We start from the raw sequence: 72,089 nt of genomic DNA on the forward strand, positions 1-72,089 counted from the left end.
CTTTCCCATATTCATTTATCCTTAATAATTTTCATTAATTTACAATGAAAATTACATAATTTTTCAAAAGTTTTCCAAAATCTATCAAATGTAATACATTTTCCTAAAATTTTAAAAATATTCCAATAATTATTTAATACATTTTAAATACACCTTAAAAAATTTTATATCTTTTAATTTCTAAAATGTTATTTTACAAAAATGTAGTTTTATGAAAAATTTATTACATTTGTTTAACAATGGAGATTTATTGAAAATTATTTTAAATTGTTATTAAATATTTATTTTTATTAGATAGTTTACTAACAAAATTACACTAATTTATCTTTTATTTTCCTTCATTTGCATCCGGTTATTAACCATAATAATAGTAGCAACTAAAATTTTATACTTTTTGGAAATTATTAAATATAATTCTCAATTTTATAGAAATTAGTTAAAGAGTTTTCAATTTCAATAAGATGTTGTTAATTAACATGAATATAACAGTATTTAGCCAAAATACTTTAAAAAGTCATGATGAGCTAATTAATAACTATATTTATTAATTCTTGATAATTTACCAACCATTTTTATTAACTTTTGGTAATAACACTATTTAATACTCATTGAATATGGGTTGGCTTAAATATTAACCATAGATAACTATTTATTAATTAATATGAATATTTTAAATGAGGGAGAGTGTGGATATAGATTGGGGGTGAGAGATTTTAGGAATTGATTGGGGAGTGGGGTAACATGGTATGTTCCTAATGGCTTAGAGGAGATACCCTAGGAGAAAGATTCTAGGAATATTTTTAGGTAATAGGGTTGGGAATGGCTATAAGGCTTAATGGGACTGGTGGGAAGGGGAGAGCAGAGAGAGTCAAGGAGAATGCAGGGTGGGTGTAATGGAGCAAAGAGAGACATGGTGACATGGAGTGTCTTACTATATATATATATATATAGGTAGATTAATAAAATGGTTTATAAATGACTTTAAATTTTATACATCATGAATAAAATGACTTCAAAATTAATTTGCAAGAGTTGAATATATGACATTGGTGCACATATTACATATTACACTTCACAAGGGATGCAAGCCACTTACCTTAATAGTGAGAGCCTGCATCTACGTCAATATGATCTCATGACTCTATTTCATAGGGATGACGAGTGACCATCTCAACTATTAGGTCACAACTCACAACTATAAACAATATGAGGAGAGTTTGGCAAGTCTTTTTGTATAGTCTTTTGGACTTTTCAAAGCTTGGAAGACCAAAGTTTGGTATTTTTCTATTTGATAATGAAAGATTGGAAACTAGAAAGACTTATGCCCTCAAAAGCTTAAGGAAACTGAAAATGGCGGGAGATCTGGAATCTTTAACTTTTAACTAAAGCTTTCTATCTTTCATGCCAGAAATCTTTTTGTTTAATAGCTTTATAGACCATGGTAGACTAGGGTGTTTGGTTCATAGGGTTAAAAACTCAATGTTCATAAGGGCATTTTAATTGCAAAAAGGAGAAAGTCCTTAAAATAAGGAATGCCAAATGTAGCCCTAATCTTTGAAGGCAAGACCCCAAAACTTAGAGGGTGTTTGGTACCACGGGCATTTATTGAAAAAACGCCTCCACACCAGTGCCACTTAGGCATTGTCATTTATTGCATATGAAACCACTGTTTGGTTTCACCGTTTATCAAATTAAATGCTAAAAAATTGAAACACGTTGATTTATGTGCATGGAGCATTTGGGGAAACGTCAAATTCTCATTTCTCCCAATGCCCCAACATTTTTTGAAATGAAATGCTTATGTGGCACACTTTTGTGGGATGTTAATCTTAGGTGGAAAGTAAAAAATGTATAAAGCAATTCCCAACCAAGCAACAGAAGTAAGAAATATTTAAAGTAAGGTTGTACAAATAAACATTTGGGAAATTGTCTAAAACTCACCATGAGTTTTCAGCATTTCTCTTAAACTCACCACGACTTTTCAAAATGTCTAAAACTTACCGTGTCATTAACTTGACGTTAAACAGACTAATGGGTGTTAATATATTACCATTTTAATATTTAGACATGAAAAAAGGAAAAAGTTCAAAAAAATATTTTCAAATATAAAATAAATAAAAACATAGAAATTACAAAAAAAAGTATAAAAAATATAGAAATTGCAAACAAAATAAAAAATTATTTTCGAATTATAGAAACTATAGAAATTGAAAAACAAAATCAGAAAATAAAAATTGTACAAAAAACACCAAAAATTTATAGATTATAGAAAAATAGAAAAATGTAAAGAAAAATAGAAATTATAACAAAACATTGGAAATTATAACAAACAAAACACTAAAAATGCAAAAAAAAAAAAACAAGAAAATTGAAAACTGAAAAAGGCCATTTTTCCTCTAACTCACCATTCAAGGGTAATTTGGTCATGAAAATAGTTATTTATGCTGACATGGACACCTCTATTAAGAAGCATTAGCGGTGCACTAATGGAAGGTGATTTTTGGAAAATAAAACCTTATTGACATGGTGAATTTTAGACATTTTGAAAAGTTGTGGTGAGTTTAAGAGAAATATTGAAAACTCATGGTGAGTTTTAAACAATTTCCCTAAACGTTTAAAGCAATAAATGACCCAACTGTAAACCCCCACAAAACCAAACATATACTTATTATGTCTTTTAACCATATAAGTTCTTGTAAGATCTTCCTAAAAAAATTACCAAACACCTTAATTAAATTAGGTTAAAAATATCATAATTGCAAAATGTATGGATAGGGTTAATAATCAATCCAATTATTAAAAAGGACTGGATTCAGATGCCTCGAATTCAAATTCAACAAAGGGATGATGCCTTTTTGTATGAAAAGGATAAAATGCCAAATCCCATAAAACACCTGTAACCAGCCCAGCCACAGCCAGCAATCAAGATAAGAGTCCCGTTATCTAAGCTTTGTTACAAGATATTAAGAAGAATATGCTTAGAAAACAACAGCTCTTTCTGGCATACAAGCTGCCTTGTTTGATACATGCAGACACAGCTGTCCTTGTCCAACTGCATTCATTTTTTACACTAATCCCTGCCTACGGAGCTTTCTTTTAGCTTGCATTGTAAGGCTCGTTTGGGAGGGCTGAGCTGAAAATTCAGCTAAGTCGATTCAGCTTCTTTTAAAGTTATTCAAAGAAGCTGAAGCAGATAGCCCCTTTTAAGGCCCCCATTTAGGTGGCTCTTTTGTGTTTGGGGCGAGCTGAGCTGCGTTAATTGAGCCGATTTGTTTGAGCACGTGTGTTTTGGATTACTATTTAGACTAGTTTCATGCAAGGTTTTTAAAACTGACCCGCAAAACAAATCGGTCAGCAGTCTGATTCTCAGGTCAAACGACCCGACTGTTTGAATCGAACAGACAGTCCATTATGATAAAAAATTAAAAAAAAAAAAAAAAAAAAAATCAGCCAAACAATTGAACTGTTCTAACAGTTTGACCGCCCGGGTCAACAGTTTGCTGACCAAATCAACAGCTTTGGGAGAAATAACGGTTCATTTGGATTTTTCACCAAACATAACTTATAGACTGTCCATATAGAGCCGGGGCCCATCTTAAGTGGCTGCGCTTCAGTGCACCCAAACGGGGACTTAGAATTGGAATTTAAGTTATAATTCAGTCGTCACATAAAAAAGAAAAATGCTTCTGCTTTTGGTCATCATCAACTGGCGATTGGCGAAAGAAGAAGAATACAAAGTGGAATCCATCTAACTCATTGAGGGCGGAGAGATCAACTGATAATAACAGGTCATCACCTTCATGCCCATCTCTTACTGGCTTACCGCCGTTAAAGTTTATTCGAATTCCCTCCCTATCAAATATCAATTTGGATTAAGCCATTAAGGCAAATCGGGCTACAGGGTTAACCCTGGCCAGTTCAACAGTTCAACTTACTCTGAATTGTTCAGTATTCTTAGTTGTGAAATGCACAACTGATCACGCAACAGAGCTCCAAACCAATGAGTAATTAGAGAGTTTGAAAGCCGAAACCCAAAGAGCTCGATCTAAACCAAGCTGGATTGCGCATAGATCTCTCTTTACAGGTTCATCAGCCAAACGAATTTCGCCACTGGCCACTTTGAGTTGGAACGTACGTCTGTGGCTAGAGAGCCAAAGTCCAAACTACTCTAATTGCTGGGTTGGTGAATCCCAGCTCATGCCCAAGTTGGCTCTAGCAAGATTCCCAACCAAACAGATGTTAAAGCTGCATAAAATTTTCGGTGAAATTTCACAAAATTTTGGTTTTTTTCCTTTTGGATGTAACAATCAAAATAAAGTTCGATTTTTTTTTTCTATTTACTAAGTTTTGTCATAACCTTGAAATTAGGGGTGTTCATTGTTTGGTTTAAACCACAAAATTGAATTGAACCAAACCAAATTTATGATTTGGTTCAGTCTGCACATGAAAGGCTGAAAACAGTTTGGTTTGGTTTCATAGTTTGCTAAATTGTGATTACAGTTTTGATTTGGCTTCTTTGATTTTATAAATCAAATCAAACTATGGCCATGTTTGGTAGTACTTCTGTTAAAATCAAGTGCTTATTCGAAGAAGCATTTATTTGCATTAGGCACCCAACTTATTTCATATTGGGCATTTGGTAGTCTTTCTCTTCATTAAACACTTAAATAAGCATTTGTAACCTATTTTGTCTTTCATTTTCATTCAAATTTTACAAAAGCATTTTTATGAAAGTACTTTTGTCAAAGCACTTTTATAAAAGTACTTTTACAAAAACACTTTTTACGAATATACTTTTATGAAATCACTTTTACAAAAGCACTTTTATGAAAGCATTTTTATAAAATCACTTTTACGGAAGTACTTTTATGAAAGTATTTTTATGAAAGCACTTTTACAAAAGTACTTTTATAAAAGCACTTTTATGAAAGTATTTTTACAAAAGTACTTTTATAAAATTCAACTAGGGATAGTTTTATAAGGAGTATTTTAAAATTCAATTAGGGATAATTTTGGTAGAAAAAATTGAATAAGTACAATAAGCACTTATTAAAAGCTAGAAATTTAGGCTTAAAAAATAAACCCATATTTTTAGAATAAGCACTTATTTTGGACTTGTTTTCCAAATACCAATAAGTGCTTAATGGTGTAGTCCCAGCCCAAATAAGCACTTATTTTTAAGCACTCCCAAACATGGCCTATAAAGTGTAAACCAAAATTATATATATATAAACCAAATGTATAAAATTATAAATATATAATAAAATTTTTTATTTTATAATGAAATAATAAAATAAAATTTTAAAGTTTTGATCTTGGGGGTGTTATTTGGGCTTTCTAATTGGGTTAAGCCCAATAGAATCAAAGAATGGTCTAAATTGCCCCAAATCGTATTTGAAACTGCACAAAACCGTAATAAAACGGTTTGGATTCCATGCCAAAACTGTTTGGTTTGGTTTGAAAATTTTTCAAACCGTTCTCAACCCGTAATTTACCAGTTTGGTCTGAGATCTTCTCCAAACCAGACCATAAAAATTCCTATGAAATTCGACGATTTTAGCTACTTATTTCTCCATCATTTTGGACATAATATCAAAATTAATGAATTTTATAATACAAGTCATGCATGATTATTGTATCGATTTTTGATAGACTATATGAATTTGACTATGATACTAGAAAGACATTATACCAGAAAAATCAGTAACCAATGATGACTATTTATCAAATACAGAAAAAAAAAAACGATAACCAATTGGGTGGTTTATTCATTAAGGGGCTTTTGATTGACCAAAACCCTTCCAATATCATGTGTTTCTAAGAGCCCATCACCCATATCCATAACCCTGAACTTGGTGGCAACGGGCCGGATTTACCTACAAACTGCAAAAGAACCTACCAACTGAACCACCATATATGATTGATACTGGATATAATAATCATATCACACAGTGGGTGGAGGGTTTATAAAAATACATTTACAACCTTAGTAGTCTTATAATAAAAATAAATGGTACTCCATACTATTGGATAATCATTAAACTGATAACTACTGCAACAAACACCATCTCATTATATATTCATTGCCTTCATATGACAATAACACTAATAAAGAACTTCACAATTCACAATAATATAATAGATCAATTTCAAGAAGAAAACATAATAATAAAATAATATAGACCTTAACACAACAAAGACACAACAGAAAACTTTGATCATCTGGAAACAGAAAATTTACATAATAGCATGTAAGCAGACCCACCATTATTACCATTTCCCCTCCTTCCTTCATTCATAGAGGCATCCATATTAATATTATCATCTATGCCACTGCTCATTTGGAGGTTGCTCCTTTTCCACCACCTGAAGTGCTCCAAAACCTTATCTTGTTGCGCTTAATGAAATCAGAAACACTCTCATTTATGCTTTTAGTCTTGTTTAGTTTCCCTCTTGCTGCTGGTGTCTCCGCGCCCTCTTTTCCTTGCTCATCACCAACAACACCAGAAGTAGTGCTCCTAAACTTTACCTTGGTGCGGCTAATGAAATCACTGGCCCTATCACTTATGCTTTTAGTCTTACTCAGTCTCCCTGTCGAGGAGCCACCCTTGTTTCTCTGCTCTTCCACTTCCATGGCTGGAGATTGAGGCTTGGTGGGAACTGCTTCCAAATCCTTCTTGTGTTGGCCTTTTATTGGGGCAGTTGGTTTTGATGGGGTGTTGGGTGCCTTGGCACTGCAGCAAGATTTCAAGAGTTTGCTACACATGTTCTGAGGTTTTGAAAGGGATGGAGATGGAGAGGTTCCTTTGATTTGCTCTTGTATTTGGATATGGGTAATTGGTTACGGAAGACAACATTGGGCCGATGGGGGATTTTATATGGGGCTAATCTAATCAAGGAGAGCTCATTCTAGCTTTTGGTGTTGTGTGAAAACCAATTGGGATTTGGGATGAGCAGAATATGAGAGAGAACTTGGGCTTTTGATTCCTACAGGTCGTAAAGAAAATTCTCTCACTTATTTTCTTGTACAAGTCATACACCACATTGGCTTTGGATCATATTCCCACCTTTTTTCTACAAAAGATGAAAGCAACGGCCTCCATTCAAATGAAGTGGCATGCATGCAACTAATGATTTAAAATCTTAGGTTGTGTTTGGTACCATTTTTTCTTTTACCTAAACATTTTGTCATATCAAGAGTCACTTCAGCTAAAAAAAAGTATGGGGAGGCAGAATTTTTTTCTTAAGAGGCTCAAAAGCTAATAAACATGGATTGGGGGAGGGGGAAAAGTTAATAAAATATGGATGAGGAATATAAATGAGGATATTTTACATGGGCGAACTGATCATTAAGGTTTATAATTGAAATATCAAATTGATGTAGTCAAACATTTTTTCACTTCAACTAAAAAAAGAATGCATAGAACTTTCTTTAATTCACATCAGCGACCCACGCATCCCAACCATGGGAATATCTTCCCATGACAAGTATGGGAGATATGTTTCCAATGCACGCTGAGATGTGTATATGAGGCACTGATATATAATTGACGTTTAGAGTTGAGAGAGAAAGAGAGAGTTAATAACATTATTTTTTATTTGAAAATTGATTAACACTACCCTTATGGTTTAACTAATTGACTTTACTGTTTGAAAATTGACTTACACTGTGACAATTGACTAACTCTACTCCTGTCCTTAACATCCTTAAAGCATCCGTGTTAATGATTAAAACCCAATATTGCCCTCGTACCCTGACTCCCCACTCTCTCTCTCTCTCTCTTCTAACTAAGACCTCCCCGTCCGTATCAGGAAGCACATCTTCTTTGATAACACCTCTTCTGGTGAGCGGAAGTGGCAGGTTCAGCCTCAAGGATTCACACATGGCTGCATGGAAATACACCAGATCCTTGAGATCTTCTGAATCAAACACCCTGATCTCTGCTTTTGATCTTCTTCTTCTTTAACTGCATCAATTCATCCAGGATCTTTTCCTCCATGCGAGGGGTTGTGGAAACCAACCAGAGGAACCAAGTGAGAGACGTTCCCGTCGAGTCCCGGCCAGCAAACAGGAAGCCCAATGCAGTGTCTCTGAGGAACATACCACTGTAAGCCTTGCTTTCTCCATTCTGAGCTTGAGAACTCGTGTACATAGCTATCAAATCACTTCCCTGCACCCCTTTGCGTAGCTCTTCTCTTTTCAACGAAATGTGCTCTAACAAGTGACGATCTATGATCTTCCGAGCTCTGCCCAGTCTCCCCTCACTCCCGACCCCCAACCAACCCAACAGCTTCCACAGCTTCCTGGGCATGATGTGCCTATGGAACACACCTTCCGTCCCGTCGTCGATGGCTTTAGCAATCTCATAAGCAGCAGAGCTCAAAGAGAACGAGTTCGGGTTTCTGCCGAGGACAACCGTGTAGACACTGTTAAATGCAAACCTCATGAACACATCTTCCAAATCCAGGACGTTGCCATGCTTAGCAGCCTGAAGCATCAAGCTCAAGAGTCCATCACCCACCAGCTTCCTGCTCACGCTGGCCGTGAAACTCCGGAACTCCTTGGAAGCCAAGACGATGTGTGTTATCTTCTTGTGAGCACGCCACTCATCGTCGTCCAATGAAGATATCATCTCCGAGCAGATGGGATCGGTTTAGTTTCCCTCTTCCCTCCTTGTCCGGTGGAATGCCTGAAGAGCTCTGATAACACTCGTCGTCTGTATCCGAGTGCGTGGAGGGGTCCGCCGCTGCTGCAACTTGCTGCAGTGGCGATGATGAAACATGGACAAGGGTGAATTGGGGGAGAGAGAACGAAGGGTCGAAGAGAGAAAGAGAGGGAGGGAGTCCTTCGTCGGTGGCTGTCGTCACCTGTGACGGCTGTGCCGAGAGGGAGAGAGAATGAAGGGTTCGTCGCCTCGCCGAGCAGTCTTTGGGCAAAACAGCAGTGGCTGCAGTCATTCTCTCTCATTCATCCCCTACTTCCTTCGAACGAAAAACAGCGGCGGTGGCACCCCTCCCGGCGATTCTCCGGGCCAAATAGCCCCTTGTTCTGAGAATAGAGCAGCGGTGATGATTTTGTCATCAGAAACGCTGAAGAAATCACCGAAAAAACAAGATTTTAATCAAATCACAATACAGTTTGGTGATCTGGGCTGACTTTAAGAATATCACCAAAAATTAGCACGGTGAAAGCTTCATCACCGGTTCCGGTGACTACTCAATACCAGTTACCTCATAACAAAATGATCGGAAGAAAATTAATGACGATTGGACTTACCTGATCTTGAAAAGAACAGGAGTCTCACAGCGGCGGCAAACTGTAGATTCTCAGGCAGGTAGAATCCGATATTTTGAAAGGGGTTTTTAGGTGCAAAAATGACAGGGATGTAAGTGCTGAAATCACTGAGTTCAATGTTTCTTTTCCCTTTTTGCCTTTCTATTAACGGACGTAAACAAAATAGTTAGAGTTAGTCAATTGTCACATAGTGTTAGTCAATTTTCAAACAATAAGGATGCACTATTTAGTCAATTATCTAAACGATAAGCGTAGTTTAAAAAATCAATCATAATAATAATAATATGTTTATTAATAATGATAATAATAATAATAAATCAATATTGTTATAAATAGTTATTATTATTTGTTTATTTAAGTAAATAACAACATTTAATATTAATATTTATATAATAATTAATAAGAATATTTAATAATATGTTTATTAATAAAAATTAAAATATTTATTATTATTTAAAAAATAAATAGTTACTTATTTCAAAAATACAATATTTGTTTATTAATAAAATACTATTTTATTTAATATTGTTTTTATTATTTATAATATTATCAAATAGTCTATTTCTAAATGTAAAATAGTAAACTCCACAATTTCAAATGTTGGAAAATTGTTCCAACTGAAACGATCTTATCCTTTTAGAACTTTTAAAAAGCAGAACAACATTTCTATTTCTTTTCAGATTTCAGACATGAATAATAACTTATGGACTTTTCAGACATTAGGCTTTAGATTTTATCAAACACCACTTAAGAAAGAGTCTTCTAGACTGCCAAATTTTAATTGATTTGGTCCAGAAAAAGATTAAGAGAGAGAGAGAGAGAATGATCACTAGAATCAACTTGTACCACATTCTCATTACCATAGTGCCAATATATCCGAATATGATCTTTGCTTATGGTTTGGGGGAATGGTGGAAGATATTCAGCCTTGACCAATGTCTTCTAGCATTAAGCTTAGTTGTTGATTTGCTTGTTGATGTAGGGTGTTTTTGACCCGACCTAGTAATAGGGGGACACGTGGACACGATCCAACTAATAAGACGACAACTCATCCTGACGTACCAAGTCTGCAACGGACTGAGCTTAGATAATTGAACCACCTCGGAGCAAGTTCATTTCGGAACACGGTTGCATCTAGATCACCTCGGTTACAAGGCACTTTGGCGTTCGTACTAGGTCAGATCCAAGGGGCATTAGCTCGAGTAATATTGACCGACCTTTGCATGTTAACCCCGAAGATATCGCCACCAGATTCCACGCTTTATGGGATCACACCTCTGCCAGCCTTATCTCCCCCGTCCGATCCGGGCGGAAGCGATAAGCCTTATCGGTTGGCAACTTTATTTCTTGCTAATACGGATACGAGCCTCATCACGGCAAGAATCCCGGAATCACTCCAAAAAACCCGCGAGGACTCCAGTATATAAAGACCCCAACCCTTTGAGGGCAAAGGTACGTGTAATCACTGCTTACTAGCCCTCTTGCTTTCTAAACTATTTTCAGCTCACAAACTACTAATTTGAACATCGGAGCGACCTCGCCAGGTAAGCACCCCCGGGTTCTCTGATTCTCTCGGTGCAAATCAGCCAACTCTGTCATCCACTGGAAGCCAGATCATCTTCAACTAGGAGCAACCAGATTGCGTCGCATCACTTCTTAATCCGTGTTTGTCCATGCCTCCAATATCATAAAATGATCTTTGCTTTATCACCTCCGATCTCATTGCATTTGGCCTCAAGGCCTCTAGGTATCTATGTTGGTCTCGGGCACTATGAATGGGAGCAATGGCCTCTGGTGGGTACACAGGGAATCAAAGTTCGGGATTCCCAAATTTGTACAAAGAAAACAGGAAGATTGGGAACAATTGTTTTGTAATCAAGGGGACCCTCTAATGCACGAATACTTGGTTAGTATGCAAAGAGTAATAAAGGACAAAATTAGATTTTTATATAAATTATTTTGTCAGAAGGGAGGTTTTTGTTTGACGACAATGAGAGGTCTTAGGCTATGTTTTGTGAATAAGTTGTTTGAGAAATAAGTGCTTATGAAATAAGTACTTATTGTTGTTTGGGCGGCCCCTTTCCGAAACCACTTATACATATTTTAAGTACTTGTTGAGGTTAGAAAGTTTGGTAAGCCACTTCAACAAAATGCTTAATTTTGTGAAAATGGCAATTTTAGTCCCTACTTTACAAATGCATATAAATATTGGTTTTTGAATATTATATCATTAATATATTAATAGTTATGAAATCAGTAGTAATAATAATAAGTATATTATTATTATTATTATTAACTAATAATATATTCTTATTATGTACATATTGGTTTTGAAATCAGTAATATTAAAATATTACTACTACTACTACTAATTTTAGTTACTTGTAATAATAATAATGTAAATAAGTAACACTAATATTATATTTATAAAATATTTAATATAAATTAATATTAATATAAAATGATTATATCCCAATTAATAATTAACATTATTAAATTGCTTATTAATTATCACTAATTAATTAATTAACATTCCAAAGTAATAATTATCATCATTAGTATTAGTAATAATTAATTATAATTATTGATAATAATGATATAATTATATTAATTAATATAATATTAATAATTATAATTAATTATAGTAATATAATTAATTATTTCATATAAATGTATGAATTATAATTTCTTATAATAATTATAAAATAAATAATTAACATTAAATATTTATTTTCAAAATAATTAATATGAGTTAATATAAATATAAAATTATTATTTCTGAATTATTAATTACCATTATGAAAATATTTATTAATTATGAGCAATTAAGTAATTATTATTAGTAATCAATAGATGAAATCATTCCTTTAATATATTATTATTATTACTACTACTACTACTACTACTAATATATAATTATTAGTAAGCAATATTGTATAAAAACTACAAATGTTAATGGTAACAAGAGTTGAACCTTGGTCACTAGAATTTAACACCCATAACTTTGCCACTAAGCCATTTCAATTTACTTGTTATACTTATATACATTTTTAGTTTTAAGTAAATTTTATATTTTATTAGTGGTGCTTATTATTAAATGCTGGAAATTAATTATTACGATTTATATGCTAATAAATATTAAGTTAAATTATATCGGTTATTTGAAAATTGATGTATATACATCACATTTTAGTCCTTTTTTGCTTTTTTCATATTTTAGTTGTTCCACAATTTTTCAACGATTATTAATTATATCTTAATATGCCACATTTTATATAAACATTAAATTATGGTTTTTTAACATTTAAATGACTTATTTACAATCATATAAAACTTGTAAGTATTGTTACTGATATAATTTTTATGATTTATTTAAATTTTCTATATATTTATGTATATCTTGATTTTTCGTCTGTACCCACGTGTATCTAAAACATATCCCAATACATTTTTTAAAATTGTCTTTCCGATACATTTTGCGATTCCGATACTTTGAATCTTGCATCAAACTAGGGTTTGACACACTCCCGTATCAGTGTATATCGAACCATATCAGTCAATATTGTGTGATACCCACCAATACAATAATATCTTGAACCAATACGCATGACTGGTGACTCCATTCACGGGGGTATTATCATCATAGATAGGGTCTTCTCCATTCACGGGGGTATTATCATCATATTGAAATTTTTTAGGGACAATCTAGTCCCACAAAAAAGAAATAAGCAGTACTTAAAACAAACAGCCCTATCACTTATTTTTTAAATAAATACTTATTCCTGTCTTTGTGGTCTCACCACAATACTTAAACTAAAGGATACCAAACAGGGGCTCAGTCCAATTTGGAAAGAGGAGGTATTTAAGAGAAACCTTAAAGGAGGTTCAGGTCCTTAAACTTATTAACTATAAACAAATAGACGCAAAAGTGAACTGGATACAAAATTTGTATGCACCGCAAACAAACAAAGACAAACTGAACCGGAAGATACCTCAGTTGGCTAGGGTACATTGTGCAATACAAATGTCGGGTTTAAGGAGATCATTCATTATTCATTAGTAGAAACGAATATATGCCGATAAGATTATCAATTCACAAACATCTTTTTTCCCTCTTGAAAGGAAATCAAATTGGTAACTTCTTCCTTAAATCGTAAGTAATTATCTCTGAGTCAGCAAAAGCTGCTCAAGCCCAATTTATGAATAGTATGAAAGCTTCCAGAACCACTAAGCAGAATCAAATTCCATATGCAACTGAAAACCCAGGATCACTATACCAAAACCATATCCAATGTCACATTTTTAGCTCATGCTGATTTATCTCTTCAGGGAAATTCTGTGGAACTAAAAAAGTATGCATAAATTTCCACGGGCATTAGTAATTAGTAGAAACTTTACAAAGACAACAGTAAAATAACAAAAAGAAAAACTAAAAAGCAGACAACAATCAAGAAATAAATACAAAAGTAACGAGGACACAAAGGCTTACGAGGATTAAGATCTATCCAAAGATTGGAAACATTGGCCTTAATTTACAAAGTTACAGATTCATAAGCATTTACAATTCCAGAGGTATTTGCATAAAGCAGCACATCTTAAATCGCTCCATATGGCAACCATGCCAGGAATATTTTAATTTGTAAAAAAAAAAAAAAGAAATATTAGACAACTGCGAAATTTATAAGCAATTTGGCTGAAACATGGGGCATATGATGACAGCAAAGCTCCAACTTCAGGGGCTCTTACCACCAGAGGAAAAATATCATGATTCCAACCAGATTCGCTGTATTGTATGGTTTTCTAGGTTCTCAAGGAACGATTGTTAATGGCAAAAGGTCCTCAAGGCCCTGTACGGTATGCTTTTCTAGCTCCACATGGAACAATGTTAATGGCGGAAAGTCCTCACAATCTGCTCAATTCGTCGCCGGCAAAGTGGACAGCTGGTCAAGTGTGAAGAGCAGGTTGTACAGCAGCACATATGACCACACCTAAAAATTATAGATCCCATCAACATTTAGTAATTTTTAACTAATAAAAGCACAAAATTATAAGGGAAAATATATAGCTATTTACAACTCATTGAAAAGGCAAGATAAAATAAAATCCTTTCCTACATATGCAAATTCCAGCATAGATCCCATCGATGTTCATTCATCTCATTCAACCCTGATGCAGTAGCCATTGGAATGACCAAAATTTGGATGCCAAAGTGGAGAACCACCTCCATGATAGAGCACCTTTGGAAAATCCTAACCAATGGGTAACTCTAAAACATAATAGGCATAACCACAGACAAGTACTAGCCAGCTGATTTCTGTTAACTGCCATTATGCTAGAGGTGGCTAAATGGAAATTAGTTGCCTTGTTCCCTATATGTCATTTGAGATTTTGAGCACCTTGAACCCTTTTCCAGAAACCTACTATGTTTCAACAATGATACAATGATTTATCTGGATTATAAAAAAATGATTTTATAATTTTAATTGTTTTTTAAGAAGATATTTTATTAGTACTCCTTCCAAACTCAGCCAGACTTATTTTTGGTGAGAAAAGCAAATAAAAAAAGGCTAGATTTCATTCTCTCTCCTTGGTTTGATTGCTGTCACTATGAGTGAGAACAGTGGTTCATGTGGTAGTGTACACCCTCTACTGGGTGGTTACCAAGACGGTATAATGTACCGTGGAGTGTCGTTTCCATTGTGTGCTAAACTAGGTCCACTGCTATCTTCATTTGGATGATGATTGTGTGCTGTTATTAGACTACCGCAAAGAAAGGAATTTGGAGTTACGTGCTGCCTGATTTTGGCTAACTTTCAAGTGATGTTTTACAGATAAGAGTTGTGGTTTTGATAGTTCCTGCCTTCTCTTTTATTCTCTTTTAGTGTGGTCTTCAAGGCTGCAACTTGGGCCGGGTTGGCCCGAACCCAACCCAAAAAAGTTGGGTTGGGTTGGGTCGGGTTGATGTTCAGGTTAGGGTTAGGGTTGAAATTCATGAACCCAATTTTACTTTGGGTGGGTTAGGGTTGACCCCTTAGCCAACTCAAACCCGACTCTATAGTACATGTCATATATAAATATATTTTATATGTAATATATAACATACATTGATTTGTTTAGATGCATGATATTTGTATAGCCCCCACCACATAGTATCATGTATTTCTTTTAAGATAATCACTTCACTTAATCCTAATCAGAAAGACTAAAACCTTAATAACACTATTTTATGTTTTATGAAAATTTTATTCTTCATCTCTTCTATGTTGTTTGCCACCCAAGAAAGATCTATCGTAGTTCTAACTCATAATAAAGTATAGTCATTTCTAACACTTGTTTTTTCTGAATTTTGTACTAAAAGAACAAAAAAATAACGTCAACAAACAAATAGTAATGAAACATAGGATTAATATATGTAGTGAAAGTTGAGTTAAGATCTAAAATCGAGAAATTCTATGAGGTTTTAAAAGGATGGGAAGAAGGTTGGGTTGGGTTAGGGTTAAAGGAATTTAGTTAGGGTTAGGGTTAGGGTTGGGTTGGGTTGGGTTAGGGTTGAAGGAATTTAGTTAGGGTTAGGGTTAGGGTTAGGGTTGGGTTGGTCGGGTTGAAGGTCGGATTGGGTTAGGGTTGGGGTTTAGAACTTAGGGTTGGGCTAGGGTTGGCCTCAACCTGACCTAACCCGGCCCGACTTGCAGCCCTAGTGGTCTTCATACTAGAGTCCAAGGATCTAGCTTTAAGGTGAATAAAAAGAAAAGGAAGGGAATAATTTTCTTTCTGGTGATTGGTTAAACAAGAGAAAATGAGAGAAAAGGTCAGTGGAGGAGCACTTTCCAAATTTCAGAGAAATAGACAGAGAGCAGGTTCCCTTGTTATCTTCTCATTTTGGACCAGTGTGATCCCGTATCCCTAAAATACTTTTCTTCAATGCAGTACATTATCCATCAAATGAAACTACTCTAAAAAAGGATATCATGATTCACTGCCTAAAATCTCATGAATTGTTCTTTGACTTTTCGATGGATGATACTTTGAGGAAGTGGCTAGAACTTCGTCGAAGAAACCCAAGATTAATAGGCCCTGGACACCACCAGCTGGAAGATTCCTAAAACAAAACTCTGATGGGAGTAGTAGAGAGAACCCAAGTCCTGCAGGTATCAGAGGCATTTTCAGAAATTAAATAGGTCATGTGATAGCATTATTCTCAGGACCGATTGACATAGGTGATTCCTTGAAGACTGAAATAAAGGCAGTTATGGAAGGAATTCAGAAAGCGAAGGATATGAATGTGCACAGTTTGGTCGTTGAAGGAGATTCACAATTTGTTATTAATTGTCTCCTAAAAATGGGAAATGACCTATGAATGTACAAAAATGAGTTAAAAAAAAAGTTTAAATGGTTGACCAGGGGTATGGCTGTAAAAGTTCAATGGGTTTAAAGGTTGGCTAACAGCATGGCTGATTCCTTAGCAAAACAAGGAATGGGGGGGGGATCAATTAATTTTGGGCTCAATTGAAAATTAGGGTTAAGGTGATTTGGAGATAAGGAAACCGCCATCAGTAAAACAGTATAAGGAGTGGGGAGGGATCGTTTGCTCCAACTAGGGCTGTTCATAAGAAGGCCCAACCCGACCAAACTGACCAACCCGAGTCGGCCAGGTTTTCATCAGCACTGGTCGGTTTCGGGTTGGGAAAATTCATAAACCGATATATCGGGTCGGTTTTGGTTTTCTTGTGTGAAAACCGAAACCGACCTGAACCGAACCGAACCAATTAGTCTTCTAGCTAGTTCCTACTTAACCAAATTGTATCTATCCTAGTTTCTATAGTCTTTTACACCAAATAGGCAACTAATTAGGCAATTACAATTAGAATTAGGTGTCCTTTTTTACTTAGATTAGAATTTAGAAAGTTTCTTGAAATATAAATATTTCAGCCTTCTTTATATAAAACAGTTTGACTTTCTATTTTATTGATAACTTTTGTCTTACTTGACACTTGTTTTTACATGAAGAATTTATTGATTTTATTCTTTACCTGAATTGAATTCAGATTTATCTTAGACTCTTGAACAGCAACTAATTCAGATTTACATGAAGATTTATCTTGGACTCTGAATTGAATTCAGATGGCTGAAATGATGGTCAAATAAATTTCCTTCTAGTTCTAGGCTTCTCTGTCCTTATTGTACAAGAGCAAAACCGAAACCAACCGAAACCAACCCAACCCGACTCAAACCGACCAGGTCGGGTCGGTTGGGAAAACCCCAGTAAACCAACCCAACCCGACCCGTGAACAGCCCTAGCTCCAACTCAAACGATCTTAGCAAAACAGTATAAGGAAATCACCATCAGCTAAGTACCTGAGTCAACCTTTTGTCAGCTTGTGGCATTGCAGTTTCAAACATTTTTGGGATTCTTCCCAAGATCCATCAATGAGCATTTCAACTGCCAGAAAGTCGCTGACCTGAGTAGAAAGGATTTGGCAGCATAGAGGTGTTGTATCTTATTAATTATGCAGGCCATGTGGTAGGAAAGAAACAACAAGATTTTCATGGGCAGAAGCCAATCCTTAGAGAAAGTACTAAGGAACACAACTGGGATGATAATGTATTTGTTGTTGGTTCATATGATTTCAGGGGCTTCGAGGTTGGTTCTTTTTTGAGTCAATTCCCTCTTTGTTTATAGTTGACTTCTTTTTGTAAATGGAATTAACTGCCATGAAACATGTGTAGGATCGCAATGTACATGGAGGGTTCCATCCCCCTTTTTGTGACTAATACAATTTTATTACCTTCAAAAAAAAAAGGAAAAAAAGGACCCAAATCAACCTCTTGCATCAGTTCAATCACCCCCAAGAGTCTCCGTTTTTTATTGGTTGCTCTCTGATAAATCTAGAATGCACCAAAATGCCTGATCTTCCCAAATTCCCAATGCCACAACCATCATAGTCAAACATATTAATGATTTGAAACATTTAGTCAGGAAGATTTACAGTGCAATACATATTCTAGGTGATCTAATGGTGAAATCACATACTGTTGCCTATGCAGTTTATGTGACAGAGGCTGAAGTAGCCTCTTGTCATCTAATCTCCTCACACATGTCCTCTCCAAAAAATTTCTGGGCCAAGAAAGTTTAAAGGAAAGCGATAGCTAAAGTTTAATCATAATCACCATTAACAACCATATTCTATATAAAAAAAAAAAAACAATAAAGCAAAGATCATTTTGGTGCTTACGGAACAAAAACAGCATTATACTCCTGCTCCAGGCATATTACACATAAATCTGGCATTAAACGGTCCCTTTTTGTGTTATCTGATCCGTTTTCAGCTTTTCCATCAGAACCTGCACATTAATTCCAACACTCCAGAAATTTACAACAACAAGACCAAGTAACAAAAACTAGAATTTAGCAACATACCTTCATTATCTTGACCTAATTTTTGTGCAGCAGCAGCAAGAACCCTGCAATCACAAAAAAGCCATTACATTTTCCTTTTCAGGAGGAAATCAATTAGATGCACAACTAGAAAAAAAAAATGAGATAAGTAGGAGATAAATCTGGTCATCTGTTAGTCAGATTGTAAGAAATCAACCAATGATAAATGACCTACTAAAGTAGAAGAGTGGTAACATAAATATGATAACATTTTAAAATGAGCTAAGTTGAATCTCCAACAAAAACATAACTATGCAAAAAGATAAGGAAAAAAAAAAACAGTGCATCTATGACTATGCATGACAATAACTGGATATGTCAGCCATTTTTCTAAGATAAAAATAAAATATTATTAAAATGAAAAAGAAGATTACGAGAAGGATGACCAGCAGTCACCTGAGCCAAGGAAGGTCAATAGAGAGAAAAAAGAACAACATGCCAACCCCACCCACTTACACCTCCAAACTTCAACCTGAAAAACACCACCAACCAATTAAACCATCTACATGAAATCAAAAAACCCAGACCCCAGTGCCATCAGCATTATAGCCTCAATCCACTTCCCAAACCTCCAATCACTTATCTCTGCCAAGAAATTGAGCACTCGCCCTATTTATTTTCCTTCTGAGTTTTCTCTGTTTTCTTCACCATCCTGATAGGACCTAACCCAAACAAACCCCCTCTTAACCTTGCAAAGACTTTTGAGACCTGAACCTCCAGGTGCTTCTAGATCTGTTATGTCTCCCAACCTTTTTTTTTATCAGAAAAGGTGATTTTATTAAGAAAACGATATGAGAATTAGTACAGAAATTGAGTAGCCTCGGCTACCCCATTGTCCTTTAAAATTCCACCTAAGGTTTTGCTTTACATCCTTACAACTGAGCCCAAAACCAATGTTCCCTATTAGCCCCTTGCTTCACTAGCTGGTCCGCAAACCCATTTGCTGCTCTTGGAGTCCACTGAAATAATAACTGCATGTCCTTGGTAATGTGACTAAGTTTCTTGATCTCATTTCTGAACACCCATGGAGTCTTTCCATTCTGCTTTAGCCAGCTTATAATTACTTTGGAATCACCTTCTACAACCAGCTTTTCACACCTATTTCCATGGCTTTTCATATTCCAAAGACCACTGCTTTTAGTTCATCTGTAATGGAGTCTCTCCATCCAATAGGGCCCGAATACAGTCCCACTACTTTCCCCATGTCATCTCTTATGATCCCACCAATTCCAGCCACACCTGGGTTGCCAAAGCTGCTCCCATCAAAGTTTAATTTGAGGAATCCAGATTCAAGAGGATCCCAACTTCTTAACACCTTCTTTTTTGCTGATGACAACAATGCTCCAGTCCTCCAGTTCCTGATTATATCATCTGCAGTAAAGTCTGAGAATAAACCCGTAGATTTTACCCATGAGATCACTGTTGTCATAATCCCTTCTATCAGTAATTCCTTACACCTTTTCTTTCCTTAAAAAATTCTCAGATTTCTTTCCTCCCATAACATCCAAAGCACTGCTGCCTGTGTGCATCTCCACAGAGTTATTTCTCTTCTTTTTGGCCACCTGAAAGTGAAGGCGTCAAACACTCTTCCCAAGCTCACTGGGGTATCCCACCTGCATCCAAAGAGAAAAGAACCATTCCCATATGCAGCTAGCTACAGCACAGGAAACAAAAATATGATGAGCAGTTTCACCATTTGATTCACACAAGCAGCACCAATTAGGTGAAAAGCACCATCCAGGCCTCTTCATCTGCATCAGATGACAGGTGTTAATTGCACCATAGTAAACCTCACAACAGAAAGAACCCACTTTGGGGGGAATAGGGTGACATCAGACTTCTTGGACTGGGAATTGTAACCCAGGTTGATTAGAGGTCAAGGTTTTGAAAAAGGAAGCATAACTGAAAGCTCCAAGGGATTAGGAGTCCAGAGTCTACTATCTTGCTTAGCAGGATCAATAAATACCCTGTCAAGCGGCTGAATAATAGAAGACACCAAATCCAGTTCAGAATCTCGCACATTTCTGCGGAGACCCAGATTCCAAGCAAAACCAGACTGTGAAGGAGAAGGGGAAAGGAAATCAGCAACCGGTGTCTCCCAACCTTGACATTCTATTTAAGAGTTTTCTGGTCCTTACATCTCTCATTAATCCTTTCTAATTCCAGAACCATGTTCTTTTCAAAAGTCTGAGATGTGGCCAACTCTCCATTCTCTTTTTCAGCTTCTCTTGGAAAATCTACTTTGTCATCAACCTATGAAAAACAGATTTCCATGCCGACTCCAAGTCCTCTCTCTCACGACCCTTCTCCTTCATCTCCTTGAATGCCTTCCTTTCAGCTTCTTCACCTCCCAGAAAAAATAATCCCATAATTTTGCTCACTTCCACCTCCTTATTAATCACTGTTTCCAAATCAACTAAGCAGTAAGCACTTCATTTTAACACCTTCGACCACCACCTTCCTCCCTTCTCCTACTACCAACCTCTTTGCGTCTTCTTCCATTCCACCTCTAGAAGCCAGATCAGATGATATTTGATCTTCACTTTCAGTTCGTTGCAAGTCTATATTCTAAAAATTTTCCTGCAAAAAGTTATTGCCTCTGAACGCTGCCTTGCCACCATTACTTCTAATTTGGTTGTTCCTATCCTTCCTTTCTTTTTCTGCTATATCTGTTTCAACTCTAGGCCGAACCTCAAAAACCTTCTTACTTCTGCTAGACCCTGACCCTGACCCCTCATTCCTGACACTTGGAGGAATCTCCTTGTCATTGTAAAAAAAGTTTGCCATTTCTAACCACCTAATTCTCTCAACCTCATTGCCAACTGGCTTCATGAACACTTTCTCATCAATCTCCCTCTTAAGTCCAATGGGAGAAGGCCAGAACTGCACCACCTTGATGACAACAGCAACCTGATCAAACTCCTTCCTCTAAATGATCAAAAGAGGTACTAGCAGTGGGTCATAAAGTGGCTACTAGCCTGTACACCTCCACCACCTGATCAAGTTCTAAAATAACAGAAATATGGGATGAAGTAGCTGGACATTGACCAAGGTCCAGTGATACAATAGTTACAGCAGCTGATATAGCTGGGGACTTCAGGGTTTAAAGCTACCTCTTTCAATTTTTCAATAATTTCTTGCATATATGCAGACCAGAAATGAATATTTTAAAATTCTTTTGTAAAAGGTAAGGTATTTTATTAAATCACATAACAGTACAAAGGAGCCTAGGCCAGTAGAGGCTGCCTAGAGCCACCTCAGATTACAAATGCATCCAAGACTGAGAACTAAACAACAATCGCATGTTCTGATTTTTAAACTCCTCCGTTACCGACACCCAAGACAGTAATTTGCCCACAGCTTTCTGCACCATTTCCTCTGGAGATTTAGCTTTACCCTGAAAAATTCTGTTGTTTCTTTCAATCCAGATAGTCCAAATCACCGCAGCCGGAATAGTGTTCCAAACCATTTCTTCCTCAGACCCTCAATTCTCCAACAATACAGCAGTTCCTTCACAGAATTTGGCATTACCCAACTGACTTCCAAGGCCTGAAGGAAATGCCTCCAAATATAAATCGAAACTGGGCAATGCAAAGAAAGATGCTCAATAGTTTCTGCTGACCCACCACACAAGCCACATGACATGTCCAGAATCTGAATGCCACGTTTCATTAGATTAACTCTGATTAGACACTTATTTAAAGCCATTGTCCAGAGCAGAAACTTCACTTTAGAACTATATTGTTATTATGTCAGATATATTATATATTGAATTTCCCAATATATAAGTCTTTGGTGAATAATATATTAGTCAACACTATTAAAATACAGTGAGCACATTATTAAATGTTACTACAATATTATACTGTTCCATATATAACAGAATATTGACTTCTTATTATAGTTCATGTGTATAAGCATAAAGACCACTGTTAATATAATGTATCCATTATCACAGAAATTTTATGTTAAAACTTAAAACCATATATCCCTCCTGCAATTCCTAAATTTCTCATCTCTCAAGAAACAATATGAATAAAAACATAAACCCATTGATCACTAAGATACAAAGCATCAATCTGATTGGTGGCATAACACAACATGATATAGTTCCTCCAAAAATACCCATGTCTTTCTTCATACAGAGCACATAATACAAGTGTTGTTCACATTGTGCGATGAAAATCCTTATAAGCATATTGAAGAGCAAAGGTTACAGAAGATATTGCACAGATTACATATCCATATGCACCAGGGAATTAAACGACACTACTATCTTTTAGTAGTAAGAATACTGTAATCAGACTCAAATACAGATACTTCTTTTTTCTATCAGCAATACAGAGACATCCATTTGGCTAGAAGGAATAAATAAATGCTTATGTATTTGGTGGAATATTCAGTCAATACTCAACCATATACTTTTAAAGATAATAAAGTTCACCTTCTCTGCAAATCCCAGCGACGTCTCCTTTCCATGATATATTGAATGGCATGCTTAGCAATCAAATAAACACCAAAAACTGTGAAACCCATGGAGGCATATTTGTACCACCTGATGGAAATACATTCATCAAATGAATGTACACATAGTGGAAAGAAATCAAAGAAAACTTGCACCAGATATATGTTCAGTGAACAACCTCGCCCATTTCCCAAGATTCGCAATTAGCTGATCAATACTTTTTGGAGAAACATAAAATGGTCCTCTGTGGGGTCGCTGAATCCGAATTGTTCCCACATCATCTTTGATGGCCTGAATAGAAGGGCAGGGAATGTTCAAGAAAATTGAAAATTTTAATTGCACTCTGAAATGAGAAAAAAAAATAATAATAGATTTGAGGCCTTCCTCTCAATTGCTAGGCTACCACTTGGATTGATATAGCCTTAACAACCAGCCTGAATGGCGGATTTTAGACCACCTCCCAACGCTTAAACACATATATCTGATGGCTATAGTTGATTAAATTCCCATCAATAGTGGTTGACCAATTGAACAATCTAAATTGATGAACCAGTGGGATTGAGGTTCATCAAGCAGCCCATGTCCACAATATCTTTATCTAGTCTCTCATGTGACAAATTGACAACAATAAAGAATGTTAGCCTCTCATGTGTGCAAGTATATCATATTTTCCCATTCATGCAGAACCTGTGAACCTAGACCCACTGTGTCATTCATGCTTGCACCTAAGAATGTACTTTCTTTCACCAAATACCATATAGGCCCAATCTCTCCCTCCCTCTAACTGAATTGGATAATATTATCCCTATACTTTACAAAATGAATCAGATAAATGGCATACAGTTCAAGAACTATAAACACATCTCTAAATGGCAAAGGCATTATTAAAAAACAAAAATAAAAAGGATTGATGCAGCCATGGTGGACTTCTACCTTTTTGACTGTATAGAAGAATAGGGAATCATCACTCCCATAGTGAAGCCCATATAGACAACGAGTTTATACAACCAACTCTATCCTTGAGTTAGCGATGACCACTGTGTACAGTGGCAGAGCCAGGAATTTTCTTTTAGGGGGGCAAGTTAAACAAAAAGATGAGATAGGGAGTAGAAATAGGGTTGGGGAAAAATGGCCTGAGAAGGTTTGGACCTATTACAGATTTTTTAAAATTAAAGAAAAAATAAATATTTTTTTATTTTGGGAGTTGGAGGAGCTTTAGAGAGTGATCCTTTACATTTTAGTTCAAGTTTGGGGTTTGGGGTTTGGAGTTTGGGGTTTGGGGGGGGGGGGGGGGGGGGGGCAAAAGACCTCCCACCAATATACTTGGCTCCGCCCCTGACTGTACATCACCTTTACTGTGATTTGTTCAAAAAGAATGAAAAAACCTCTGGAATATCCCCATCATTTTTGTCAAATGCAAAACAGGCCAAAATGAAACCCTTATAGCATCTCAAGTGATATGCTGAAGTTTGTTGCATGTGAATCTTCAGATTCCTGAAAAACATGTCCAGTTTAGGTAATTAGCTATTTTAGGGCAGGCATTGCCCTTTCTCCTGACTCCATATTACTCTTTATGCCCAATAGAATTACATGAAGGATACTTAAGAAAACCCAATTGAGTAAATTGTTTTTAGCCAAGCAAATCTCCTAGGTGGTACTTCTGGGAAAAATTGTCCTCTGCATTCAACCACATAAGAACTAAAGCCTCATTCTTATGCATTTCATTTTCTTGATGCATTTTTTGGTAAGAAAATGAGAGACTCTAGGTATGACCAAATACTTTAAGATACCTCGCCAACAACCGTTAAGGATGTGCCAGTCGGAAGAACCCTTTCAATTCGCTTGACCCCAAGCATCTGAAAAAAAATAATGACCATAATTAAGCTCAACTCAATAACAATTACCTACATACATACATACATGCACACATGGTGATTTCTAATAGGGCTCAGATTATCGATGTAACAAACCTTGAGACCTTGGAGATAGTCCAAGGTTCCACGAACAAGAGACCGCCCAGACTCCTCAAAGACTTCACTTGCAACAGTTAATACCAAGCCTGTGGCACCTCGAGCTCCCACAACATATACACGACCAGTTCCATCATCCTAGCAAAAGGACAACGATAAGAAAAACAAACTCAAGGGACTGCTCTGGAAGAGCCTGTTCTACATATCAAGGGAATTTCATTTATTAATAAGATTGCATGGTCCTCAAAGACTTCTTTTCTTCATAGTCACCAATAAGAGAGAGAGAGAGAGAGAGAGAGAGAGAGATTGCATAGCCAAGACATATGTTCTTGTTCAGAAATGCAGGAGGCCTGTTCACGAGTAAACTATGATGTATTATTGTATTATTTAAGAACATATCAGGACTACATGAGATACACCCTTTTCCATTATCAATTAAACACTAATCACCTTTTGAGTTGTCATTATGCAACTCAGGTATGGAGTCACTTTGTTCATCTTTTAGGGAGTGATTGGACTGCTCTCCACCAAATATTATGGACTTGTTTATCGTAAACCCAATAGCTTGTCACACTGTAAGGAAAAAAATTCTTTGGCAATGTACAAGGGCAACAGTCCTTAGGGATTTATTGGGTGGAGAGAAATGCAAGATCTTTTGAAGACAAGGAGTGTGAAGTGGAGGTGCTGATAAATCTCATAATGGTGAGAATGGCTCCTTGGGCTTTGGTGTGTGAAGGACTTAGAGGAGTTAACATGAACAATCTGTTAAGAGGATGGCAAGTTATTGTGACTTGTGAGATGGGAAAGTAGCAAACAACAAAGAAGTGCAGGGTGGGAGGCACCCAATGAAGGAACACTGAAAATTAACTTTGATGGCTGCAGTCTGGGTAATCTCAGAGCATCAGGTCTGGGAAGGTAATAAGAAATCACAAATATTAACATTGTTCTCAGCTTTTCAGACCTGATTGGACATGGAAGATCAACGACAGCATTGTTAATAGCACTGGTACAAGGTCTCAAGTTCATTGCCACATTTGATTGGACTGCTATGTTGTAGAAGGGGACTTAAAACAGTGATCTATTGGATGAGGGAGGACGTCACATGCATAGCTGTCAAGGCATTGCCTAGGTGACTAGGCACTCTTGGCTGGACACCTTGCCTAAACACCTTGAATTATAGTAATTGTGTGTCCATCTAGGCCACTAGGAGGTAGGAGCCCACCTATACATATATAATGTATTGAAACACATATTAGTAAGATGTAACCATGCTGATGATATTATTATAAAGTGCCTGCCTTGTGTTTTTTGTTGCCTAGGTGGGTTCCTAATCGCCTAGTTGGGCACCTAGTTACTATAACTCAAGGGTTTTGAATTATACTTTGTTTTGAAGTTTTACTATTGAAACTTGAAAGTTAAAAGATCCAAGGGTTTTGATAAGAGAAAAAGAAAGAAAGAAAGATAAAGAGGTTTTCTTTCTTTTGTTTTTTTCTATTCTGTCTCTTACATCAAATAAAATGGTGCTGCCACCCTTGTTCTTTTTTCTCCAACTCTCTATCTTAAGTTTCTATCGTATATAAAATTATATCCTTCTTCAATTGCTAATTTGATATGAAATTGCATTATTAAATACTTATTACATTAGTACTATTTTTGAAAATATTAAAAATACTATTGTCTTTTAGATGATGATTTGCCATGTTTTGAAAGGAAATTTAATGTTCTTAGTAAAGATAATTGTTACTTTTTAATTAATAAGCATGCTGGTTATATAAATTTATAAAACTATAGAGGCAACCAAAATTTATGTTTTTATTTTATATAATTCTTGTCACCCAACTCCCCTAGAATAGCGTAGACACCTTGACGACTATGACCCATGGAGTTACAGACTCTTGGTGAGACAGCTCATTGCCTAGGTAGAAATTTGAACCTTTCTTTTAAATGTGTGCCTATTGCCTAGGTCCACTAACATGTTGGTTGATTCTCTAGCAAAACCATGGGCTATAACCTGTAAGGGAATGTTTGATGTGGAGCTCACCAGGGCTGGGAGTTGATTTCTAGTTCTTTGCTTTTGTCCATTCAATAGTTCTTTGATGTGGAGCCATTCAATAGCTTTGTATTCTTTTCCCTCCATCCTACCTTTTTGGGTACAACTAGTAAGCATGCACGTGCTTTACACATGGCAATTCTAGATGATGATGATGATGATGATAATGATAATAATATATCCAAAATTTTCTATAAACTTTTATGTATTTTTTTTATATTTTATATTTTTTATTATTAATCGGATGTAGAATGCAAAATCCAAATCTGATTACATAAATACCCCATCCAAATACGTCATAATCAGACTGAATTGTGAAGTTTCAAGTATCATTAACAAGCCTACAAGCTTGGCAGGGTTGCAAACGGATTGGATCGGATTCGAATAAGGGTATATCCGAATCCGATCCAATACTATTAATAGTAGATCTGATCACATATCATAAACATGGATTTGAATATGAATTTGACGAGAAAGTCATATATTTGGATCTAATTCATTCCAATTTAATTTAAAAAATAATAAAACATTAAAATATAACAATTTAAATAAAGAAAAAACAAAAAATACGAGTATCTTTTCAACTATTGTCACCATATATATACATTTTTTATAAAAAAAAATAATATAAAAAATTTTAAAAATGCAATATAAATAAATAAATAACATATAAATCGGATCGGATGGGGAGTGATCCGAATTCAATCCAATTTTTATCGAATCCTATTATCCGACCCAATCCGATCCGAAGATTCAAAATGGGGATATCCAAATTTGACAAAAAGGATCGGATTAGATCATGATCCAATCCATTTGCACCCCTATTGCTTGGCTAGATTCCTCATTTTGTAATTATTTATTATCTTGGTGTATCTTTTTCTGTTCATTTATCAAAAAATGTAAGATTTAAACAGAGTGAATTGAATGTGGTGAAAATTAGTAGTCCAATTTACAATTTAAACCTCATAATTAAATAGGGACTAAATTCAAAATTCAGTATTCTAGTCAAAAGAAAATTCCACAATCTTATTCATATTTTTTTATCAATGTCTTATTCATATTTTTAATAGTAGTGTAAATATAGAGTTATAGATGTGTTCAATTTTTACTATAGTTTTTTTTGTATTTTTGTGTGTAAAACTAATTCTGATATTTTACACTTACTTGTTGTTTAATATGATAAATATATGAAATTATACATGTGTCTGAATATTTTTTGCAAAAGGTATGTATTTTTAATTTTTGTATTTTTATTATTTATTTATGATGTTAAAGTTTAATACATTTAACTAAAAGTTAAACTATTAATTATTAATTTTTAAATTTCACTTTAGGCCAATTCTAAATTATGTACTTCATTTTCATTATCAATTAAAATAATTGTTGTTTATATTTATATTTTAAAAATTTTATTACCTATGACTTCGTAGATTGATTAATTTGATTCAGATGGTTGAATTGCTTAACCACCACTTTGATAAAGAATGGTTTTGTTTTTGAGTCAATTTTAAAATATATGGATTTATACTGTTAAAAATATTGACATATATAATTAGTAGCATTTATTGGTGAAAAATAACTTAAAAATATTGCATTTAATAAGAGAAAATGGGATTTAATACCTCAAGTATAAGACTTAATTAAAGGAGATTAAATGAGGTGGAAAGTAATAACTAAAGTTACATTTTCAACCCTAACAATTAGAGATGAATTAAATACACAAATATGGGCATTTTAGTAGCCATTAAAGCTGACATTAAAACTATAATAAATGACTTTTATACCCTTTCTCAAACACAGAAATAAGGATAATTGTTCATAGTGTAGTGGAACCATTCAATGGCTTTGTATTCTTTTTCCATCCATCCTGCCTTTTTGGGTACAAATGTAGTTACAACTACAAGAACCATATTTGCTAGTTATCACAGTTATTTAGATTTCCAAGAATCATCCAGATGCAGTAAGAAAACAAAACAACACACCAGGTACCAAGGAACCTCTTTACTCATGGAAAGCATCAAGGCTGAATCTTGTATCCAAGAACCCGCATCGTTGTGCTTCAAAAAGTGTTGTTCTGCCTGAAGGGGAAAAACAATTGACAAAGAAAAGTCAGATGCACAAAAACAACTTGAATCAGGCATATGGATAAACCAGATTTTCTCTAGTATCAGTTCGTACCGTTTCTTCCACTATTACACCCCTCAGCCCACTATACTCACAGTTAATTGGTGTTTCTGATCCAACTCGTCCAGAAATGGAAACAACCAAGGGTAATACTTTGCATGCAGTATCAAGGAGCTGTGCTGTAAATTGTAGATACAAACCCATCATTTGTTAAAGACTTAAGGTGTCAAGACTTAGGATAATTATAGATTTATATGATCACATGGAGAAAAATAACCGCCATATGATTTTCAACTTTTCATAAATCTTCCAAGGTGACAGGACACTTTATATGGACTTAGTTCCCTATTTTTTCTACTGATGAAAGGATAAAGAAAATGGAGGAGGGAAGGAAGAAATTAAATGATGAATGCTAAGGAGGAAGAGGACAGAAAGGAAGAGGATGATAGCTATGATGACAAGAAGTGCAAGAAGAATATGCAGATGATAATAATGACAATAACGAAAACAAAGATGAAGATGACAACAATAACAATGAAATTGACAAATAGCAAAAGGAGAACTAAAAAGAGGACAACAAATGAACAAATAAATGAAGAACAAAACAATAATAAAATTGAAGAAGGTGAAGTTAGATGCTACAAAGGATCATAATTATCATGAAGATGATGGCATTAAGATGTTAAGCATGATAATGACTCCTTTGATGATATTCAATTGGTGAAGAGATAATGTCAAAACCTTTTGGCCTTGAGTGTTTCACATTGACTGAAAATAGCCTTACTCAGCAGCACAATGACAAAAAGCAGCATATTATAGAAGAAATAAAAAATTGCAAAGATAATCGGCATTTCCAGAATAAGAAGATAACAAATGAAAATTAACAGGAACTCAATTCCGTGCTTAAGGAATGCCCAATAATTAACGCCCATAGGAGGGGAAAAAGGCAGTGATTGTTCTTTATAAGACACTTGATTAAGGGAAAACCACCTGAAACTAAAAAGTAGGCCCCAAGAACCCATTGTTCCTAGGTTTACATGAAAATGTCCAGATTCAACATCAGACTCGGTATAAGTTTCCAAGCAAAGGTTCAGTTGTATTGTGTTGCATTGGTTTAAATGCTCAAGTCCAATTTACAAGAGTTGTTTTACCCAAAAAAAAAAAAAAAAAGATGTCCAATTTTACAGAAGTCAATATCAAACTTAGAAGTCGATCTCACAAGCAAGTAAATATAATTAATAATCTTTAGCAGTAACTGAGATTGAAAATCTTTAATGATCCACATACCCAAGTCCTTTAATTGGCCAACCCGTGTAACTGATTTAAGAACCTCCGCATCTCTGAGAAAGAAAAACTAAAATTAGCATTGAAAGAAGAACTACGCTGAATGAAAGGAAAAACAAGTAATAGCTATTTAAAATCATAATCAAACAATTCAAAAATGATTAGTAGAAAATGCACCTTCCACTGCTTCTCCCCAAGAGATAAAGAGCAGCTGCACTCAAGCAGCAGCTCAGTCCCCCCCAAGGAAGCATCTTCAAGCGTCGTAAACACGAAATTGAGACCCCCTAGAAGCCAATCTCCATTCTATGGAGTTGGTAACACAAAGCGAAGTAAATTAGATTTGAAAGATTAAGTTAAATAAGACCAACGTTTTCCGACTTCAATGGTTTCGCAAAAAAAAAAAAAAAAAGAACTCAGTAAAGACGAAGATCACGTGAGAAAAGGGACAGAATAAGGAAGACAAAACAATCTGGAATTTCAAATTTTAGCAGGAAGTTGCTGATAGAAATGGCGAAATGACAAGAGAACTGAGAGAGGCAAATTGGGAAGGAAAACAAATAAAAATTAGGGTTTGTGCGATTGAACAGTGGAGAGTTGGAAACCGATTGCGAGTTGCGACACAGAAAGAGGAAAGAGAATGTTACGGCAAAGTTAGAAACCAACACTACGGATTGTGTGATTGAAGTTAAAACTGAGATTCTTTTATTTTGAAACTTAACCGCCAACGAAAAAGGGAGAGCTAGGGCAGCAGAGAATCGGGTGCCTGGAGTCTACGAGCGGATCAAGGAAACACAGAGCCATCAGCCACGGCACAATCCGTAGAGTTTTCTATTGCTCTGCATACATCTAAATTGCACGCAGTGAGCGAATTGCCTAACCTACGCTACACAACTTATTTATTAATTGAGGTAAAATAATCCGATGAGACTGAACCTCGTACGAATCCTTATCTAATCACCTTTAAAGAGGAATAACTATTCAGAACGTCGAATCCAACGGTTAGCGTCAGGCCAGCCTCGCGCAATCACTACTTAACTTATTAATTGTTTATATTTTATATGAGAGAGAAAGAACAGACGTCAATTATGCATATATTCGAAAGCGGATAAGGTTGTATATGGCTCTCGTGGACTTCCGTTAGGAATCTGAACTCCGTTAGTCTCTTTGATCATACGACTATGATGCCGAAAAGACATGATACGGAAATTCTTGCAGCCAATCAGGTGGTTTTCATCGTAATGCTTGTTTCGGCCCATTCATTTGTTTTGCTGCATGAACTACACTACACAATGGGGCCATGGGGGGTAGCCCATCCCCCAACCCTAGTGCAGCGGGATTCGATCAATGTTTTCAAAACCGATTACTGTTTTGATCATCAGTTTCCAGGTCAAAACTTAGTTTGATGCATAAATGCATGGTTTTAAAAACGAATCGGTTAGGGGTCCGGTTATTGGTTTGAACGGTCTGAATGGCTGATTTATTCTGACAAAAAAATAAAAATTTTAAAAAATTGGAAAACAGTCAAAAATCATTCAAAAGATTCAAACAATTAACCGATTGATTCAGTGATTTGTTGACCAAAATCGACGGTTTTGGGAGAAAAACGATTTTGAAGGAAAACAGAAGTGATCAGGTGACCGGTTCCCAGTTTTTTTAATCTGGCTGTCCCATTCAGTTCAATTTTGAAAACAGTATATAAATGCATTCCGGGTCACTTTTCTTGTCGTTTGATATGAGTTTGAAAGAACCCCGAAAACTGAGGGAAATATGCAATATTGTCAAGATTTCCCTTAATTTATGGGTGTAATTGTATGCCCTTTTTGTTTAAGCAAACTTTGTGTCATCCTTTTTCTATTAATGAAAAGGAATGCTACTTTGCTCTCTTCCCCACATCTGGAACTTTACCATTGAGCGGCATCAATGGATACTTTCCATGGACCTCGGGTGGCATTTGAAATCAATCAACAACATCAACTACTAACTTAGAACATTTGGTGTGCTATCTCGACTTCTGGCGAATCTGAATTAATCGATATACGACATCAATGACCACTTTAGAACATTTGGTATATATGCTATAGTTCTTCTCTGTGGAACTCGATTGTTGGCAAGAAAAAGGAGGTCTCGTTGTATTTTGAAGCATCTAAGAAAGGAAAATTCATTGCATACACTGGTCTTAGGAACCAACAACAGCGTTAGTTTTCCCAAATGCATACAAACATGTACCGCTAATTTGCATTTAACTGAACTGCATGAATTTGTTGCACTCTTCCCAAGTGAAGCCAGCCTCACTTGACCTTACCACCATCCGGGATAACGTATATTCAAGAGGTTTAGGTATGCACCACCATTTTTAGAGGTTTGCATTCCTACCTCACTTGACCTTTGTATTTCAATTATTTCTCACGTAAAGTGAAGATCATATCGTCTTGCATCCTATTACTCCTAAGCGGATAATCCTAGAGGTGTAAATTGGGTCATGCCGCCCCCGACTTTGGACCGGCCTAGCACGACATAGCATGATGACATGCGGGCCGTGCCAGACTCGACCCGATGGTCCGTGTAGTGTTGGGTACGGGGTTTGAAGTCCATGGGCCAAACAGCACGGCATGACTGTGTGTGTCATGCCGCCCACGGCCCATGGGCCGGTACGATACGACCCATGGGCCCGTTGCGGGTTGCGCTTGGCCTGTCCGGGAACTAGCTGTTGGAGACCACCCCAACGGCTAGTTTCAACTTTTTGGGTTTTTCTTTACAGAAATACCCCCAATAGCTATAAACAGCTATATAGGGGTATTTATGTATTTTGGTTATGGGACGAGAAAAAATGACACAAATGCCCCCCAACAGCTATATAACAACTAATTTAGGGGGGCATTTTGGGTAAAGCAATAAATAACTTTACAATATCCAAAATACCCCTCTCAAGAACTAAAAAATTGCTAGTTTTAGGGTACTTTGGGCGATTAAATTATTTTCAATTTCTATAAATAGCCCTATCCTCCACCATTATCATCACACCAATTCAACAATTCGCTTAATCTCTTCTCTAGTTCTCATACTCTCTCAAGTTTCAATCTCCCAATCTCTCAAAGTCTCAATCTCTCATACATTCTTTGAATTCTAATTGATTGATTCTTCAATTCTCCACTTTATTGAAGTTTCAACAAGAAGAAGGTTTGCTCAACCAGCTCAAGTATCTCAAGTTAGCAATTTGAGAGGCTTGGACTCTTGGAGTTGAAAGGCTTCAACCGTTAAAATCAAGTTGGAATTCCGAACTGGCAATCCAAGTAAGCCCAATTAAATTAATTTTTTTTTAGAATTTAAAAAAAAATGGTTGTCTCCTCTTGAAACCAATTCCCCAACATGTTCGATATCGATGATATTTAGTCGCATCATGATAGTATTAACACCGATATGGATGCTATTGATATTGATGGAACTTCCACCCCTAGTGTTGATACTAGGGGAAAGAAAAAGAGGGCCTCTAAGTTGATTAACCTAGTTTGGAAAATATTTAAAATAGAGGATGTCGAGGGGAACGGAAAAAGAGTTGTTTGCCAAAAATGTAGGAAAGACTTTAGCTATTGTAACAAGGGTGGTACTAACCATTTGAACAGACATTTGTTCACCCATGAGAAAGAAGAAGAACAAGAAGAAGAAGAAGAAGGGAGAGAAATAACACAAACACAAATTGGGCAGGGGATTTTGGTACATTTAAATATTCTTAAGAAAAAATGAGGCAAGAATTAACAAAATACATTGTACATGCTAACAACCATTTTTGTTAGCTGAAGATATTAAACTTGAAAAATGGTTTATGTAATTCTATAAATCCATGATATAAAAAAGTTTCTAGGAATATTATTAGATCAGATGCTTTAAAAATTTTTTATTCATATAAACAAATTTTAATTTATATGTTATCAAATCTTAATTTTAAAGTTGCAGTTACTTCTGATGTTTGGACTTCTAAATATAACATAAGTTATATTTGTGTTACCGATCATTTTATTGATGGAAATTGGATTTTAAATAAAAGAATTTTAAGTTTTACTAGGCTTGAATGGTCACATGCTAGCCCAACTATTGATGCAAGCATTTTAAATACTTTACATGCTTATGAAATTGAGAATAAACTATTTTCTATTAGTTTTGGTAATGCTAGTAATAATGATTCAGCAATAAATATTTTAAAATCTCAATTAAAACCATGTTTAAATGGTAAATTATTTCATATAAGATGTGCATGTCACATCTTAAATTTATGTAAGGATGTTTTAAATATTATTTCTACTCATATTTCTAAAATTAGAAATTGTATTATATATATATATTAAATGTTCTAAAGTAAGAAAACAATTGAATATAAATATTTATGTCAAAATTATGGTTTAAAATATAAATATTTTATATTAGATGTTAAACATAGATGGAATTCTACCTATGCTATATTAGAAAGTTGTATTTCTCACAAACAAATTCTTAGTGATTTTTATAATGCAAAAATGCCTAATGACATTATATTTGAGGAAGATTGATAAATGACAATTTGTATAAGAGATTTTTTAAAACATTTTTGTGATGCAACTAATAAATTATCGAGTATTTATTATCCAATTAGTTGTAATTTACATTATAAATTAATGGTGATTAGTGATTGTTTTGCAAAATATATAAATAATCCACAATTTAAAAAGTATTATTGAAATAATGGAAAATAAATTTAAAAAAAAATATTGGGAGAACATTTCTCTTATTTATTGCTTAGCTACAATATTAGATCCTAGGATTAGGAAAGATGGTTTAGATATTTTACTTGAAACATATTGTGAAAATATGAATATTGAAATTGGAAATAAAAAAAAGGAAATTAATAGTTTATTATTTGATGAAATATACAGTTTATATGAATTTAAAATAATAGGAAGTAATTCTACAAGTGTACAGCTACATCTTCTACTTTGAACTTGAGCTCAGTAGTAGAAAAGAAAAACTTTTTTATTTAATAAGTAGAAGGCAGAAATCTGCTACCTCAACAACAAGTTCATTTACTAAACTTAATTTTTATTTACAAGTATTTTTTTTTACTTTAGGTGAGGGAATAAATAATTTTGATATTTTAGCCTAGTGGAGTAAACATTCAAAAAATTATCTAGTTCTCGTCGCTATGGCATGTGATCTACTAACCCCTTCGATATCTACAATTCCATTAAAGTCTTGTTTTAGTACAGCTACTAAGGGTGGATTCGAGCCAAGTCGAGCCGAATATTTGGCTATTCAAGCTCAACTTGTTGAAATAGTCTTAGGCTTGAGCTTGAGCTCAAGCTTGATTCGAGCTAGAGACTTGAGGTCAAGCTTGGCTCGATTCAAAGCTCGCAAGTTCAAGCTCGTCTCAGCTCGAGCTCAACTACAAGCCAAGTTTTTTCTAAAAAATAAAAATTATACATATAAAATATTTTTTATTTTACATACAACAAAATAAGAATTATAAAAATTATTTATTATTATACATATAAAAATAAAAAATATACATATAAAAAAGTGTTTTTATTTTACATACAAAAAAAATAAGAATTATAAAAATTATTTACTATTATATGTATAATAAAAATTATTTATTTTATATGTATTTATATATGTGTATGTATGTATGTGTGTGTGTATGTGTGTGTATATAATAAAAAATTATTTATTTATTATACTAGGCTCCCGAGCCTCACGAGTCAAGCTTTATTGGGCTCGAGCTCCTCTCGATTAGCAAATGAGCCTATGTATCAGGTACGAGTTCAAATAGCTTGTGAGAAGCTCGGCTCATGGTTACCCCTAACAGGGGTGTTGGACACCAAGAGAAGTTGTATGAATGATGAAAGTATAGAGATGTGCATCTGCTTTAAAGATTGATTGGATACTGAAGATAGATTACAAGACAAAGGAGGGCATGACGCTACACCCAATATTTCACCTGAAACAGAAGATGAAATTCATGAACAATAGGAGAAAATCAGAAAATGATGAAGTCAATATTTTTTGTATACCCACTCAATAGTTGTATAGAATTTTTCAAATTATTGTAAATTTTGTTTTAATTTTTTAATTTATTTGCTATTTTTTTAACAATGTAATTTTGTATTTTCAATTTGTAACTATATTGTATTTTTTTTATATTTTATTAATTTATTTCACTTTCCAGTTTTCATATTTCATTCATCCAAGTATCCAACCATCATATGCTTTGTAATTTGTATCATTCAAATTTAAATGAAATAAATTTCCTATTTTTCTTCCAATTTGTTATTCCATTTTTATTTTGTTAAGTATTTTTTTTCATTTATTTGTTAGATTTCTCATTTCTTATTTTTTTCAAATAGTTCCCAAAGCCTAAAGGAAAGTTAAATATTTTAGTTTTACACTTAGCAAAGAAATAAAAAATAATAAAAAATGTCAAAAAATAACAAAAAAGGTAAAAAAACCAGTCTGGTCTAGTTCGCCCCACGCCCAAGGCTCTCGACCTAGGACCATGGCACGGTGGGCTTGTGTCGGGCCGACCCCCCAAGTTATCTCTAGGGAGGGCAAGATGGCCCCGTTTTACACCTCTAGATAACCCTTTCTCTATTATCTTTCATTAAGTGGAAGCTATTTATTTTACTTCCTATTTTTCTTTTCAAAACAAATAGAACAAAGTCAAACATGAAATAAAAGTAGGCAGCTCCATGATGGTAATCATCCCTATTGGTGGACAGTGCATTCATAACTAACTAACATGATATTTGGTTATGTGGTTGTTTATTTGGAAAAGCGGTAATAGGTCATCACCATGTAGGCATTGGGGGAAACACCATTATTTGGTAAAACCATTTACTAAATAAACATTTTATTGGTTTGTGTGAGAGTCATCTGTTGGAAGAAAACATCATTTTTAATGTTTTCCCAACCCCCAACCCTCAACCGTTTATTTACCATCTATTGTGAAACACATTATTTTTAACATTTTTTTGTTTTTCAAATAAAAAAATTACAAATTGTTTTATTTAAATAAACATCCACGATACTAAACAATGCCTAAATATGTTGGTTGTTTGTTTTGATAAAAGAGCTGAACTCATTGTTGCTGCTGGTCTACAAGCAAAGCTGTCTTTGTTTATAGAAACTCAAGTGATGTTGTTTGGCCTGGAATTGACAAAGAAGTTGGGTAAAGAAGTTAGTTTTTGTGAAATCTGACTGTGAGTTATTGGTTTAGTGTTTGAATACCCAAAATTCTCTGGCTTGTCACACTCCATATGAAGTTTGGTTAGTTATGAAAGAAACTCTGGGAGAGAATCAATGTTTCAAGGATTTTTTTTTAGTTTGTTATGCTGAAAACTTATGTATCTCTTTTCTACTTCTAATTGAGCTGAATGAACGAACATTTCCCTTATTTTTTATAAAAAAAAAGATTCTAAACCCTTTTTCCAGTGTTTAGAAATCTAGACCGGACCGATTGAATCGTGACCCCAGGACCTTTGTCAATTCGGTCATACCCCAATAACCATACTTGATAAAAATCCGGTTAACCGACTGGTTTGACCAGAAAACCGATCCCGACCTTGTGATACCGCCTAGGTCCTTTAACAGTTGAAAATTTAAAATGTTTTTAATGACCTCTAATTTCTATACTTTGCTTTATTACCTTTAGTCCACATCTTTACTTATGTTAATTAATGATTCTTTATTCTTTATTTTGCATATTATTTCATTATATTGGTATTTGAAAGAAAATATAAATTAAGAGACTTAAATCCTAATCCTTTGCTTTAAAAAGTAAGAAACTTGCCATTTAACCACCATATTTACATATATTATAAGTTGTAAAATATATTATATATAGTATTTATATGACCTATAATATATATATATATATATATATATATATATATATGTATATATATATATATATATATATATATATACCACGTCATTACGGTTCTATGCTTGGTCTTGTTTTCTAAACATTGCCTTTTTCACTCTCTCATTCATTTGCATCAATGCAAAATGCAAATGAAATTTGTAATGGAACCAAATGTAGCCAAAACAAAAATAAATATCTCGAATTCACGACAAATTCCTCTAACTCAATGCCTCGATGCGTTGGCAATTAAGACTGTGTTTGTTTGCGATACAAACACTGAACCAGGGTATTTATGCACCCCGGTTCGCATTTGTGAGCATTTTTTTGAAACGTAAAAAAATAATGATTATCAAAGTAAAATTGCATTTTCTAACACTTTTGTATTCTAAAAAGAGAGCATTATTGTACCTAATTTAGATACATATTTGTATTCATTTGATAATTAATTTTTTTACCAAAGTTGAGATATTGGAACATAAGATAATTGGAGCAATTAATGATAGGCCCACACCTTTGCACCGATTTCAAACAAACATGATGAATGTAAAAACGGTTTAAAATGTAAACCGTATTTATATTCATGAACTGAAAAATGGATAAATATGTAATATACATAATTACGTTTGCATTACAAACAAACGCAGCCTAACTGTCAAATCAAAATAAGGGTTTTTCGATATTTCATAATTTGTGAACGCCTTGAAAAGTGAATGCCCCTAATGGTGGATATTAATGTTATTTTATCAAAAAATAATGGTGGATATTAAAACCACGTTACCCATTTATCACAAAAAGTATAGGATTTTCCGAGATAAGAACTACGTGGCTTTGATATCCACCGTGGAAAGAGCTCAGAGCAGAAGTATTTTCCTGACCTCGTAATAATAAGGTGGAATGACCTAAATGCCATTATCTTTTTCCCATGAACGTTACAAGAACGTTTCTCTAATCTCTTATCCTTTACCAAACGCGACCACCCAATCCAAATCCAAGTCATCAAAATGAAAGCGATGGAAATACAAAAAATAATTAAAGAATAAAAACAAGAAAAAGGAAGGAACTGGAGTGAGAGTGGGGAGAGAAAGAGAGAGCACTCTATGCTCACTTCTATTTTCCACCATTGATCATCTGTTTCTTCTCTATGGAAACCATACTCTCTTCTCATTCTTTTGTTCCTCTCTTCGGCACGAAATCTTTTTCTTCATCTTCAAAAATACTTTTATCTCCCTCTCTGCAACCCAGATCCAGTTCTATCTACTTCACCAAACCCATCAATTCAAGTCTAAGGAAACCATCTTCTTCTTCTTCTTCTTCTTCTTCTTCACTAATTAGCCCACTTTCAATCCCCAGAAGCTGGGTGTCATATATCCACCATGGATTAGCAGCTCTAGCACTATCTCTTGCTATCAACTTTTGCCCGATTTCGTCTAGTGATTCAGCACTTGCATCAGAATTCGATGTCCTCGGTGGAGGGCCACCAACCGAATCGTATGTTGTGGATGATGCGGGAGTCCTTAGCCGTGTGACAAGATCTGATTTGAAACAGTTGTTGTCAGATTTGGAATCGAGAAAGAACTTTCACATAAATTTTATCACAGTTCGCAAGCTCACCGTAAGTTTATCTGCATTTTAATCTTTTTTTTGGGGGTGGTTGAGTATCATCTTTCTGCTATATAATGCAGTTCTGAAATCCCAGGGTACCCATTTGATGATTTGAGGAGGTGAAGTTCTTTGTTTTGTGAACTTTTATAATTCGAGAGAAGAAAAAGCCTTTAGGCTTTCTGGTTTGTAATTGCCAAAATATGTTCTGATTGCAGAGCAAAGCTGATGCTTTCGAGTATGCTGACCAAGTTTTGGAGCGCTGGTATCCCACTATTGAGGAAGGAAACAACAAGGGGATTGTCGTGCTCGTTACTAGTCAGAAAGAAGGGGCGATCACTGGTGGGCCTGCATTCATCAAGGCTGTTGGAGACACTGTTCTTGATGCCACAGTATCTGAGAACCTTCCTGGTAAGTAGACACTGTTCTTTTTTTTTTTTTTGAAGTCTGAGCTCTTGAGCATTTGAGCAACTTGCAATAGAAAAATTACTACTTAGATGGAACACATAGGACTGCAAATGGATCCAATCGAATCGGATATAGGTAGCTCAAAATTTGATTTGTTTATAGTCAAATTTGAGTTGGATCTTATCCACTCGAATTGAAATAAGATTGCAATTGGATATTGAATGGTATTAATCAAGGTTCAAAATATTGACACATATCAAGCCGTATCTGTCGATAAGTATCGTTTTGGGAGCTTCCCAATGCACCCCTATAGAGGGTGTATCAGGGTTTTGACTGGTTCAGGGGGTGGACGTTAAACCGGCCCCTTTGAACTATATTTGAAAAAAAAACCTAAAAAAAATAAAAAAGCTATTGATACTGCCTGATATGCCTCTATCGGTATTTTGAAACTTGGTATAAGTGAAACTTATAAAGATCAAAATATTATATATTTATTAGTAAAATGAAGTAAAAATGACTTTGATATTATATTTCATGAACAAAATAGGGGGGATGAACAAAATAAATTGAAATTAACTTGTATGAAACTTGAACTATGACAATTTAGTAAAACTTTAATATAAATTTTAAGTATATATGAGCATATATATTTAAATCAAAACCAATCGGATTTTATCAGACAGATGGGAGTGGAATCATATTTGATCCAATTATAAATGGATCGAATTCAAATCAAAATAGATACCATTTGCAGCCAATAGTCATAGACAACCAATCTGGTAATCTCTCGACTCTAATACCTTCAAAGCCATTGACTGTCCACTTACTTTTTTTTTCTTATGTTTATTCAATGAAATGGCTAGAAATACAAACTTGTTTCAGAAAATATCCATGGATGATTGAACTACTGCGTCGTGTCTTGTAGTCTTGGCTACGGATGAAAAGTACAATGAGGCTGTGTATAGCACAGCCAAACGGCTTGTTGCTGCCATTGATGGGTTGCCAGATCCTGGAGGGCCAAAGTTCAAGGAGAACAAGCGAGAATCCAACTTTAAAACCAAGGAAGAGACAGAGGACAAACGTGGACAGTTCTCTCTTGTTGTTGGAGGCTTGTTAGTGATTGCCTTTGTTGTCCCAATGGCACAATACTATGCTTATGTCTCCAAAAAGTGAGTTTCATGAGTACAACAGATAGTTGTACAAATTCTATGTAGAGAAACCAAATTGCATGAAATTGAGCACTTGAGGATAAGAACAGTTTTTTTTTTCTTTTTTCCTTTTTCTTTTTCTTTTTTGCATTATCTGTATAAACAAGTATTATTATTAAATTACTCTGTTTCATTCAGAGAGCATATGTAGACTTGGAATTATGTCCAAGAGTGCATATAAACTGTACTGTTATAAAACATATCCTCATTATTTTTTTTTCACAACTATGAAAACTATCATAAAAAACCTTTGCTTTTGCCAGTATATATTAATTTATTTTTCAAAAGAAACAACTTCTGTAAGGCCACCTGATGCTGGTCCGAGCTATCTGGGGTGTTGGGAGGGGTGGTTAAACTAAACAAGTTCATCCTTCATGCAACTGTCTTGTTTTCTTCTAGGCATATACCTCATTTATAAATATAACCATCAAACAAAATAAACAATAAATGTGTATAAGGATATGTGGCAATTGGTGGCATTAATGCACCTAATAATCAGTTGCAGCTTTCAAAATACAGTTAAATACTTGTATCCATGGGGAAAGCGTTTCTGCTCTTCTGTTTTCTTCCATGGAATTGACTCAAATTCTTTCTTCAGTTGTTACAACAATGCAGAATAATTGGTGGGAGGAATGTAGCACTCTGCACCCTCATTTGCAACAGAATGTAGTCAACTCTGCTGGATAGTTATTCGAAACATTGATAATTTATGGTAGGCTAAATCCAAAGTTTTGTTTTGTGATGCTGAATCTTATAATATATAATCACAAAGAATGAGATACTACTACTGCATTTTATAGCTCTAATTTACAAATAAAGTTTCTCTTAAATATGGATAATAGCACTTAGAAATAAAAAAAAAACTAAGAAAAATAAAAATAAATACAATTTGTTAGATGATGAAAATAACAAATAGAAAATTGGCCCCTTAGAACTTGAGTTTGAAAAGGAATGGCATCCTGTCCGAGAAAGGTGGGTCAGAATATTTTCCAGTCAGTATTTGAGTTGAGACAAATCGATTTGCAGCCTCAGTGTAGTGGATTCCATCCCAGTTTACATATTTAGTTGAATCATTGCAACCTTTGGCTGTAACTGAGCTCCCATTCAAAGTCTTCGTCTGGCCACAGGAGATCCGACTGTCATAGTTCAATGGTGCACCTCCATACCCACAGCAAGCCATTATTGGTTGTTGAAACCCTGAAAAGTGTCAATCTTGCAAGATCAAAGGTCTTTAATTTGGAACATTACTGATAAAAAGAATGATTGGGTTGTAGACATGACCCTTGGCTCTTGTACCAAAGTTCTCATGTTCTCAACTTTCTAGCAGTATTAGTTAATACTTTCTTGAGAATTCTCAAGATGCAGTTTCCTTGAAGAAACAAAGTATCTATCAGGAGATTGTCTGTATTAATAATTAAAGAAAAAACTGCTAGACCTTCACAACATTTGAATCTCCTTTAATTTACTGAATTGGGCTGAAGACAAACCCAATATTCAAGCTGATAGATAACCCTCCTTGTACAAAAAGAAGCTTATTTCTCAAAAATCCATATTGACAATTCAGGCCAGTACTCAATCATTGCCTTAACAGAGAAATCAAGAACTATAAGTATATGCAAGTTGTGTGAGTGTGAGAAACATATTTATTGGTTAAATAAGCAAGTCAATCATAAATGATGCTCTACTTACCATATTGAGAATAATTTGCAATAAGGTTGGCCTTTATTGAGTAAATATCAACGTAAGTAACATTTACATCCGGAAATTGACTCTGTAGTTTTTTACAGAGAGCATGAAGTTGCAAATTGAAAAGATTAGCAGCACGATTATGTGAGCTGACACATCCTAGCTCATCAAGCTTAGATGGATCTTTTCCAAATGTGGCAATATTTTGAGCTAAGCATCCCAGAGGACCAGTATTGTGAATCCAAAACCTCCTTGCCCCTTGGTCGTATAACCTCTGAAAGAAGAGCAAAAAATGAGAACAAATTCAATTACTTGATAATATAACTAGATTAATATGGATTGAGAAAGGTGGGGATAGTAAATAAAGGAAATACTGATAGGAAGAGGAATGGACAAGTTTATACATTAAATTAGAACTTCACCTGACCTTAATTCCAGCTTCAAACTCCAACAAAATTGTTGGAATTGAAGCAATAATTTGATCCTCCGTTTTAGAATAAAATGCACCAGCAAAATCGTTCTGGCCTATGTCAAACATGTAAAGCCCCTGCTCGAAATAATTTTTCTGGGGAAGGTATTTATTTAGTTTCTTGCCTACAAAGAATTCAAGAATGTGGCTGTCAACTAACTTTTATAGTTGTAGCAAAATTAAGTGCGAGCAATAGGTATTCAAGAGTAGGTGCATGGTGTTGAGCAGATATTTCATTACTGTAAAGTTTCAAATATTCCAGTAGTATGAATATTTCACTGGAGTGAAACAGAATGGTATTCCATTCTCAATTTCTTCTGGATTCTTTCATTGTTTACCATAGAAGTCATCTCTAAACAAACTGTACAACTTCCATTTTATAGTTATCATCCAAGTATTTACCTAGTTGGTGCACAGAAGTAACAATAATTGATAGAAAAGATAGATTTGGTTGCTTTTTCTAGGTTTTTAACTACTTATTGGCTACCAGACTTATATATCCACTAGCTAAGAACCTGTCCTCAGGACAGAGCAACTATATGTGTATTTTATTTTGGACCCACTATCTATGTGGAAAGCCTTTAATTAAGCTGGACTTTTTATATGGCTCGAGAAACTAAGTTCAATTTATGCTTTAAAAACATGCTTTAAGTCTAAAATGGGACCTACATCATTGCAAGAATGCAAGTGTATTTTGAGTGGCACCTACTATCCATGTGATAAGTCTTAAAAGCATTTGATCTGGGTTTTTATTTGACTGAAGAAACTAAGCCTCTGTCTGGATATTTTCTTTTTCTTTTGAGCTTTGGGCTGTGAAGAACAAAATTGAGTCAAATAGTTTTTTCGAGTGCTTGGCCAGAATTACTTTAGTAAACATTATAATCTGAATGCAAAACATTTCTATGCCCCGAAGTTGGGGCGTTTGTGCTTTTGAGCTTTAAAAGCATAAATCCTGATGCTTTTCCAAACAAAATTAGATACGATTTGTGATTAAAGAGATGATCTCCATTTCTAATTTGAACTAGGAAACAACACATTTTAAGATCTAGATTGGTACCCATACCCACATCAATCATATGTATTTTTATATTAAATTAAAACTTATTTAACCCCTTTCTGAGAGAGAGAGAGAGAGAGAGAGAGAGAGAGAGAGAGAGGTTTAGCCATGTTTCTGAAAGAGATGATTGTTCTGCATAGAGCAACCCAATAATGAGTAGTGAATAAGTTTGAAGGAAGAATTTTGGCGACCAACAACCAGACAACTCCAAAAATTTATTAAAAAAAACAACTAATTATACCTTTAGACAGCAAGTCAAGAACTCGAGCTTTGAATTGAATGAATTGAGACACCTGAATCCCAAATGAAAATGGACTGATTGAATATGCTGTTGCTGGGAGTATAGCAGAGGCTGCAGCTGCAAAATTACAACCCTTCCTGAAAGATGGCGCTCCCACTGAATCCAAGTAGGCATTTAGAAACGGTAGGTCCATTGCTTCCACTACATCAAAATACAAAACAATAATAAACGGGTAAGGTAGGTTGAACTATCTTTTGTTTCTGCAGGGGAACAGTAGGGAGATCATCATGTATATGTTGATCATGAATACAAGTGAATGTATGAAAGGTGTTAGTCATTTCGTTTGCCTAAAACGATTAGATAACCCTGGCTACATAATAATCAGTATGCCTAATGTTTACAATACAGACTGTATAATACAGAATTAAACTTCAGCATTTTTTAATACAATGCAGCCACTCTTAGACTCAAACCCACATTCTCACACTTGTCAGCCCAAGATTTTACCATTTCACCAAGCAATGGCCCCTAATTCCTGTTCCTCAAATAAGGCAATTCAAAGAATATGAGCCCCCGTGGCCATGGAGTCTCAACTCCTCCATGAATTTTCTTTTAACAATCCCCGTTTGTTTTGCAGTGCAATTTCATTTGCACTAGTTACAAATGCATGAGAGTGCAAAGCAAAACTGCAAATGAGAAGAATGCAAATTCTGGTTCACTTATGCTTTGGATTTTACCTTACCTTGCTTCAAGTTCTGCAATGCAAAAAAAAAAAAAAAGGCAAAAGCTGAAACAAATATAAATCAGAACATACACTCAAATCATTTGCACTCCCATATTTTTCTACCAATGCAAATAAGAATTGCACTGCAAACAAGCCAGGCCCGAAAACCTAAATCTAGAGTTCTAGACTACTACAAAACCTGCAATGCGGATCCAAAGAAATTACTTAGGAAATCAACAATCAGGCGGCCATCGCAGAATCGTCCAGACGGTTTGAGGAAGTAGGTCTGTCCGTTAGGTGGGTCAAGATGGTCGCCCATCCCTGCAACAAGCTCACCCGTGTCGGAGTTGGAATCTCCAAAGTTGAACACGGCCAGATATTTGAAAACAACAGCCTCTCCGGTGGGCGAAGACAGGAAGAAAGCTAAGGCCAGAAACGGAAGAGAGATCCTGAGAACCATGTTCAGTTGCTGCAATAGAACTATACTCCTTCAAGCTTCGGGCTTCAGAGACGCTACATGACATATGTAGCCAGAAACCACCTTATAAAATGGTCGCAAAAAGATGACGAGTTTGGTTTGATGCGTGTGTCGTAATAAGACACTGACAAATTCTGAAGCAGCAAACAGGACCAGCTTCTCTGCACTCTTCTCTCTCTCGCTCTCTCGTGACTACCTTATTACCCTTGCATGTTAAGTTTACTGAAAAGCAGGAAAAAAAGATTAAGGCATGAGCAACCCGCTTCTGCAACTTATTTCACATTCAATCTCAAACCTCCATTAACCCAAATCAGACTTTGTAAATCACTTTGTATTGGTCATACCGTGATAACCAGCCACCAGGCAAATATTGCTTCAATGGTGTCTAAGTCTTCCACAGTCCACAGAGCTATAATCTAGACGGACCTGTAATCGGATCGGATTAGGATAGGATTTAGTTGTACCCGAAAATCCCGATCTGGAATCCGATTGGATCCAAGGGTCTTGGGTCGGATTCGAAATTAGCCCGAGTGTTTCATTATTTTTAAATAAAAGATTAATTATTTTAACTTGTGCATACATATAAAATATATTTATACAATTAGATAATATGTGTATTGTAAAATTCAATCGGATCGGATGAATAGACGTCAATTCGAATACTAAAAGATAAGTTCCGAAATCCGAATTTGATCCAATTTTGTAAATAGATCATCCCAATACGATATCAGATGTTTGTTTATGTATATTTTTTAATGGATGATAAGGTGTCGGCAGATTGGATTCAAGCCAGTCCATATATTCTCTGCAGACCCAGATTCCATTCCAGGGTTCAGGCCCAGACCCACCAAATCGGCGGGTTCTGGTGGGTAGAAATCGACAAAATCCTATTCAGAAATATTTTGCATGCATGCATGCATTAATAATAATATGTAATGATAAAGAAAGTGGATTTATTTACAATCTCTCATCCCGTTTATCAGGCCCAAATTAGGTCGGCGGATTGGACCCAATTCCCAACCATCCAAAATTAATGGAGGAGAGATGGACCCTACTAATTGGGTTCCGTATGTTTTGTCATGTATCAGGCCATGGAACGGTCAGGATGCAGAGAGTGTAGGGTGGGATGCACTGCTGTCTGTTCTTACAACGAGAGCACTATTTTGTTGTGGTAAGATTTAGGGGGTGTTTTCGGTATTATGAGAAACCAAATGGTCTAAAAGTAAGTGGGGACTAAATCCAATCTTGAAAGCAAAGGATCCAGTGTTGCTTCGGTAGACGGCAAAGTAAGCTTTGTGTGAGCCATGACCGTCTGGAAGTGGAAGCTTTGTGTGGGAGCGTATCAGTCTCTCGCGTGAACGGCATCACGGGCGTGCAGCCCAAGAAAAATGGGGATCAAAATGCCGAAACCAATGTGTGGGCCTCGGGCCTCCTACCGTTTACGCTAACGGTGCGGGCCTCACTTTATAAAAAAAAATTTGGGCATAGAGTCATTTTTTGTCCCGGAATAATTCAGTAATTGAACATTCAAAATGTGTTAATTTAGTATGGATTGTTAATCAGTTGTTGATCAATCGTTAAGTGATATTTGAAAAAAATACAAATGCCTTTCAAGAGTTTGAATGTCATCTAATTTTTTTGATCAATCATCTAAATGTTAACAAAAAATTAACAGTTCTTGAATAGAAAAGGTAAGAATTTGAAATTATTAATTTCTTGTCAATATTTGGATTGTAGATAAAAAGAATTAGATAACACTTGAAGGACATTTGTGTTTTTTTTAAAATGCAACTTAACGGCTAATTAACAATTGATTAACAGAAGGTACTAGATTGACATGTTTTAAAAGTTTGGGTAATGAATTGTCGCATTTTAAAGTTCAAGGACCAAAGTCACACTAGGCCCAAAGTACAGGATACTACTAATTGGAAATCTTCCCAAAAAAAGCACAAATGAATGTTGGATTGTATTCTACATAATAGTATAATATACAAGTGTAGATTAATGTACATGTTTTATTAAATATTAATTATATATAACATATGGTATTTGGATATATTGTAATTTGTATTTGGATTTTATTAAGATATTAATTGCAGATTTCAATCAATCACTTTTTTTTTTGGTAAAATACAGAATTATCCATTAGTGGGAGAGAAAAAGTTTGAAATACAATTCAGCCTGAACAAACCGCAATAAAACAGAGAAAAGAGGGGGAGGAGTGAAACCACACACACCCTTTCTGCTAGCAAAAAAGTGAGTAGCTGAATTGGAGGAGCGATTCAAATCACATATTTTGCTACACGAGTGTGAGATTTGGGATTTAATTATGATACATTTATATTGGTTGCATGTTAAATTTACATCTCAACTAATTATGTTTAAATCTGCTTTATTTTGGATGTACCTACCACTGTGTTCAATCATATCTTTTGTTGCACGATCAAATATTGACATAAAATTTGCCATGTTTGTGATTTCAATGTATATGGATTTAGGATACTGGACTCGTTAAATTCTATATTGACTTGCACTTGCAATGGCATGGAGTCCAGTATCATGTCGGTTACGAGTTATATTTTGGGCATGATAAAAAGAAATTTTAGGGGTGAAAATGGATTGATCTATCCGATCTGAAGTCTGATCCTATATTTTTGAATTTGGATAGTCCCATTTTGGGTCTTTGGATCACTCCTATTCAATCTGATCCTATATATATGTGTGTGTGTGTGCTATTTATTTATTTATAAATATATTATTTATATTGTATTTTTTATAAATTTGTTATATTATTTATTTTTTTATAAAAAAACATATATATATATATATGACAGAAATAGTTGAAAAAGATACTTGTAATTTTGTTTTTCTTTATTTAAATTGTTATATTTTATTTTAAAAAAAATAAAATCGAATCAGATCATATCCAAAAATCAAACTTTCTCATCGGATTCAAATTCAGATCCATATTTATTAAATCCGATCGAGATCGGGATCAGATCTACAATTAATAGTATCTGACCGGATCCACATATACCATGATTCAAATCTGATATCATCCGTTTACATCCCTAACTTCGACAGGCCAAATCCAAAATTAAACTCGATCTTTATGCACTGGTCAAGCTTGAATTTTCCAAGTTCATGATTGAACCTGAGCCCAAAAATTCGGGTTATGCTTGGGTAGTTGGGTTGATGATTTAGATAGCCTGAATTCAAATAAACTCAACCCAGACCTGCCCAGCCCAATAACCAGCTACTGAGATCTCACACCTCTTTTTGATTTCGACGAATAAATATAATCATTTATTATCATTTATTAAATTGAGGATTTACAAAAGAGATGGATTAGATTACCAAACCACTAGGTTAAAAACAAAACAAAACGAACCACTTGAGATGTTCATAGTTTAGCCTTTTGAGATATACGATGAACAAAATGATATAAAATATCTTGGGGTGCAAATCAGATTATGATCCGATCTGGTTCGATCCTATATTTTTGGTTTCGGATTGCTTCGGGTCTTCGGATTTGATCATATCGGGTTGGACAATAAGATCCGGTCATGAATCGAATTAGATTTAGATCACTCCTATCCAATTCAAGAATATCCGATTTATTTATAAATATATTATTTATATTGCACTTTCACAAATTTGTTATATCATTTTTTATAATATATATATATATATATATATATATATATATATAATGAAAATAGTTGAAAAGATGCTTGTAATTTTTGTTTTTCGTTATTTAAATTGTTATATTTTAATTTTCTTTTAATAATTTATTAAACTTTTTATAAAATCAAATCGAACTGAATCAAATCTATATATATAATGAAAATAGTTGAAAAGATGCTTGCAGTTTTTGTTTTTCGTTATTTAAATTGTTATATTTTAATTTTCTTTTAATAATTTATTAAACTTTTTATAAAATCAAATCTGAAAATCCAATTTCCTCATCAGATTTGAATTCAGATCCATGTTTATCGAATTCAATCGGATCGGATACGAGTGTACCCTGATTTGAATATGATCTGATCCGTTGCATCTCTATGTGAGCAAATGGGTAGGTTCTATCTAGAATCGAATGGAATTGGCCTCGAACCGACTCTACCCAATTTGTTATAGGGTAAGGTCTGGTTCCAAATTATTAGAAACTGACCCCCATCCAAACTACCTCCAAGATCAAGGGGTTTATCCTACTCAAAATGACCTTGGTTGGCATTAGTAGAATTGACCTTGGTGGAACTAGTGTTGGAACTGAATTTGCCTTGAAATAAACCCAAAATATTTTTGAGGATGTGATTTGAACTCAAGCACTCATGGTTATAAAGGCCACAATCTCACTCAACTAATGAATTATGTAAGTGATTTAATCAATTGTTTTCATTTTGATATTTGAATGTATATAATAAGCAATGTAGGAGGTAATGTTTACAAATTTTAAATTATAATGATTAGTTTTGAACCATTTATTAATATATTATGACAATGTACATATTAAATTACTCAATTTAATCAATAAAATAATATAAGTTTTAAACTATACATTAAATCAAGTTTTTAAAGAACATGTTTATTTTCTTTTTAAGGGGGAGAGTAAAGAAAGGACAAATTCCACGGGTAGACCTCAAAACCACCAAGGAACCAACCATTACATGGCGGGTTATGGTTCCAAAGATCTGGAAACTAGGGGTGCAAATGGATTGGATTATGAATCGATCCGATCCGAAGTCCAATCCTATTTTGTTGGATTCAGATATCCCTATTTCGGATCTTCGGATCACCCCTACCCGATCTGAAAGGATTCGATCCGATATATGCACACACACACAAACACACATATATGTTATTTATATTGCATTTTTGTAATTTTTTATAAAGAACATGTGTGTATACATATGAGAAAAATAATTGAAAATACTTTTATTTTTATTTATTTAAATTGTTATATTTTTCTTTTAATAATTTATTATTATTTTTTAAATGAAGTCGGATCGGATCATATTCGGATATCTGACATCCTAATCGGATTCGAATTCGAATAGTATTTATGAGATTCTATTGAATATATAGTGTATCGGATCATATTCAGATATACCCTAATTCAAATTTGATCCAATCCATTTTCATCCCTACTTAGAACCTACAAGGTATCTTGTAGGTTCCAGGTTCTGCCATGGAACTGAAACAAACTAATCGATGCTCACCCCTATATGAACATATATATCCAATTATAGATGAAATAGAATTAAGGTCACCCTTGATGGGATTGAATTTGAATTTGCAACCCTAATTGGAAGCGTCCATTTAGACCTCCTTGACTTTGAGAAAGGGATGGAAATGGGGTAGGTTGGGGAGGGTTTTGTAAAATTCTTGACCATCCCCACCTCCCTAAACTTGCAATGGGTTGGAGTTTTATAATCTAAACCTTCATCGCACATGAAAATGTAAAACCTTCCCTAACCCTATTCTTCCTGCATTTTAGGGTGGGGATCAGGTTGAAAATCCACATCTAATTTATTATTATATATAAACAATAAATAAGTAAAATATCAAGATTTTAAGTTAGGGGGCAGAAGCTAATGAACATAGGGGGGGGGGGGGGGAAGTATAAGATTAGCTAAACACAATAGAAGGAGATTGTGAAATCAATAAAAACACTCCACACCAATCATAAAATACAAGGGGCTCATAACCATTCAACTTATGAACGTGGGCCGCATGTATTTTGTCATTGGCATGGGGCATTATCATTAGTTCCACAGCCTCCTATACTACACACCTAAAGCTTTTAGTCAATCCTTTACTCCGCCCAAACAATATGAGCAGATATCAAAATATTCAATTATTTGATTTAAATTTATAAAATATTAAAATATAAATTACTTTAATTCAAAATATTATTAAATTTAACACATAATACATAATTATACATAATTAAAAAAAGTGTAACATTGGACCATAAAGAATGGTTTTACCTGATATCATATCATAATCATAATCCGTACAATTTGTAAAATCCCCAAACCGTTTTTGCCCTCAATCATGGTTTTCAAAACCGGACCGGATCGGACGGTCGGATCGAAAAAACTTGGAGCTGACCAGTTCCGATTATCCCCAAAACCAAATTTTCCTTTAAAACCATTGATTTTGGTTAATAAACCATTGACCCGGGCAGTTAATCATTCAAACGGTTTTGATCGGTTTGCATTTTTTTTTAAATTTTTTATTTTTTTTTGTCAGAATGGGTTGATTGTTTGGGTTGAACGGTCAGACCGTTCAACCCAGTAACTAGACCCCTGACTGGTTCGGTCTCCGGGTTGGTTTTAAAAATCATCCGCTAAATCCGTTGTTAAAACAGAAAAACCTGCTTGCGGGAACCTGCCGAAGAGGGTGGAAATTGCTGTCACAAGCTTGACACACACTCTCCAATGATCATCCCCTAGACAGTTCGCGAGTAGACCTGTTCATGGGCTGGGTAGCTTGATGGCATGACCCATTATTTTTTAGGCTCGGACAAAATTTCAGGCCCAGGGGCTTGGGCTCGGGCTTTAAATACCAGGCCCAGTAATTTTTTGGGCTGGGCTTGGGCTTTCTCAAATAAGCCCGGCCCAAGCATTTATGTTAAATATAATATATTTGTTTCTTAAATTATTAATAAATATTAATTTACGATTAGGAAATACAAATTAGTTTATTAATTTATTAAATTATTACTAAATTAATATAATATCAGTTTATAAAAGTATACTTAAAATAAGACATTTTATGTACAGGTTGAACTTCGAGCTCGGCCTTTAGACTTTATGTAAGGACCGGGATTGGGCTCGAGCTCAAGATCTAGGCCCGATGGTTGGGCCGAACCCGAGTTTGGGCTTACACATTTTCTATTGATAAAGAGGGAAAGCCCGGCCCGACCCATAAACATGTCTATTCGTGAGAGGAGAAGGACTCAAACCTTCAAATCCTGCATGTCTCTACTTATTCTGAGCTTTCCTTGCTATGGAGCTCACCAATTGCTTAATCTCCTTGGCCTGGTAATTTTTCTTAATTTTATTAAGCTCAACCAAACTTCAACTTTGAGTTCCTCAACCGAGGACTAAAGACCTCTTCCATGCTACACCTCGGTCAAGTACTTTACTCCTTGACATCGAAACTAGGGGAGTGGTGTTCGGGTCATGATTGAGCTAGCTTCGGACGCCACGTGGTGCCTGCATGGCCACCCTATCTCCTCGGCCACGTCAACACCACACCAACATCCGTGGCCTACCTTATCTCCTCGGCTACGTCAATGTCGTGTCACCTTTATGGCCCTATTTCGCCTTTCTAGCCATGACGACTCCACGTCATGTGGATAGAGAAGACCAAGATAGGAGAGTAGATGGGGACAATGCCTCTGGGGATTAGGTCTTATTATCCCGAAGACCTCGGCAGTTAACCTCATCCCGACAACCCCGAAAGCCTAATCTGATCAGGACACAGATCTTCGGGTATATAAAGGTATCTCCCACTCAAGGTAAGGGATCCAACTTCTGATTCTCATACTGCTACTTTGCTCGGACCAGCACTATTCTCCAACTGCTTGACTCGACCACGTACTGCCTTCTACTGACTTGAGCATCGGAGTACCTACCCGAGGATAACTCCCTGGGCCTTTGATTGTTTCTTGTTCGCAGATCTCATTGCACGACTTCGTCCTTCCACCTCGGCTCCGCCTAGTTGGCAAGGATTATCTGATTGTGGCCTCGGTTCTTGCATTACCTAGGATCGAGCAACATCAATTTTACTTCTTGGATAGTATTTCGATATAAGTGCACTCTTCTAGCTAATTTTAGCACCCAATAGGAAAGATTGTATTCAATTTAATTTTAATTCTCTGCAAATCTTTTCCTTACACAGAGAATGTGGTGGAGGGTCGATTTTCAAGAAAGTTCAGGGTTTCATTTGGGTGCAGTGTATTAGTGATTCTGTAACTCAAGTTCCATGTGTCTCTAGGAGTAGGACAGTAATTTAATTAGAGAGTTTCTACAAATTGCCCAAAAGCTCAGTAACAAATATTTAAACAATTAAGTTCATTTTCATTAACTGTAAGAATGTATGGCATAAAATGAATGAATGCACTTCGTCTAAGGGGGCAGAAGCAGCCACCCGAATGTCTCGTACACCAAGAATTTCTGAAGAGGGTTATCATTGATGTGGAATCAAATTCCGATGATGTGTTGGATGAGTTATACGACTGAACAATATGCATGTGTTACGAGTATTTACAACAGGACTCAGTTTGTTAGCTGCCTCCATTGTTGCATACGTGTCTCCAATGATCAAGGGAACCGAGTCATTATGGGAAGCTATTGCCAGTTGTGCAGTTCGTTAGCAAGGCAATCATGCCATGCCGTTAGGATCACCTGTAATCATTGCCAATCATAATGAGTTGTAAGCAACTATGAGCCTATAAATACCCTACGATATATTAATAAAGGCATTGATCGATTATAACCTAAACCCTTCATCTTCTTAGGCTTCCTTTGTGCTTGTTGTAATCCCTCTTTGAGCGATGCTTCAACACTATAGTTCGAGGGCAGATACAACCTTCCTCCACTAATGGGAAAGGGTTCGTATCATTTGGTATCAGAGTCTGGTTCATCCAGGGATGTGCGGATGGCAAGTTTTGAAGCTCGTTTCAGCCGTCTTGAGCATAATCAAAGGATTCATGAAAGATATTATAAGCAAGCTCAACAACATCTTGTTGCCAGTTGGATCTCCAGGAGAGCACTATTGTTGGATCTCACCCCTCCACACTCATCCTAAAGATGGTGGAAGTTTGAAGTGGACTGAGAACTCTAGAAAGACAATTGCGGCACCATGTTCATCAAAAGAAGTTGAGGGCTTAGCACCAACATCGGGCTCAATGAGGTTAGGTGATGGTACAAGGGAGGTGGTTTAGAATTAGAAGGGCATTGCAAAGAGCATCCAACCCCAACCAAAACCTACCAACATTCTAATCCTACTCCAATCACCTTGTCCATGGCTATTTCTATAGTTTGACCCTTGGTCTTTGTCCTTTCCCCTCTCACTGTTCCCCTTAAACCAAGTTCTATTTCACCCCACCAATGGCCACCTCCACTGTTTAACTGTCAGTCATCATTTTCCTTAGCAGCGACCATAGCCCGACCTACCTTCTCTCCTTGCCGCTCACAATCTACCTATGTTTCTAGGATGAAATGCCAAGTCAACCAGCAAAACCCAAAAACCATCTTCACTTATCTTGATGGATTAAACCCTAAATCTATTCTCCAATCCTTCTTTCTATTTCCATCAAACTCCAACAACTGCCTTGATCCCATCTTGAACCATTCCAATCTTATACTAATATTGCTCGGTTTTTCAATTTCAGCAACTCTAAATACAGAGCACAACATCTCTCTTTTTGTTTGGAGTGATAGAGCTTTCAATGCCTCATTGATGGAGGTTGACGAAGACTCACTCGATGAGGACATTGAGGAACCACCCCAATGATTGAACTTGATCACGCATGCCCTCTACAACAAGAAGGAAATCTTCATTCAAGAACTCACCATCAAATCCTCTGACACATTGGACAGGAAGGGACCGATGGACATGAGTGAATTCAATGCACAACAACTGTTTTCAATTAAACTTGTACATAAAAAGGCCAACCAGATCTTGTTGATCACAGACAATGGCATTGGGATGATGAAACCAGATCTATCCTATTATAAGTTGCTCAATCGCCAATCCAACTTTATCAACCAACTGTTAGTTGTACAGTGTGGATCCAGATTCCACAATTGAAGGTTGTATTGTTGTTGTTGTATGGAAACAAAGGGTGATTGTGGTTCTTAATGACGAACCAAAATGGGAAATCCATGCCTTCGTCGGATTCGATGAGAAGCAGTGGTTCACTAGAGTAGCTAGAGCTACCTCCAGTATCATGAGCCTCATTTCTGCAAGCAGGCAGTGGCAATTGTCAAGTGAGGGAATCAATGTAAATGGGCATCCTACAACCCTTAGTGATACCAGCATTAATTAATCAAATTAAATGGCAGAGGTATAGGCAAATATTAACTGAGATAAAACGAAGCTCATCAAGGGAACAACTATTGGGCAGTGGAATATGTTTCAACTGAATCAGGGCTTTCACAATAGTAGCAGATTCCCCTTCTTTGACCACCATCAACCAATAATGACTCACTTCATCCATTTTCAGAAGGAAGGGAAAGATACTAGAAAACAAACTCCTCTTATACTAGTCTTTCATGACAATTACGGTGATTATGTGGGAGATTTTCCAAGTTACAATGCTTTTACTCTTGGTGGGCCCTATTACGTAAAGGGTTACAATACAAAAGATGTGGAAGTAAATGGAGGAATGTGTCTTGCTTACAGTGTTCCAAAAAGAATTAAAAGTGATGGAGTTGCTAATCTTATTCAAAAATGAAGAAGCGTTAACTATAATTTGAAAGAATTGGAGCTAGCAATGGTGTGATTACAAAGCTGCACATCCATTTTTGATAGTCTTACATAAGTGTAAAAGAGTGGTTAAAGTTAGATGCCAGCTGGAAATATAGGAAAGAGTTGGTGATAGGGTTTTCTAATATAGATCTTGAGGATAAAGCTACCCTTGGGGAGGAAATGTCAAAGCCCAAGATATTACAAAGCAAAGATATCATCTAAGGAAGGGTGGAACTAGCAAACTTGCAAGTTCCTCCAATGGGCCTCGAGGACGAGACAATCTTTAAGGAGGGGGAAATGTTACGAATATTTACAGGAGGACTCAATTCGCTAGCTGATTTCATTGCTGCATACGTGTCTTTGATGATTAAGGGAACCGAGTCATTGTGAGAAGTTGGCGGTAGTAGGTATAGTTACTATAATCCCTCTTTGAGTGGTGCTTCAACATTATAGCTCAAGGACAGATACGACCTTCCTCCACTAATTAATGGGAAAGAGTTCGTATATATGACATCATTAAAGTTGGTAGTAGCTGTAGTTACTGTAATCCCTCTTTGTTCAGTTTTTTACTCGATGGCTCGATGATGAAGAAGGCCAATGCCGCTAAGGTCTGGAAGACCCTTTCGTTTCTTTTTCCCTGATGGTAAGTATTTCTGTTCATTTCTTCTAGCTACCTTTCACAGTTAGCATCATCTTTATTGCTTCAAAGTTTTCATGTTGTTTTACACTTCACTAATTAATATCTTCCAGATTATTAAGTTGTCCATGATCAATGAACACTAATTCCATTGCTATGTTCACTCAACATGCTTAGAAGGAGATACCAGGTTCACTCGACGTACGTAGTTTTATTTATTTCTTGAATAATGTAAGGTAGATATATATATATATATATATTTTTTTTTTTATTACTTAAAATTTTAAAAAGAAGATGATACAACTCCTTCCCTGCACATACAGAGATCTATATGGTAGGCAAACTAGGACTAAGAGAGAAGAGATAATTCTTTGTTGCAATTTATTCGTTGTTAGCCATCATTTTCGTGACACTCTAGAAGCTAGAGTGTGTTGCACAAATTAAAGATCAAATGCATAGTAATAAGTAAAAAAGTGAGGATTGTTCAAACCAACTTATCATTTAAATCTAGATTTAACCTTTAATTTTTTTTCTTGTATCAACCGACCTTCATGGTTTCTACTTAAGGACGTCTAACTTGCCTATGCATTATTCTTTTTCTCATATATTGGTCATTGGAGATTGAAAACTACACCATTATTCTTGTGGTCATTGAGGTAGAGTACATTAGTAAAGAATAAGAAGAACTATAGAAGCAAAACTGATGTTGAACAAGGCCTGAAATCTAAATCTTATATATATTAAAGTGAAAGGGGTGTTCTCCCTTTTCGCCAAATGTCAGAATTTTCCTTTACTATATATATGTAGTTAGACTGTCCGACTTAAATGGATAGCCCATTCTAACAAGGCAAATTATAAGCTAAAAATTATGGAAACATTCTGTTTTCGAGTCGATAGTTCAATTGTTTGGTTCAAAGGGATGGCCGGTTCTGACAACAAAATTTACAAGCAAAAAATTGAGTGTGTGAGACGTCCATTAAGCAGTGTCATACGTGTTATGTCATTCGAGCGTGTGACTCATACGACACGAAAATGGAACCGTTCTGTTCACCGGCTTTCGGGTCGACAGTTCGACCACCCGGTTCTAACGGATGGCCCGTTCTAACAACAAAAGTTTAAAAATAAAAAAATGGCCAAAAACCATTGAATGGGTTAACGGGTTGATGGTTCGACCACTCGGCTCAATGGGTTATTGATCAATTCAATGGTTTTTGGCCAGGGATTGAGATTGGGGTAAAACGGAACTAGTTGCTTGGATGGTTCCCAATTAAAAAAAATAAAAAAATGGATAACTCATTCTGACAACAAAAATTACAAGCAAAAAAATTGAGTGTGTGAGGTCAATTAAGTAGTATCATACATGTTATGTCATTCAAGCATGTAACTCCTACGACCCAAAAACAGAACTGTTTTGGCCACCGATTTTCAGGTCGACGGTTCAGCCATCCATTTCGAATGGATGACCCGTTATGACAACAAAAATAAAAAATAAATAAATGACAAAAAACCATTGAACGGGTCAACATGTCGACGGTTTGACCACCCGGGTCAATTGATCATTAAACGATTCAATGATTTTTGGCTAGGGACCGGGATTGGGATAAAACGGAACCAGTTGCCTAGACGGTTCCCAATTAACAAAAATAAAAAATGACCAAAAACCTTTGAACGGGTCGATGGTTCAACCGCACAGGTCAATGGGTCGTTGACCAATTCAATGGTTTTTGGCCAGAGACCGGAATTAGGGTAAAACAAAACCAGTTGCCTGAACGGTTCTTGGGCCAAAATGTCCATCCATCCGAGTCAACGACGGTTTGAAAACCATGGTTTTTATGCTTTTGGATTTTCACTATTCAAAGGTTTCTTCTACTATGGGCTTTATTCGAGCGTGTGCAGTATGTTCCGTTTTTTCATTTTTTGCTTTTTTTTGTGTTTGGTTATATTTTTCAAGATCCTCCAAAATAGTCTAGGGTTTACCAGCATTTTATTTTTTCCCTTTTGTTTTTTCTTTGGGTTTTCTTGTGCAATGTTTTATTTTATTTTATTTTCTTACAAGACGATCTACTTTGTATCTTTCTTTGATTACATGTATGTTTAGCTCCATCTCAAAGCAGAACTTTGGACTCGATTTCTGATTTTTTTCCTTAGTTTTTCCAGTTTTGTGAATTTACCGCCAATTTTTTCTATGTTTAAAGTCACTTTGGATTTATCTTTTAAGGTTTTGGAATTCGTTGCAATGTCCACCCTTTCCATGACTATGACTACAAAGTTATTTTGTCTAATTATTGACATCTAGAAAAAATGACCCGGAAACGGAATCATTCTGGCCACCGGTTTCCAAGTTGATGGTTCAACCATCCGGTTTGAATGGATGGTCCATTCTAACAACAAAAATTAAAAAATAATTAAAATAATTAAAAATAAAAAAAACAAAAACCATTGAACGGGTCAGCGGTTCGATCGCCCGGGTCAATGGGTCATTGACTGATTCAACGATTTTTGGCCAGGGACGGACCGAGTTTGGGGTAAAACGGAACCGATTGCCTAGACGGTTCCCGGGCCGAACGATCCTACTATCCAGGTCAACTAGGAGTTCTCGATGTAAAACAAAGGACAACTATGAAGTAGAACTCAGGACTACCACTGTATGATTGTGTTCTTTTATATGAGATGCTTCACTGAAGCAATATTTAAAAAACGAGCACATGATAATCTCTTTTAAGTCTTTATATGAGTTCTAAGACTTGAGTACATATAATTGCAAGTTTCTTATTAAGAAACCATTATCTTTTTTAATGTAAAAAATAGCAATGTTACAATTCCACTCCAGCCCCTACGAAGCAGAAGCCCCTCCGCTAGTCTATTAATTAAGAAGATAAGAATTGAAAATGGTTAGAATATGACACCACATACCTAAACTATGAAATTTCTTTAACAACCATATATTGTAAAATTATCAACTCAAAGGACAAAGAAGACCCCAATGAATATCCTATAATCAACCTAATTAGAGATCAATGTTTAGTGTACAGTGTATTCATACTCCCAACCAAATCACCGATTGCACAGGCCATCCCATTGGTTAATTCTGATTTCCTTCAAACAAGCTCAAGTTCAAATTGGAAATTGAGAATAAAACAAATCCTAGTTAAACTAGAACAAGGGGCCTATTCGGGTGATAGTTGAGCTGGACAAGGATGCCATGTGGCTATCTTTGCGGTTGCCCCCTCTCAAGCCACGTCGACGCCACACGTAACAGAAGAGCACGATTAAGAAGGAGTGTCCAACATGAACAAGGAAGAGAATTCTGCCAAGGAAGAGGAAACCTTCCGAAGACCTCGATAGATACCCTCATCTTGACAACCTTGGAAGCCCTATCCATCTAAGACACAGACACCCAACTATAAATAGGTGTTCCCCGCTCAAGGTAAGGGACTTTTGGAATTGTACTCTCTGAATACCTATTTGCACTATCTCTTTGGCTCGGACCAACACTATTTCAACTTGCTAGTCCTAACTACATCCTTTTCTATCCTACTGACTTGAGTGTCAGAGTACCTACCTGGGGAACAACTCCTCGGGCCTCTAACCTTTCTCCTGGCTGCATATCTCGATGCACGTCTCCGTCCTTCCATCTCGGCCTTGTCTAGTTGGCAAGACTATCTGACTGTGTCATCTATTTGGAACACCTCGGATCGGACATCAAATTGGTGTTGTCTATGAGAAACGTACAAAAAGTAATTTCCTAAACCTCTCTCCGTGCACTAAAAGCAACCATGTCAAAGAACACATCCGACTAATCTAGAGCCTATTACCCATCTCAAAGATCCCACTCACTCCATAGCTCCTCGCCTCAAAATCCCCAACATTAGGCAATAGTTGACCTCGTGCAGTTCCAAGCCATGCAACAAAAGGTCAATCGTATCCTAGCCATGATGAAGACATTGGGGCAACCGATGCACGCCCCCAAGCTACTCGCCCTGCCGCGCAGGTGCCTACTATAGTCGACCCTCACACTAAGGACCCCAAAAGGCACCACACACACAGAAATAGGGTCCAATCCGACCATGAACAACCACAACCATTCAGAAGATCTGACTCCCCAGCCCGACCTTGTGTCCACGACACTGGCAGTAGATCCCATCACTCTGTCGCCCGGATACCGATGAAAGAACGACTCAGCTAATGTGTGTAGCAGCCGTTGATCTTAGTAGCTGAATCCAATATTGTTCGAGACCTGCCTGCAATCCCAAAATGGGAAAAGTTCACAACTGTGGCCTAGCCGATAGAGATGCTGAAATCACGGAACTAAGAGAGCGGTTGGCCAAATTGGAGTGTAGCCAAGTAGATTGAAGCGTAGATCCTCTGATAGCTCAGCCCTTAGAGTAGCACCACAGCTAGGGTGCCAGCCCGCAAAGGAACCCGTCTTAATCTAGGAGATCGTTGATGAACTTCCCCCAGCCAGCCAACGACCCCCTCAGTTTGAGAAGTACGATGGAGCCCTAGACCCCAACAATCACACTGAGGGGTTCAAGGTGATAATGATATTGCATGACTCTTCTGAGGTTCTCATGTGCAAGGCCTTCGTCGCGACCCTCCACGAGTCACCAAGACCTGGTATGCCTCCCTTCTGCCATGGTCCATTTCCTCCTGCAAGTAGTTGGAGACACAATTCCTATAACAGTTCACTACCAGCCAAAGGAACTACAAGACCTCAACTAGGCTCATGCAAGTGCGTCAAAAGAAAGGAGAGACCCTAATGCTATGTTTGGCTTGAAGGAAAAAGTAGGGAAAAGAAGGGAAAGGCAAGAAAACCTTTACAAACTTTGTATAGGTTTTCATACATTTCCCTTCTTTTCCCTACTTTTTCCTTCATGCCAAACATAGCCTAAGGGAATACTGGGCGATGTTCAACGTCGAGGCCCTTCAAGTCTGAGCTCTAGACCAGTCGGTGGCCGTGACCATCATCATGAGTGGGATGCGTTCTTCAATGTTCAGCTTCTTTTTGCAAAAAAACCCTTTGCCCAACTTGACCGCCCTCATGAAGCATATGCAGAAGTATATGAACATCGAAGAGGCCCAAGCGCTACACAGGGAGGAGGAAGACCAACATGATCAGAAGTGCAAAGACCACGACGACCAAAGATCGGACTGAGACGCCAAGAGGTAGGACCGCCGACCTGACCACAGATCGAGAACCCCGCTGCCAACATATCACAACTTCACTCCACTCAACACTCCGCGGGCCGAGATACTGATGCAAATCCATGATCTCAACTTCATCAAGTGGCTCGAGAAGATGAAAACCCAGGGCAGCAAGAGAAATGAAGACAAGTATTATGATTTCCAACGAGACCACAACAACGAGACTAAAAACTTCCATGACCTCCACCACCACCTAGAAGACCCCATCCAATGTGGATACCTCTGTGGCTTCGACATCAAAGGGCATAAAGACAGAGAAGCGCCACACCTCATCGACGAGCCCCCAGTCCAATCTCCACCCGTCGGGGTCATTGCCATCATCTCGGGTAGGGAGACCATTAGAGAGGAGAACAACTAAGCATGGAAGACCCACACCAATGAGCTAGAGTGTCAAGAATTTAAATATAGTGATAATAATCAGTGCCGAGCACTAATGGCGATCAGGTTGTACAAACTCAATGAATCAATAATTTTCCTTCAAGCACAAATGACCAAACGCTTGTACATAGTCCAACCAAACTCCAACAACTGAACTATACATTGACCAATGGTTGCAGCACGATGGTAACCTCATCAAGGACCCAACCAACCTATAACAGCCAAGGCCTGACAACCATCACGAGACCCGATCGACCACAGACAGTCGAGGCTAGGACAAGCCATCAGCGGGTACGACGAGAATGACATCCTTGCTAAAAAATGGCAAGAGGACGGCCAACGAACTCCACACACCCTCCCGACTTGTAGTCAGAGCAGAGCTAACCGAAGACCATGGCTAGCCCAATCAAAGAGCATGAAGTTCTCCAAGCCAAGGTGCCACCAAACTCCCCAGCAATGTTGAGAGCTTGGAAGCACCTCATCCAATCTAAGATTGTGGCCATGGGTTCGAAGACATTGGCTAGCATAAGACCAGGAGCCATCGAACCCTAAAGTATGATAACTTAAAAAAGGTGGAGTGAATAGTGCACAACAAGAAATCTGCTTGACAAAGAAAATCGGCGTTAACAAAAAGGAAGTACAATTATAAGTCTGGCATATCGAGTTGAATACAAAGACCCTCAAAAAAAGGGGGGGGGGAGAGAAAACACATCAATTTTCCATTGGGCGTCCTCGGCACATTCCTGGGCATCAGCAACGACAACATCTTTGCGACCAGGCTCTTCGGTATCAAATGGGCCAAACCCCTGAACAACACTAGCCACCTCCGGGAATTGATACATCACTTGCCGTTGACAGAGAGTGAATACCTCCTACCAAGAGTCGGTAGCATAGTCATCCAGCTCGTTCTGATGAGCCTCTGAAGCTCTATACTCGGTGATGCCCCCCTCCTTCGCTCGAGCTATCTTCACATTGGCTTCCTTGAGCCCCTTCTTCAGCACCTCCCATGCCTCTTTGAGATCATGAACGCGACCCTTCAGGTTGTGGACAATTTCGTCCCTCTCCTCGATGTTGCGCTTCAGCTCGACCAACTCCACCTTCAGTTGGGTGTTCTCGATCTCTTGTGACTCATAAAATCTCCGTAGCACAGAAGCCGTCAACAAGGCTAACGACTGAACAAATTGACTGCAGGGCACCAAATAGTTAGTACAAAAGAAAAGAAGGGAAACAAGGAAAAACAAGTAAAGCTGAACTTTCTGCCATGATCTGATGGAGAACCGCGCTCTCCAAGAAGCTACTAGATTCCTTCCTAAAACCGAGGAGCATCACACCCCAGGCAAGCTGCTCGGCCACCCCTCCGTCTCAAGGTTGTCCTCCGGCCGAACCGACCATTGTGGCATGTACACACCACCCGAGCCCTCAGTCAAAGAATATTCCAAAGCGTCCCCCCTCTACAACAAAGACTGCCCAAGCTGAGTCATGGCCTCCTCGGAGTCAACAACCACGACTTCTTCTATCAACCTTGGCCTCTTCCCCCGCCGAGGCCTGCACTCTACCAAATGGTGTTGGAGCTATGCGGCCCCAGGCTACGCGCTTGATGTCCTAGCCGCCTATGCCTTCCTCGTGGCCGCAGCTTGCATACGCTAAGCTCTCTCCTCAACACCATGTCCGAATCTACACAAATCACCACAAAGTTAGAACCAAGTGAAGACAGGCTCATCAAAACAAAAAGAAGACCACACAGTTCACGAATCAGACTAGGATTATTCGATTGAAGGGCACATCAACCCAGCCAAGGTCAACAATCGGGATGATGTGTACTCCCCGATGTGCACCCGCACTATCCTCCTTACAACTATCACCTCCTTCAACAGCTCGGTGTGGGAAGGGCCCTTACCCTTGGTCCTCAGAATGGATAGGGGGAGGGAGAACGACCAACCTCCTTAGTACTTCATAAAGAAGAAACCCTCTTTTTAGTGCTTAATGGAAGAGGGAGCCCCAATGAGCACCTTCATGTTCGGCCTGGCCAACAGATAGTAGTATCACTACTTGTGCTTCTTCAGGTGGAGGAAGTATCTAAACATTGACTGGATAATCTTAATATCCTTGAGAGTGTAGTAGTAGAGCAGCCCGACCAGGTATTGAAATGAGTTCGGCTTCAACTGAATAGGTAGGACCCAATACCACCTCAGGATGACCACTACCTCAGGATCTATAGGGAACCTAAGGTTGGCAATCAAACTATGGACATACACACTAATCTCCTTGGGATGGGACAAAGTGGCCCTCTCCCCAATCCCAAGACACCTCAGTTCATACTCTCGAGAATGAGATACACTTCCCGGATTCAAAACAGGTCAGCTGGAAAAAGGCTATACGGAGTCGAAGCAAACCACTTCCCGAATCTCCTCTCAAGGGCTTTCTCTTCCAACTCCACATCAGCTTCAATCGCCTCATTGGCACCAATCTCTCGGACCTCAGCATCGCCCTCAACCACATTGGTATCAATCTTCAGTACCCTAACCTTGGACTATTCATGCCGAGGACTACCCTCACTCTCATCCCCCGAAGTATACCCAATAAAAAGGGAAGACATGGAAGATGCAATGGAAGACATCTTATCAAAGAAAAAAGAAGCTCGGGACACCTGAAATAACAAGCAAGGGACGTTAGCTGAACTCCAAGGCACAAACTCTTCCAAAATGACAAAGTGAAATGGCTCGCCTCCCCCCTATTTATAAAGGCATCCAACGGTCCAGATCAAATTAGATCAATAGTGCCAATCTAACACTACACTTCACATTCGTGTTGAACTAGCGTTGAACCATCTAATCTTCCTAGCAAACCGGTCTTACCCCGGGACAACCAACTCAAAGAAACTAAAGTTGCTTAGTCGAAGACCGTAGAACTCTTCAACACCCAACTATGGTCAAGCACTACATTCCTCGACTTTGGAATTGGGGGAGTGGTGTTCGGCTGATGGTTGAGCTAGCCATGGATGCCACATGGCTACCTTCGTGGTTGCCCCCCTCTCGGGCCATGTTGACGCCACACGTAACAGAAGAGCACAACTAAGGAGTATCCTGCATGGACAAGGAAGCAAACTCTATCGAGGAAGAGGAAACCTCCCAAAGACCTCGGCGAATGCCCTCATCTCGACAACCCCATAAGCCCTATCCATCTAGGTCACGGACACCCAACTATAAATAGGTATTCCCCGCTCGAGGTAAGGGACTTTTGGAATTGCACTCTCTGAATACTTCTTTACACTATCTCTTCAGCTCGGACCAACACTATTTCAACTTGCTAGTCTTGGATACATCCTTCTCTATCCTACTGACTTGAGTGTCGGAGTACCTACCCAAGGAACAACTCCTTGGGCCTCTGATTTTTCTCATAGTTGCAGATCTTGGTGTACGGCTTCGTCTTTCCACCTCAGCCTCGTCTAGTTGGCAAAACTATCTAACTATGTCCTCAGTTTGAAAAACCTCAGATCGGATAGCAACATGGCCCATGTTTAATCAATTGCCTATATTATTTCAAAGATAACTACGATTAAGAACAAACAAATCTATAGTTGAATTGGTTCCTTATTGGTAGATGGCAGACCCTTTTAACTGGTCTCTTCATGCTCATGCATATGCAAGACCTGATTTTTCTTCTATGGTGGCACATGAATATGGTGTCCACATAATGTTTGGATGTGATCCTCTTGATATCCACATAAATAATGTGGACATCAGTTGACTCTTATCACTTTACTGGGGAAGTTAAATCTTTTGAATCAAAAGTGAACATCTTGTTCTGTTGGGTCCAATGATTGGGCAATCCACTATCACAGCTAGAGGTGTTCAGACTTGAGAATGGAGAATTTTATTAGATCAATATTTTTTAGATATCCTCTGGGTTTTCTGTATTGGGGGTAAGCTGTTTTATGCATGCTGTATGTCTTCTACTCTTTGCACTCCTAGATTGGGTGGTTGCGTTGCTCATTGTACTTTGTTTCTTTTACAAGCTCCAGTGATCGAGGAATTTCCATTTTGATGGTTCTCTAGTTGTGTCATTTACTGATTACTGGTAAAAAAATTTCTCTAATTTTGTCTGTGCATGAAATTATATGCATGATTATATGTTCCCATTTCAAGTTAAATGAGACTCCCTGGTGTGGCATTGAAATGGGAATGCAACACCAAACACCATAGTATTGAACATTCCTCATGTCATCCACAGTCCCACATAAACGATTAATACAATATATAGTCATAACCCAATGTGTTTAAAGTTTAACATAAACTAAATATATATAATCTGTAGGACTTTAAGCATACCCTATATATCTCTTTTCACAGTTTGACTAAACATTTACAACCAACCTCTTGGTGATTGTTTCATCGAGGGACGTCAATGGATCAGGTTACATGATAAACCTTTCTTAATCTAACCTTAGGCCAATCTTAATCGGGTTTCGGGCAATGTTGTCCAAATTTTACCATTTACAATACAATTCATAATTTGAATTAGGGGTGTTAAAATCCGATCCAGTCCAATGTGAGTCTATTACAAATGGACCTGGTCCAATCCAGTCCGATGATCATTTTGGACCGGTCCACAGACTATCCAATCTGTTTAAATTCCTGTTAATTTAGATTGGTTTCAACTCAAACCTGGTCCATTGACACCTATGTTCTTATCTTCTATCAATGGACCAGATATTGGTTTATAATCCAATATAAATTCGTTATGGACAGACCAGGTCCAATCCAATATGTCATATTGGTCCATCCAATCCGTTCAAATTCAATATGTCTTATTGGTCCGTTCAATCCATCCAAATTGATTTTGATTTGGACGGAGTCCAACCCAAAACCGGTATATTGACACCCCTAATTTTGAATCATGAATCCCAAGGGTTTTGATTTGAATATTGTGTTTGAATCCTATGGTTTGACTCATGATTATTCTTATGATTTATACAATTCATGAAATTCAAATAATTCAATTAAGAGCTAGTTCTCTACATTGTTTTTTATTTGTTTCTATTTGGTTTTATCAAGGGATAAGGCCCTTGCTAGAAAATGATTTGTTTAGGTTATTTAAGATCAGATACTGATTTTATTTTTTCATCATCATATGTAGGTTTAAGAGACATTGTATGTGGATTATTTGATTATCAAGTCAAACTTAATAGTTAAGTGGTAAATTCTATATATATGCAAATCTACCCGTTGACATGGTACCATTGAAACATGTATGAGTATGGGGCTAATTGCATAGGGGTACTAGTCATGGGGCAGGCCAGGTCAAGAATGGTATCCCATTTCATTTAGTTAGATTGGTTTGGGTTGGTGTGCCCTCAGGTAGGTTCCACGGTGGGCCAGACCCAAGCTGAACCCAAACTGTTGGCATCCATCCCTAGTTCCAGCCCATAGATTGATTTAAGTCTACATACCTTACCTTTATTATCATGTGATAAACTCAGGAGGATACAGATATATATACTTTTTGTAGGTATCCATGTAAGAAAGTGTTGTTGGCATCCAAATCGATACAAAAGCTATGAACAATTAGCAGAATCAGAAAATGGGATTTATTTAGCCACTGGAACAAAAGTTTCTATATAGTAAATACTATATGTTTGAGTGTACCATTTTGCTATTAGTCTTGTCTTTTGATAATTTCCAGACAAAGAAGAAAAAGAAATCATTGCATAGTAGTCATGTAACTGGACCATTGACTGGTTTGGTCTCCGGATCGATTTTAAAAACTATGTCAGACAGTGTTGCATTGACTCTCCAAATGGATGAAGTGTCCTTGTTTAACCAGTCTACTATACGGTTGTTTATAATCTCCTTTTCTTGAAATTTTCTAAAGAATGGTATTGTTGCAAGTAGCTAGCTCCATGAATTCGAGCTTATTCTTATTCAACTATTTCTTTCCCCAAGAATTCAAGCCTGGATCTGTATTTTTTTATTTTTTAATCAGTGAACCAGTTTTTAGTCTCAAAATTTTCGAGGATATGTGGTATAAGACATTGCTAGTTAAACTTGTTGTTTCTTGGTGTTTATTGAGTGAGAATCCGACTTTAAAACCAAGAGACACAGGAGAAACATGGACGGTTCACTATTGAGTACATTATTGGTTGTGTAAATTCTCATGTAGAGAAACCAGTTAGCATGGGATGAGAACAGTTAGGTTTTTTTTTTTTTTTTTAATATTTGCATTAACTATATAAATAAATATTACTATAAAATTATTTTGTTTCATTCAGATTCTATTTAATGTATATAGTTGGTCATAAATAGTAATAGAAGTGATCTGAGTTGAAAGGTGAGAAGAGCTAGAGGCAGTCCTAAAAGTACTTGAGTGGAAGTAATAAGAAATTATTTTAATGCCCATACTTTAATAATGGATATGACAATGAATAAAACAAAATGACGAAACAGGATTCATGTAGACCATAGGACAAGGCTTAAATGATGAAGATGATAAGTGGGCCATAAATAGACTTGGAAATGTCCAAAAAAGCATATAATTGCACTATTAAAGCCTAACGTTTTTCCATTACAAAGGCCCCCAAGAAAAAACAATGCAAAAAAGGCCTTTATATCACTCAGTTGATGTTTCAGTTGTTTTTGTATGGAAAAACAAAATGATACATATTGCTAAACACCCCTAAATCTAGGGATTTAGCAAATTAATGTCTCCACATGTTCATCCTTTCCGCAACCCTCTTCTTTTTTGGGCATATACTTCATTTGTAACTATCAAACAAATTAGAAAAGATAGCATCAGAAATGAAGTCATTTGAAAAAAAAAAAAAAAAACAAGTATAGCTTCAGTAAGTGTTAAAATAAAAGAAAATAGACTAATATGATTTTGTCACATGTATAGAAGATTACCAATAGACCCCGTAAAAAGTGTGATATATTCCAAGTTGAAGGGGTTAGAAAGGCTAAGGGTAGACCAAAATGAACATGGATTGAAATAGTAAGAAGTGATTTAAGAACACCAATGGCTTTAAACAGAATGGAATGAAAAAACTAGATTCATGTAGTCGACTCCATATAATTGGGATAAGACTTGGATGATGACGATGATCAAACAAACTAAAATGTATATAGGGATATGTGACAATGAATCATAAAACATAATATCTGCTTGGAGTGATTAGCAGCAAAAGAAAATAAAAATCAAGAGGAAGGTAACAATTCAGCGGTGGCATCAATGAATCTAATAATCAGTTGCAGCTTTCAAAATACAGTTATATCAATGGGAAAAGGGTAGGAATGTAGCTCTCTGGACTTCCATTCAAAATCTTTTTTCTTTTTTCTTTTTCTTTTTTTTTTTGGGGGGGGGCGGGGGCGAAAATGCAAAGTAATTGGAAATAATTGGTAGGAATGTAGCACTCTGCACCTTCATTTGCAACATAATGTGGTCAAACCTCTTCTGGGTGGTTTTACCAAACTTCCATAAGTAATTGGAAGTAGGCCTAAGCCCAAACTTCGACATTTTATGTCTGATCACGAAGAATGAGATGCTACAACTAGATTTATAGCTCTAATTTGCAGATAAAGTTTCTGTTAGATATGGATAATAGTACTTAGAAATTAAAAAAAAATAAATAGAATTTATTAGATCATGGAAAGAACAAGAAGCAAATTGGCCCCTCAGAAAGGTGGGTCAGAATATTTTCCAGTCAGTATTTGAGTTGAGACAAATTGATTTGCAGCCTCAGTGTAGTGGATTCCATCCCAGTTTACATATTTAGTTGAATCATTGCAACCTTTGGCTGTAACTAAGCTCCCATTCAAAGTCTTCGTCTGGCCACAGGAGATCCGACTGTCATAGTTCAATGGTGCACCTCCATACCCACAGCAAGCCATTATTGGTTGTTGAAACCCTGAAAATTGTCAATCTTGCAAGATCAAAGGTCTTTAATTTGAACATTACCGATAAAAAAAACAATTGGGTTCTAGACATGATCCTTTGGCCCTTTTACCAAAGTTCTCATGTTCTCAGCTTTCTAGCAGTATTAGTTAATACTTTCTTGAGAATTCTCAAGTCCCAATTTCCTTGAAGAAACAAAATACCTAGCAGGAGATTGTATGTATTAATAGTTAAAGAAAAAACTGCTAGACCTTCACAACATTTGAATCTCCTTTAATTTACTGAATCAGGGTGAAGACAAACCCAACATTCAAGCTAATAGATAACCCTCCTTATACAAAAAGAAGCTCATTTCTGAAACAAATCAAAAAGCCTTTTGACAATTCAGGCAGAGAAATCAAGAACCATAAATATGTGCATGTTGTGTGGGTGTGAGACACAGATTTATTGGTTTGAATAAGCAAGCTATAATAAATGATGCTCTACTTACCATATTGAGAATAATTGGCGATAAGGTTGGCCTTTATTGAGTAAATATCAACATAAGTGAAATTTGCATCTAGAAACTGTCCCTGTAATTTTTTACAGAGAGTATGAAGCTGCAAATTAAAAAGATCAGCAGCACGATTAAGCGAGCTGACACATCCTAGCTCATCAAGCTTAGATGGATCTTTTCCAAATATGGCAATATTTCGAACTAAGCATCTTAGAGGACCAGTATTATGGATCCAAAACCTCCTTGCCCCTTGGTCATATAACCTCTGAAAGAAGAGCAGAAAGTAAGAAACACATTGGAAAATTTTGCATTCAATTACTTGATCATATAACTACACTAATATGAATGGAGAAAGATGGGGGCAAAAATTTATTAGAGATGTGGAAGTAATTAATATCTAAAGTTCTAAACTCTTTTTTTTTTCTGAATATAAAATAAAGGGAAAACCGATAGGAAGAAGGGACAAGGCTTTATACATGAAAGGAGAACTTCACTTACCTTAATTCCAGCTTCAAACTCCAACAAAATGGTTGGAATAAAATCAATAACTTGATCCTCTGTCTTAGAGTAAAATGCACTATTAACATCATTCTGGCCTATGTCAAACGTGTAAAGCCCC

General features: G+C 36.4%; 3 protein-coding genes and 2 pseudogenes across 5 annotated transcripts in view; 1 reads left to right on the top strand and 4 right to left on the bottom strand.

Annotated features, from left to right (window-relative positions):
• Nucleotides 1-6,037: 6,037 nt before the first annotated feature.
• LOC104596379 (cytochrome P450 86B1-like) lies at nucleotides 6,038-9,510 on the bottom strand (annotated as a pseudogene). The gene is made up of 2 exons (XR_016080671.1): nucleotides 9,278-9,510; nucleotides 6,038-9,090 (listed from the first exon to the last, which is right to left on the bottom strand). The product of XR_016080671.1 is annotated as a cytochrome P450 86B1-like (transcript).
• Nucleotides 9,511-13,780: 4,270 nt separating this feature from the next.
• DAL1 (E3 Ubiquitin ligase family protein) lies at nucleotides 13,781-31,427 on the bottom strand. Its single transcript, XM_010257495.3, has 11 exons — nucleotides 30,802-31,427; nucleotides 30,628-30,680; nucleotides 29,395-29,519; nucleotides 29,199-29,294; nucleotides 25,167-25,304; nucleotides 24,987-25,052; nucleotides 23,375-23,487; nucleotides 23,176-23,286; nucleotides 18,714-18,757; nucleotides 18,529-18,637; nucleotides 13,781-14,283 (listed from the first exon to the last, which is right to left on the bottom strand). The coding sequence occupies exons 1-11, from the start codon at nucleotides 30,873-30,875 to the stop codon at nucleotides 14,181-14,183; spliced, it is 1,032 nt and encodes a 343-aa protein (XP_010255797.1). The 5' UTR covers nucleotides 30,876-31,427; the 3' UTR covers nucleotides 13,781-14,180.
• An 8,135-nt stretch (nucleotides 31,428-39,562) lies between these two features.
• On the top strand, nucleotides 39,563-41,909 carry LOC104596377 (UPF0603 protein At1g54780, chloroplastic-like). Its single transcript, XM_010257494.3, has 3 exons — nucleotides 39,563-40,124; nucleotides 40,330-40,522; nucleotides 41,445-41,909. Exons 1-3 carry the CDS (start codon nucleotides 39,654-39,656, stop codon nucleotides 41,690-41,692), a joined length of 912 nt encoding a protein of 303 aa, XP_010255796.2. The 5' UTR covers nucleotides 39,563-39,653; the 3' UTR covers nucleotides 41,693-41,909.
• A 579-nt stretch (nucleotides 41,910-42,488) lies between these two features.
• LOC104596375 (GDSL esterase/lipase At1g54790-like) lies at nucleotides 42,489-46,622 on the bottom strand. The gene is made up of 5 exons (XM_010257493.3): nucleotides 46,130-46,622; nucleotides 45,181-45,381; nucleotides 43,841-44,007; nucleotides 43,417-43,687; nucleotides 42,489-42,924 (listed from the first exon to the last, which is right to left on the bottom strand). Exons 1-5 carry the CDS (start codon nucleotides 46,362-46,364, stop codon nucleotides 42,656-42,658), a joined length of 1,143 nt encoding a protein of 380 aa, XP_010255795.1. The 5' UTR covers nucleotides 46,365-46,622; the 3' UTR covers nucleotides 42,489-42,655.
• Nucleotides 46,623-70,617: 23,995 nt separating this feature from the next.
• The window catches only part of LOC104596636 (GDSL esterase/lipase At1g54790-like), a 4,438-nt pseudogene continuing 2,966 nt past the window's right edge, over nucleotides 70,618-72,089 (bottom strand). The window contains exons 3-5 of the transcript XR_016080677.1: nucleotides 71,969-72,089; nucleotides 71,465-71,735; nucleotides 70,618-70,987 (exon numbers count right to left, since the gene is read on the bottom strand). The exon at nucleotides 71,969-72,089 is cut by the window's right edge and continues 46 nt beyond it. The product of XR_016080677.1 is annotated as a GDSL esterase/lipase At1g54790-like (transcript). The remainder of the gene's footprint in view (nucleotides 70,988-71,464; nucleotides 71,736-71,968) is intronic.

The sequence above is a fragment of the Nelumbo nucifera genome, chromosome 1 (genome assembly GCF_055504915.1).
Source record: "Nelumbo nucifera cultivar China Antique chromosome 1, China Antique-T2T, whole genome shotgun sequence".
In the NCBI taxonomy this organism is placed as follows: Eukaryota; Viridiplantae; Streptophyta; class Magnoliopsida; order Proteales; family Nelumbonaceae; genus Nelumbo; species Nelumbo nucifera.

Coding starts and splice junctions, on each gene's coding strand:
- DAL1 (XM_010257495.3), bottom strand. CDS start 30,875: ATGCTTCCTTGGGGGGGACTGAGCTGCTGCTTGAGTGCAGCTGCTCTT. Junction 23,287..23,374: donor AATCTTGGGAAATGGGCGAG/GTTGTTCACTGA, acceptor TATTTCCATCAG/GTGGTACAAATATGCCTCCA. Junction 14,284..18,528: donor TATAATGCTGTTTTTGTTCC/GTAAGCACCAAA, acceptor TATAATTTTTAG/GTGTGGTCATATGTGCTGCT.
- LOC104596377 (XM_010257494.3), top strand. CDS start 39,654: ATGGAAACCATACTCTCTTCTCATTCTTTTGTTCCTCTCTTCGGCACG. Junction 40,125..40,329: donor TCACAGTTCGCAAGCTCACC/GTAAGTTTATCT, acceptor TTCTGATTGCAG/AGCAAAGCTGATGCTTTCGA. Junction 40,523..41,444: donor AGTATCTGAGAACCTTCCTG/GTAAGTAGACAC, acceptor CGTGTCTTGTAG/TCTTGGCTACGGATGAAAAG.
- LOC104596375 (XM_010257493.3), bottom strand. CDS start 46,364: ATGGTTCTCAGGATCTCTCTTCCGTTTCTGGCCTTAGCTTTCTTCCTG. Junction 45,382..46,129: donor CCTGATTGTTGATTTCCTAA/GTAATTTCTTTG, acceptor ATTTTGATGTAG/TGGAAGCAATGGACCTACCG. Junction 44,008..45,180: donor TCTTGACTTGCTGTCTAAAG/GTATAATTAGTT, acceptor AATTCTTTGTAG/GCAAGAAACTAAATAAATAC.